This window comes from Bombina bombina, chromosome 2, assembly GCF_027579735.1.
Source record: "Bombina bombina isolate aBomBom1 chromosome 2, aBomBom1.pri, whole genome shotgun sequence".
In the NCBI taxonomy this organism is placed as follows: Eukaryota; Metazoa; Chordata; class Amphibia; order Anura; family Bombinatoridae; genus Bombina; species Bombina bombina.
The window spans coordinates 643,488,280-643,560,368 of record NC_069500.1 but is presented as its reverse complement, the minus strand read 5'-3'; the positions used below and the strand labels follow the sequence as shown (position 1 = coordinate 643,560,368).

The 72,089-nt window shown below is 39.0% G+C and overlaps 1 protein-coding gene across 1 annotated transcript; it reads left to right on the top strand.

Annotated features, from left to right (window-relative positions):
- The first annotated feature begins 33,298 nt into the window (after window positions 1–33,298).
- LOC128647208 (dual specificity tyrosine-phosphorylation-regulated kinase 2-like) lies at window positions 33,299–35,118 on the top strand. Its single transcript, XM_053699990.1, is given in 2 exon segments — window positions 33,299–34,325; window positions 34,328–35,118. Coding segments are annotated over 2 exon segments (1,818 nt in total).
- The last annotated feature ends 36,971 nt before the right edge of the window (window positions 35,119–72,089 follow it).

Genomic DNA, 72,089 nt, shown 5'->3' with positions numbered 1-72,089 from the left:
TTATTACCTCACAAACTCTCGGGCTTTTGGAGGCTCATGCCATGTATCCTGAATGAGGTACTGCCACTCAACTCTATCCCGCAACGAGGACAAGAGCTACTACACATCCTACCTCTCTAAACCTTAATGGCAACACCTCTCTATAGGGGGGAAAATGGAGCTTGGCTGAGCTCAGCTCCCGCTTAGACCTTCAACGAGCAGATTTTCTACATACCCTGAGGTCTGTTTTCAGCTGCCCTAAAAGTGTAAACCTCAGTCAGGACATCTCCCAAGACTTACCTGCAGGCCTGCCTGAAGCATTACCGGAGTCTGACACTGACCGTGGACTGCAGCAGTGGTTGGCGCACGTTAATAACGAGGTAAAGACTAGGGAGCCAGACCGCGCAACACTCTCACCTCAGTATCATGCACCTGCAGGGGGTGGAGAAGGAACAGGCGACATGGCAGCCACAAAACACGCATCACACCCGGTGGAGATATCAGAGAAAAGCCGGTCGACCAGAAATTTCCTACGGCCCAAAATAGTGTCTTCCCAGCTCCTGCCCTGCACATTAGTAGTTGCGACGGGGAGCCCGGATCTACCGACTGCAGGATCATTTGATAAGCGGCTTACTCTCCATTATTCGGGGTTTTGGAGATTCACATGTCTGAGACGCCCTTACAGATGTGTTATCAGAGCTGGGGTTGGCTAGTTGGCAAATGTTCACTCCATGGGACACCACTCTCTAAGTTTTTCAGGACCCATTTTTCATATACTCTCCTAAGAACAGTTTAAATAGGACAATATTACTTATTCTCACAAAGTGATATATGACGTTCACTAGCTAGTTCCACAAGTTGAACACATAAGTTTGTTGATTATTATTAAAGATGTCTGTTTTCAGTTTTTCAGATTTCATATTAAGTTAAGGATTCTGTTATGAAGGGGGAATGTACCTATTACTAGATATACCTAATGCCTAATGTCTGGGATCTCATGTATATACTTTGGCGACTTCTTCCTATCGTGTATTATTTGGAACTGCCTCAGTTCATTAAAAGGAACAGTTGCAAGCTCTATGTTTATACCTACACAATGTAAGGCCTCTATGCTAATTCCCTCGCAACAACATGTAAGCTGCCTATGTAATCTAGCCCTAAATAAGGAGACCTATTTACTATTTTATATATATATATGATTTACTTGGACATGTGCTTATTCTAGTGAATATGACTACATCATTTTATATCTAACTGGCCCTTGCAAGCGTTACAGAGCTATGTCCTTGATAAAGATTGATATCTTAATACTATCTCAATGCTCCCATACAGTTAATCCTTATAGTCCTTCCTGATATTGTGCTGTTTTAATAATAGGCCTCTGGTATGCATCAGATATATGCAGAGGGAATCTCTGCATATGTGACAGGGGATTACTAAGTTATTATATAGTTGGTCTGACTTGTTATACATGGGCATGTCCTATGGCTTTTAATGTTTTTGTAATATGACTTTGTTTTTGTTATTATACAACTTTGGGTCTTTTCAATTGAAATCCTGAAGTAGGACCATTGCAAGTTAAATGTCTTTCCAAGATTGCATATACACTTCTATTAAAGGTAATTAGGTTTGATGGGCCGATTGATATGACTAAAATATCTATATCCAATGCCACTAGTAAGAAACCTCAGTATTTATTTGGCACCGTCTATAGATGAGTTTCCAATCCCTCCACCCATACCAAGGTGAGCTCCTGGTGGGCTATATTCAACCTATATTACATACAGTAATGGTTGCTTAACTATACTTAGTGTTACTGATACTTACTCAACTGTACATATGTTCATGTAATTTTATCATATATGTGGAGACACTAGCATTAATGGTATTGTGACATCCTTGTATGTCATTATCCTTATGTTTATATTTATCACTGGGGATTGCTTCTTAACTAATTCAACGTAGACACCCTTGGGTATAGGGCCCGTACCTAGAGGGTAACATTAACATTGTAAATATCTCATGTTTATGATGTGTCTATGCTATAATATCATATATCTATATACTATTGATATAACTGTTAATTCATAGCTTCTAAATTAGGTTTGGATTGGCTACCGTTATGCAGCTTGCAGTGACTCTTGGACTGTGTTTTCTAGCTTAAGGGGTTCTGATCTAACTTACACATTTCCCTCCCCCCCCTCCCCTTACTTTAAACTAAAGAGATGTCTATCCGATGTTAATTATAGTGCTTTAAGGTGTAAAATCTATCTTGTTTATATATTTACTATAGGGAGGGGGTGACTCTATTTTTCAGCTACCGTTCACTCTTATTGTAAGTGAACAAATTAGCGGTATTTATCTGCAATGGTTAATATATTGCTATAAGTTTTTCTTATATCCCTTTTTTATTTATATAGAATTCAAATACATCTTTATGTCATATTTAATCTACCATACTATAGGTTGTATAAGCTGTTATGGATATTTAAACTGTGAATGTTTTTTTTTTATTTTCTCTTTACTTCTCATGCTGTGTTGTAACATAGGAAACAAAACAAAAAAGAGGTAATGCCAGAATGTGATTACTATATGGTAGGATAGAGGTTAATGGCTTGACAAAACTTCAGAAGTGACATGTACCAATTCTATGTATAATGTTTATTGTATGTGACCCTTGTATATCTGGTATTCCTCAATAAAAAACTTTGATTCTAAAAAAAAAAAAAAAATGCGTTAAAGAATTTAAATTAGCTAAGTCCCCAGGACCAGACGGTTTCACGCATCAATTTTATAACATTTTTGATCCCATAGTAACTCCCATTCTTTGCAGAGCTTTTAATAAAGTAATGCGTAAGGGTCTTTTCCACAAAGAATACCTAGAAGCCACAATTACCACTATCCTAAAACCAGGTAAAGACCCTAGAGACTGTGGCAGCTACCGCCCTATCTCGCTACTTAATCTGGACACTAAATTATACACCAAAATTATTGCTAATTGACTCTCTAAAATAATCTCCACCCTGGTCCACCCAGACCAAGTTGGTTTCATTCCCCTAAGAGAAGGGCCAGATGCCACTAGATATGTACTAGATGTCCTCACTAGGGCTGCTGGGGAGGGAGTGCCCCTGCTTGCCCTGTCGTTGGATGCCAAAAAGGCCTTTGACAGGGTGAGGTGGGAATATCTGTGGGAGACTCTGAGAGCGTTTAAGCTCCCAAATGAATTCATAACTGCCGTACAAGCCTTGTATTCTAATCCATCTGCTAAAATTAAGGGAGTGAGCTACCAGTCTAGTTTTTTTTAAATCTCCAATGGGACTAGGCAGGGTTGCCCCCTTTCACCATTTCTATTCGCACTCTCAATAGAACCTGTGGCACAAGCCATTAGATTAGACCCAGACATTTCAGGTTTCCCTATACAAGAGGCTCAACATAAAATTACACTCTATGGAGATGACATCACCCTCCTTCTAACTTACCCTGCCAGTCATCTTCAAACTACGTAAGCTATTTAATACCATGAGTTACTATAAATTTAATATTTCCAAGACCGAAGCCCTACATATGAACATTCCACCTCCTGAACTGACCCTCTTACAGAAACAATATAAGTTTCAATGGTCCGCACACGCCATCAAATTACTAGGAATACATAGCATGACCACTGCTACTATCATATCCAAAAACTTCTCAGATAGACTACCTGAATGGCAAAAACTTCTAGACTCTTGGGAATACTGAGAGATCTCATGGACGGGAAGGATAGCCGCTATTAAAATGTCCTTTATTCCCAAGATAACTTACCTTTTCCGATCCCTCCCAATTAATGTACCCAGACCCATTCTCAATAAACTACGGAGCCTCATTACCTCCTATGTTTGGAAAGGTAAAAAACCTAGGACCTCCAAACAGACCTTACAGAGAAACACTACTAAAGGTGGATTAATATAATTCTTTACTATCAAGCTGCCCGCTTGACCCATTTGATGAGTTGGAGTCACACAACTAACGTGTCCTCTTAGTGAGAAGTGGAGCAATCCCTTCTCCCACCTGGTCTACAATTACACGACTTACCCTGGATCCCCCCACACTGTAGGAGAGACCTTAAGTTAGAACATCCCATTATTCTTGACACCTTGCAATTTTAGGACCAGATTAGACATCTACCTACTATTGCCCCTCACCACAACAGACAATCGCAGGCTCTCTGTTCTGCCTCCCCGACTCCCACATTTTCGCTTGGCAAAAAATTAACACCACATATATATCGGACCTTTATGATCATAAAAATGCACTGTCACATAATAGAATATGCACAGACCTACAAATACCACACATGCTTAGATTCAAAGCATTTCACCTTTGCTCTATTGTTAGATCATGGGGTTCCCTATGGTTAACATTAGAGATACTACAAGTTGGGAACAGAGATGTCTCAAGCCATTGTAATCAAGGGGACATTATCATACCACTATGATTTGATCCTTGATCCTCATTCCCACCATAAGATCTCACAGCACTTAGCATGGGAGAGAGAATTACATTTTACTGCTGACATCGACTCATGGCATAGAGAGCTCCTATTCACCAAAAAACTCCTGCACTGTGCAATTTTGTGGGAACTCCATTACAAGATTGTAGTGTGTTGGCATTTGGTTCCTGCTGCTCTACACAAAATTTATAACAATCACCCCCTACATACTGGAGATACTGTGGCCAGATGGGCACGCAGAGCCACATATGGTGGTCCTGCCCAAAAATTAAACCTATGTGGACACAACTCTTCAACATTTTTAGTCTACTTCGCATTACTCTGCCATTTAGTCCACAAACATGCCTCCTCCACTTAGATTTTCCAGAAATTACACCAGCACAAAAATTCTTAACTATCTACTTTCTAATGTCCGCTAAACTCAAAATTGCGAAAGCAAAAATACTCCCCTACTACTGCACAAATCATCTCAACAATAACTTATAGTGTATGCAGAAGATGGAATCATACTCTTACTCAGTCCTAGATAAATTGGACTCTTACTTTGAAACATGGCTACCCTGGATAGAAAAAAATTGCCAACTGAGGCATATGGGAAATTCTAGCAATCCCCCTTTCCCCTGATGTATTCCCCTTCTTCCCCCCCCCTTTTTTTCGTTTTAGTTTTCGGCAATCTACGAGAAGAATAGTTCTATAAGGCATAATATTGTAAAATGAGAAATAATTACGTAACTCTGGGCACCTATAGTTAGACATTCCTCAAATAACAACAGCTCCAATCTGGTTGCAATAAACTGTTGATTATGTATGTCCAACGATTACCTGTACTAAAATTCTAGTATGAAGGGGGGGCGGAGCCGACTGCCGAAGGGTATGGATGCACATAACAGGAGCTCCTGGTTTTAATATTGATCTTGGGGACTTTCTGCCTAAATTACTGAAAAACTCAAGAACTATGCTATAGGACCCTATCTAAGGGTATCTACAGCGTTTGATACTCTGGGAGCTCTTTTTAAAAATACTATCAGACTAGCCATTTTCTCTGACCACGAGGCAATAAGACTCTGCACTGAGGAAGCAATCTTTATGGACTGAGCCTTGATATACTTGAGAAATGCCCACTGGAGATACAATGGATGTGGTTCTCAGATGGGAAGAAAATATACATACACTGCTACGCCGCTTTTTTAAAGAACTGGAGAACACAATAGTTCTAACATTCTCAGGTATATGCCAAAGAGGTCCTATCAACGATACCCAGCGTAGTTTGCAGAACTGGAGCATTACACCGGACCTGCCTAACATGGAACAGAGCCCTAATAGTAGGAGGCCACTGCTCTTGGTTGTCACCGGAAGCACAAGAGCTAGAGAACAGACACTATGGCCATCTCGTTATCCCGCAACTCAGACCTCAGCTAATTCAGTGGATGGGGCGGGTCGAACCCTGAGAAGGCGCCCTCAGGGTGAGACCATACTACTACCAGATAATCCAGAGTCCAGGCGGGTAACCGGTGGATCAATAGGGAGAGGCTTAAATGTGTTAGATGCTGCTGTGGTCAGTCCAGAACCTCTTTTGGCTAGAACGACGCAGATTTTTACATTTGTTGCGGTACAGGACTATGTGGTCATACACTCTAAGGTGTCTGTAGATAGTACCATGCGACAGCCATGACTCATGAGGGCCACATTCAAGAGATATTATACTTTATCCCATGCATCAACAGTCATCAGTTGGCATCAGCATGACAGGCTCAGAATCTTGGAACATGAGGTGATTATGTGTCAAAGAGGATTACAGTGGCACAAAGCGGGGATTGGTTGAACCCCCATGATAAGGGGGGAATTGAGTTCCACTGCTTGACAGGCACTCCCCAGTACAATTAGTTACACTGAGACTGACATGTGGATATATAATCCTCTTTTACTTTTTTCTCTTTTTTAAATTGTTGGTCTATCATCTGTCTAAGTTTTGTACAGTAGTAGAACCTACAGCCTAGAGAGCTGGATATGCTATGCTTTAAACATTATTTTCTCACAAACTTATATTCATTTTTATTATAGTTCAAAGGGATATGGGGTAGAAGCTCATATGCTTGCCTTCATTATTAGAGGCCTCTAATGATGTTAGTATATGATTTGTACTCTGCACAATGATCTGATAACTTTATTTAGGAGAGTCCATCTACCTGCTAGCTGTAATGACCCACATAATTGCTAAATAGTTTGAAAGAAAATAATTCCTGCTATGCCAGAGATATAGCACTTGCCTGGCGAAGATGACTCACTTAATATCCGTTTTACAATTTTTTTCTGAAAGTTCTAATCTAAGTGTGCCTACAGTTCTAAATGTTTATTGAATAGTGTATATACTTCTGGAACGCATTGCTACTTTGTCTTCACGTTATGAAATATTTTACCCCAGGTCTCTTGAGGCTTATATGAACCCTGATAGAATTTTTGTATATAGCTATGTTTCCTGTTCTTGAAGCTTCTTTAACAGAATTCATACCTCTGGAACGCATTGTCAGTTTGACCACATGTCTAGTCATAATATCCTTACCATTCTCTGCAATCTTATATGCAGTATGGAGTCATGGTTACAATCCTAAATTATGTTTATTCAAAGCATACCATACTTTAACTGTGCCTATCTTTTTATTAATCTGTAAGTAATTAGGTCCTCTGCGCTACTCTTATTGACATAATATATAAACCATCCAATTTATATTATATAACAAAGGAACATATAAAATCTTCCCAACTGCACAAAAGCTTTGCCTAGATTTGCCAATATATACTTTACTGCCATACTTCCTTACATAAATTTGTTTGAGGCTTTTTGAAGTGAATATTAACTATCCCTGACATGGCTTGTCATACTTGAATATATCATTACCTCATGTTGTCAAAGACATATTTTGATATACCCCATAGCAGATGACAGATTGTATGTCAATTAATTTAGGATAGGATGGTGATATTGGTTTTCACCACTAGAGGGGAGTCAAAGATCAGTAAAAGTCCTATTTATGTAACAGACCTCAATTGGTTAGTCATACATACTTTTGGGTATTGGAACATACACACATATATATATATATATATATATATATATATATATATATATATATATATATATATATATGCGTTGTTTAATAGGGCACATATACCCTACGAGGTGTCTTTTTCTTTTTCTGATCATATGTAACTAAGGGGTGCTATCCAATTTTTTAGTGGATTATAATGATATGTAACTATATTATACAATAGGTTAAGTGGTTAATAAGGGAAAAAATAGATAGGGAAGGTATCTCCCCTCACCCTTTCCCACTCTGCAAGTCAGAGTGGGTCATATCCACTACCCTTTCTCCGTCTCCATCCAGTGGTGACAGCAATCCCTGAGGGGAGATACTACATATGTCTCTTCCCCATGTTGGTTTAGTGGTGATAAAATCTGAGAGGGGTGATATACTTAACTGAGTACCTTTTGTGGTTACAACGTCATGCATAGTTCCTATATTAATTAAGCCTTAAAATTTTATCTTTCGGCTCCGTACCCCCACTCCCTTTTTCCCCTTCACATTAATCCTGTAGAGAAACCCCCTACCCCACTTCTTTACACCTAGGAGCTTACTTCGTAAGCATTGGAAAATAAATCCTGTAGAATTTCACCCTGGTTTTCCATGTATGTCTATACGTCTGATATCCAATGATATTACAATCTCAGGAGGTTTTATTATTTGCATTTGAACTAGCTACTATAAAATTTGTAGTAGCCTAATTGACTACTATATAAACTGAAAATGTGATACAAAGGGAGAATGTCATATGTAACTCTGATTAATATTACCAAGGTCCATCTTAGGCATTCTCCTAATGGATCCTTGTAACATATCTCAGCCTAATGTCACTATCCCTTTAAGAAATCCTTCTCTGACTGCTGCATTTGGGCAGTATTCACATTCAGCTTGCCTGCCTGCCTGATTAATCATTCATGCACCTGATTACCTCAGCCTCTTTTTAAGCCTTCTCAGGTCTAATGTGCCTTGCATTAACATTGAAGTTGTGATCCTGAACAACAGAGGTCTGTGACTGTTTCCTGCATGAACTTAGCAACTATTCCAAGATACAGCATTTTCTATTACCTATGCAAAATATCATCAAACCGCAAGTATCAAAAATATCTCCATTCTGTTTCCTGGACACAGCTACTTAACAATCTCTGAACTTTATTTTAAATCAACTATGCTTTTGCTTACCATCACTCTCTAATTTCAACAGCATCTTACTCAGAACTTTATAACTATTTCTCTGCTACAAGTTGTCATTGCGGAAATATCCTGCTGCTATTCAGAACTCTGCATCTTTATGTTCAGTTAAAAGCTTTCATGTGATTCTTCAATATATGCACAAAACAGTAATTAATGCCTAAGACTTGCAACCTGTTTATCACCTGTGCTGCTCTGCTAATTACTGACATACAGCTCTTTATAATATTATGTACTGTGAACCTGCAACAAACCAAGTTTGCATTTATAAGCTCAAACAATGCCTAAACTTTCAGCTTGTCTAACTACCTGTGCAGCTGTGCTTAACTCTGACATACAGCTTTATATAATATTATGTACTGTGAACCTGCAACAAACCTAGTTTGCATCTAAGTGTCAATCTTTTACCAGTTTACTCTGAAACCTGAACATTCCACATTGCTATATTTTTCTCTCATTGAATCCTGCAGCTACTTCTATTAACTAACTATAAGTCACAGTGAAGTCAGAATATATTGTATACAAATGTTGCACTCTCCATTTATTCTACAATAACTTCTAGCAACTATGAATCACAGAATATCATCTATCCACGTCCAGGATACTCTTCCCCGGGTCAGGGGTCGGTGTCTTCAAATCCCTACCACTGCCCCGAGGGTCTGTGTCCTGAGCGCATGTACACCGGATCATGACAGAATGTTAATGCCTAAAAAAGGGATCCGCAGTGGTAGTGGATGCACCGACCCTCAAAGGAAAATAAAAAATTACAACATAACTCAGACCCAAGCAATCCCTAAAGGAAAAACAGAAGATTTTCAAACTTTAAAAAATTTAAAGACACAGTACTCCCATTCTAGACAATCCTCTACTCATGTTCGTGGTTACCATTTTGCTGAAACTGATCCTGAATCTGACTATGAAAATGAAGAGGATTTAACCATAGCTTCAGCAGAAAAAATTCAGGCTTTCAAAGATTTAAAGAGACAGAACCACTTTTCTAAAATGTCATCTGTTCCTCATGTTCGTGATTACCATTTTGGTGAAACTGATTCTGAATCTGACTATGAAAATGAAGAGAATGTATCCATCGATTCAGCAGAAAAAATTCAGACCTTTAAAGATTTAAAGAGACAGGACTACTGTTCCAGAATACCATCTACTCCTCCTGTTTGTGATTCCTATCCTGATGATACTGATTCTGAGTCTGTATATGTCAACAAGGAGGATGACTTCACAGATCCAGCTGAATTGGCATTAGACTGGTATGAGCACAACTTTAATTAGCCACAAACTCAGACAAGACCTCAACCTATTTGCTATAATGACATCCTTGGTTGTTATATTTACAACATGGATGATACACACAGCTCCCATCATGAAACCTCTCATGGAAATACTGATCTTCCTATTTCGGATATTACCATGGATTCGTTAGATTGGACAGATTCAGAGCTGGAAGAAAGGACATCTGGTTTACAGACTGCTGTTAGGAGTAAAGGTCCTCTCAACTACTATGCTGATTTATCACATCAGAATTATGCATCCAGTGATGAAGAAGATTTCTGTTCTCAACCTTACTACAAGCCACAATGGCAGCAACCTAAGAAGCCTCATACTGGGAAGAAATCTAAGCTCTCTAAGAAAAAGAAGAAGAAGAAGAAAATCCTTCTGCCCACAGAAAATCAGAAGTGCAAAGAGGAAACTCAGCCTGATTCCCCTGTTTTAGATTCTGTTGTACCAGACCCTCTCTTGCCTCCTGACACTGTCAACACCGAGCTGGATGATGTCTATAGTCACTATCAGTCTCTTCTTAAAGCATCTAATGGTATCTCTTCTCTGACTCTACAACAACTACAAAAACTGTTTCCAACTATTGATTTCTTGCATCCCTCTCATGCTGCCTCAATACCTGTAAACCCTGTGCTAGAAGCAAAAGATAATTCTGTTCCAGATATACAACCTTTCAGTTTACCAGAGATAATCCCTGGAGAATTTAGCTCTGATATTCAAACTCAAATAAGCATGCCTGCTGAACTCCAGATAACTTCTCAGTCAGAATCTTGTGTCACAATTCCTCCACATCTACCTGAGTGTGGCATATTTCAGTACACTTCACCTTCTCAAAATTCTTCTGTTATTGCATCTAAGAAATTGTTTCCCTTGGGAGATACTTTGCATCAACCTACATTTTCTACTACATCAGTTTCCTGTACAGGAATTCCTGATACTCAATCCTGCGAGGACAACTTTGAACCAAGTTCGCAAGTGGACATTCTTGAACCTGAAACTTGTACAAAGGTTCTTCAAGAAGATTCCCCTGTGCCCATTTCTGTTCCTGTTTTCCATGATTATACTACTAAACCTGACACCAAGGTGGACTCTCCTGTTTTTGACCCTGGTATGGGTATTCCTTTGTTTAATCCAGAAATGGGTGTAATATTACTTGATCCTGAAGATAGCCATGCCCTCTACTCAGAAGCGAGTATGGTTCTTGGCTCTAAAGTGGGTCTTGTTAATTCTTCGTTTATGAACCCTGAAGAAAGCCTTGCCCTCTGCTCAGAAGAGAGTATGGTTCCTGGCTCTAAAGTGGGTTCTTTTTCTTTCTCTATAGTTGAACCTTGCCCTGGCATGGGCATTCCTTCACCTGATCCTACTGAGGATATTCCTGAACCTTGCCCAGATGTGGGTACTTCTGAACATTGCCCTGGCATGGGCATTCCTTCACCCGATCCTACTGACGATATTCCTGAACCTTGCCCAGATGTGGGTACTCTTGAACATTGCCCTGGCATGGGCATTCCTTCACCTGATCCTACTGAGGATATGACTGAACCTTGCCCAGATGTGGGTATTCCTGAACCTTGCCCTGGTGTGGACATTCATATACCTATTCTTAGTGAGAACACTTTTGATTCTGAATCCAGTAAGGAGACATTTCATTTTGAATTAGAAGATGGCAAGAACTGGACAAATCTTGCACTCTACACTCCTATCTCCTATTTTGAATAAAGCCCTGATATTGCGTTAGAAGTGGCTATAGCTTTTTCTTTTGGAGTATATCTAATCCTCAGCCAAGAGGTTAATTCTGAGGATACTCAAATCTCTGACCCAAAGGTGGTTAATCTGGTTATCAATCCAGAATGCTGCATCTCTATTTCTGAAGCTGAGGAAAGCCTATTCATATCTCTAGGACTGGCTGCCTTTTCATTGGCTATGTATATGGTCATCTATCATGAAGAACATCCACCTGTCTACCCTCAGGATGATTCTGTGGTAGGAAGCTCATTGTATGTTACGTTCATGCATTCTCACGATGACTACAAAAAAGTTGACTTCAAGTTTTGCTCTCATCATTGTCAAAATCTTTTGATACCTGAATTACATGGCCTTTACTTTGTCATTCAACTTTTTCAAGAGATCTCCAACCCTCCTTTCTTGATTTCCGATTGGACTCACTACCTCCATACACCTACTACCGATTCTCCATATCAATTTTGTTCTCTCTCCTTTTGGATTGTATTGGGCGCCCGGAGGTCGCCTTTAAGGAGGGGAATCTGTAACATATCTCAGCCTAATGTCACTATCCCTTTAAGAAATCCTTCTCTGACTGCTGCATTTGGGCAGTATTCACATTCAGCTTGCCTGCCTGCCTGATTAATCATTCATGCACCTGATTACCTCAGCCTCTTTTTAAGCCTTCTCAGGTCTAATGTGCCTTGCATTAACATTGAAGTTGTGATCCTGAACAACAGAGGTCTGTGACTGTTTCCTGCATGAACTTAGCAACTATTCCAAGATACAGCATTTTCTATTACCTATGCAAAATATCATCAAACCGCAAGTATCAAAAATATCTCCATTCTGTTTCCTGGACACAGCTACTTAACAATCTCTGAACTTTATTATAAATCAACTATGCTTTTGCTTACCATCACTCTCTAATTTCAACAGCATCTTACTCAGAACTTTATAACTATTTCTCTGCTACAAGTTGTCATTGCTGAAATATCTTGCTGCTATTCAGAACTCTGCATCTTTATGTTCAGTTAAAAGCTTTCATGTGATTCTTCAATATATGCACAAAACAGTAATTAATGCCTAAGACTTGCAACCTGTTTATCACCTGTGCTGCTCTGCTAATTACTGACATACAGCTCTTTATAATATTATGTACTGTGAACCTGCAACAAACCAAGTTTGCATTTATAAGCTCAAACAATGCCTAAACTTTCAGCTTGTCTAACTACCTGTGCAGCTGTGCTTAACTCTGACATACAGCTTTATATAATATTATGTACTGTGAACCTGCAACAAACCTAGTTTGCATCTAAGTGTCAATATTTTACCAGTTTACTCTGAAACCTGAACATTCCACATTGCTATATTTTTCTCTCATTGAATCCTGCAGCTACTTCTATTAACTAACTATAAGTCACAGTGAAGTCAGAATATATTGTATACAAATGTTGCACTCTCCATTTATTCTACAATAACTTCTAGCAACTATGAATCACAGAATATCATCTATCCACGTCCAGGATACTCTTCCCCGGGTCAGGGGTCGGTGTCTTCAAATCCCTACCACTGCCCCGAGGGTCTGTGTCCTGAGCGCATGTACACCGGATCATGACAATCCTCTATGGAATCTTCTTGATAATGTGATACCATTAGTGTTTGATAAACGACAAGTATCTATGCAAATATTTTTTTCAACGTGATACATTGTATACATCTATATTTGTTTATTTCCTTTTTTTTATTGACCCTTTGTATAAATTTGCCCCCACATTTGCTAACTTATTTGTCTCATGGTAGGAGCTTAATTATGTATACAGCATTCTTAATCTGTGGTTAGAAGACATCTATTTGTTTGTAAGATATATAGATGATCTCTTACTAATTGTAAAAAAAAACTGTGAATGATGCATTATTTGACTCATTCCTTCAGTATCTTAATAATAACTGCATGAATTTAAAATTCACAGGAACATTTAGCCAATATTAGGTAAACTACCTGGATCTTTCTTTACAAATTATTGATAACACCATAGTCTCCCAAGAGTCAATTTATTCGCTCAGAAAGAAATACCAAATCAGAGATTAAGTATGAACAACAATCTATTGAGCTAAAAAATAGACTCATATGTAGGGGTTATGATGCAGCCAAACTAGAAAAATGCCACAATGAAGTCAAATTTCAAACTTTCATCAAAATAATACTAGCACTGCCAGACAAAGAGACAAAGATTTCAAAAACCCAATAGTATTTACTACTGAATATTCTCGTCAATTTCCTGAAATTTTTAAAATTCTAAAAAAAATCTCCATCTTCTTAGAGGTCATGACATCTTAAAACCATACATTGATAAATCTAAATTTGTCCCTAAAAAAATTGAGAACCCTTGCCAAAAACTGTCTCCTAGTATGGTACAGAGGAACAATAACGCTTTAAAGTACACCTGGCTAGCCAAAAAAGGTAACTTTAGACGTGGCAGCAGAAATTGCAACATGTGCACACATGTTTATTTGGGTACCACTTCTAGAAAGTATAACAAATTTTAATGCTAATTACAGTGCCGCCTTTGTTGTCTATCTAATCACTTGCAATTTATGTCAGTGTCAATATATAGGTCAAACTTCTAGACAAATAAGAACTAGATTTGGGGAACATGCTCGTGATGTTAAAAATTATGTTAAAGAATCGGCAGTGGCCAAGTTTATAGCTAGCTAAGTTTATAAGCTGTGTGAACAGCGATACTTTGGTGTAAAGGGAATCTGCTGAAAAGCAGACTGAAGTAAAAAGGTGTGTCATTATGTACTTAATTTGCATATCTTCCCCAGTCCCAGAATCCTTTGCTGCATTGGAAACAATGTAATTCAGAGGTTTTCTATGGGAAAACAAGCCTTCGGGCCTGTCTAGATTTGTTAATGAACTACACAATGAGTTATTTTCTCTATATTTTGTGCGTAGTGGAGGATATTAAACTCACCTTTTATCTCCCCCTAATTTAAAATGTTGTTGTATTCTGCCCGGAATCAACTTCACCCAGCAGTGATTCAAACCTTCTCCCAGCTGATGAGTAGCAACAACTACGAAACAGTCTGGACTGGGATGATTATGAATCAATGCACTAACCCTAGCTAAGTTTATAAGCTGTGTGAACAGCGATATTTTGACGTAAAGGGAATCTACTGAAAAGCAGACTGAAGTAAAAAGGTGTGTCATTATGTACTTAATTTGCATATCTTACCCAGAATCCTTTGCTGCATTGGAAACAATGTAATTCAGAGTTTTTTTTATGGGAAAACAAGCCTTCGGGCCTGTCTAGATTTGTTAATAAACTACACAATGAGTTATTTTCTCTCTCTCTTTCTCTCTTTCTTTCTCTCTTTCTCTCTTTTTCTCTTTTTCTCTCTCTTTTTCTCTCTCTTTTTCTCTCTCTTTTTCTCTCTCTTTTTCTCTCTCTTTTTCTCTCTCTTTTTCTCTCTCTTTTTCTCTCTCTTTTTCTCTCTCTTTTTCTCTCTCTTTTTCTCTCTCTTTTTCTCTCTCTTTTTCTCTCTCTTTTTCTCTCTCTTTTTCTCTCTCTCTCAATATTGTGTATATGTTTTTTTTTTTATGTGTTTTGGATACTCTTGATATAATATAGCTTATGATTTTTTTTCTTCTTTTAGCTAACGTTCAAGTCCAATCATAAATTAAAATTATTTTTTTATTATGTTAAAGGTTCTGCTTGTGTCCTGTATCTGTATTCCCTTTGAGACACATTAAGGTTGTTTTTTATGTGCACTTATTGGTTACTATGTAATTGGTGGGGATATTTATAGGATAAGGATTAGACATAGATATAGAACATGTCTATGAGTAAGCGCCTGTAGGGGGTGCAAAACATATTAGAGGTTACCTGTATGTCTGCCCAGAGAGTCTCCAAAACACGCCTATCAGCACAACAGAGTGCTGCTGTATATTGTGAGTACCCTGTATGCATATTACACTGCACTGTTTATTTGAAAACTTATATGCACATGAAGCGCCCTCTGCTTTGTTCGTCTAGGACAGTGTTTTCCAACCGCGGTCCTCAAGTACCCCCAACAGTCCTGGTGTTCATTATAGCTGAATTAGAGCATAATTGAAACTAGTGTGCACTAGTTATTCAAAAAAGAAGCACACTATATTCTTACATCACTTATAAAATGTATGAAAAAGAAGGAAATGCATGGTTATTTACAACTAAATTATAGGTCTCTGTTGCTCACTGGCTATTACAGATAACTCACAGAAAAAAGTTAGTTTATTCATCTAAGGAACATCTTTTTAAAAAAATAATAATAATAATATTGTAATATATATTGAAACTCCTTTATGATATTTATCTCTTTGAAATATATATATATATATATATATATATATATATACATATATATATATATATATATTGTCATTAGAAAAGTTCTACTATAAAATTATGCATATTAAAATAATAAAACCAGCAGATTAGAAAAGAGAAGCAAAAGATGATTGCTTGGAAAAAATACATAACAAATATGCAAATTCAATTACATATGTAAAGTAAACTTACAGCAGAATTGGTAAGCATACATAGGACCCCATTTAGGACCAGATTATAAGTGGAGCTATATTTGTGCTCCACCTTGTAATACCAGTGCACACAAATGTGCGCTGGTATTTCAAGCTAGGTGCAATGCGAATGTGACCTACCAAGATCCCGTTTCAATAGGCTCCAATGGGAGCCTCATTCTGATGCCGTCTTACACGGCACAGAACCTTAGCACAGCAAAGGGGGTAAGTAGTGCAGTAACGGCAGCAAATTTAAATATATATGTATATGAATATTTATATGGCAGTCTTTTTATATAGACCGTTATATAAGGGCACTTTTCAATACTGCTTTGACACAGCCGACAACTTTAGCCCCCAAAAACTGCTTAGTGTATTTTATTTTTTTAAATGCTACATTTTGTTTAAAAAAATGGGGAGCTAACACAAAATTTAGGGGGCAATTGGGTGACATTTAGAAAATTAACTGGAGCGGTACTTGCTACAGTGAGCTCACGGTAGCAATAACCAGTCACTTGTAATTGCTCACCCACAAACGGGCAAATTTGCCACTTTGCCGTTGTGCGATAAAGTAGCACTCCACTTGTAATTTAGCCCTAGGCTGCAGATTCAGCTTTGGGGCCCTAGTATTTTCAGGCTTGCATGAAGACTGCAGCTTTTTAACCTCTCTGCCACCTCATCGGTAGTAGAGTGAAATCATCCAGTTCTTATTCGATAACGATGATTGTTAAGTGCTACTCTTGCGCTATTGGTTGTGGAAGGGCAGGGGCGCAGCTGCACAAGCAATGCTTGGCACAAAGGACCTGGGACCCCTTGTCCCCCTGGCAATTGATAAATGGCACCGATAGATGCAGAATATAACAGATTATTTATTATTAGTTTACAACATATACTGTATTCTGTAAATCTTTGGACAGTAACACAAGCTAAAATTAAAGTGATGGTAAACCCAAGCATACAGGTGAAACTCAAAAAATTATAATATCGTGCAAAAGTTCATTTATTTGACTAATGCAACTCAAAAGGTGAAACTCATATATGAGATAGACTCATTAAGGCATATTTAAGAAATGTCTGGCGGACCTGATCCGACACTGCGGATCAGGTCCGCAAGACATTGCTGAATGCGGAGAGCAATACGCTCTCCGCATTTAACATTGCATCAGCAGCTCACAAGAGCTGCTGGTGCAATGCCACCCCCTGCAGACTCGCGGCCAATGGGCCGCCAGCAGGGAGCTGTCAATCAACCCAATCGTACTCGATCGGGTTGAATTGTTGCGATTCCTGTCCGCCTGCTCAGAGCAGGTGGACAGGGTTATGGAGCAGCGGTCTTTGTGACCGCTGCTTCATAACTGCTGTTTCTGGCAAGTCTGAAGACTCGGCAGAATCACAGGCCGTCAAGCTCCTTTCGGAGCTTGATAGATAGGCCCCATTACATGCAAAGCAAGATAGTTCAAGCTGTGATTTGTCATAATTGTGATGTCTTGTTATGGCTTACAGCTCATGAAAACCCCAAATCCACAATCTCAGAAAATTAGAATATTACATGGCAATCAATAAAACAAGGATTGTACATAGAACAATATCGGACCTCTGAAAAGTATAAGCATGCATACTGTATGTACTCAGTACTTGGTTTGGGCCCCTTTTGCAGCAATCACTGCCTCAATGCGGCATGGCATGGAAGCTATCAGCCTGTGGCATTGCTGAGGTGTTATGGAAGACCAGGATGCTTCAATAGCGGCCTTCAGCTCTTCTGCATTGTTCGGTCTCATGTCTCTCATCTTTCTCTTGGCAATGCCCCATGGATTCTCTATGGGGTTCAGGTCAGGTGAGTTTGCTGGCCAATCAAGCACAGTAATCCCATGGCCATTGAACCAGGTTTTAGTGCTTTTGGCAGTGTGGGCAGGTGCCAAGTTCTGCTGGAAAATGAAGTCGGCATCCCCATAGAGATTGTCTACAGAAGGAAGCATGAAGTGCTCCAAAATCTCCTGGTAGACGGCTGCGTTGACCCTGGACTTAATGAAGCACAGTGGACCAACACCAGCAGATGACATGGCTCCCCAAATCATCACAGACTGTGGAAACTTCACACTGGACTTCAAGCATCTTGCAGTGTGTGCCTCTCCATTCTTCCTCCATACTCTGGGTCCTTGGTTTCCAAATGAGATGCACAATTTGCTCTCATCAGAAAAGAGGACTTTGGACCACTGAGCAACAGACCAGGTCTGTTTTTCTTTAGCAAAAAGTACAGAGTTTTCAAAGACTTTCCTGCGCTGCCTAGTGTTGACTAGCCTTAACTCCTGAGATATCAACCCCAATTGATATAGCATACGTTTGTACAGAAGAGAGTTAGGAGTTTGGGGCGCAAACAAATGCTGCAACTTTTAAGAATGGTTTGAATGTGTAAAAAATAATAAAACGGTGAATAACTAAAATAGGTTTATCTTTATTGGTACACTAGTTTAAATGTGTGTTCGATCAGTTCATTACAATGGTAGACAAATAGTTAAAAATATAATCCTTTATTTTATAATATAAGTTTCTCTATAAAAAGTTTAACGGAAATCTGTAAAAATTTGTACAAAATCTGTAAAAATCTATTAAAATACATAAAGATACATAAAGATCATAGAGAGGTATAATGAAATTTCATGTGAATGTAAGAAATATCATGTGAATATAAGAAATATATAGGAGGGTTTTTTTATATAAGTATATCCTGTCTAGGTATGTAAGGAGCCTAACTAAGAAAAGTACATATGCGTTGGAAAAATATTTTCCTAAAGATGTGGTCAATATAGATTTGCTAGTTATATGTGCAATACACCTAGTACATAAAAACCTAGTGTAGTGTAGCTAAACGTTCAATTCACAATTGTAACATGTCAGTAGAAATAATTTGTTAATATTTGTTAATATGCACTAATTCTACACCTCGAGATATAAATACATATAGTAGATGTTCAGGGTTAAAAAGATATTGAAAAAATGTGTTGAAAAAATTTTAAAAACGGTCACTGGTAAAAGAAGTCTCTGGAGGTGTGATTACTTAATTCTTATGCAAACTTAATTTTTATGCAGCAGAATACAGTCGGCCGACTGAAAAGGAAAGTTTCTCCAAACTAAAAAACCAATGGTAGTCGTTATTACGATTTAGTGAGTCTATTCATTTGTTACTATTTGTGATCAATAGTCTGATGTACGTTGCCCGGGTTGTTTTGCACGTTGCCAGAGCTCTACGGACTAGGAGCAAACAATAAATAGTAAGGAACGGGAGTTTTACTTACTTAAATGCTCCTAGCCGATTCTGGAGCCTGGATGTAGATATAGATGTTTCTTTGTATATTCTTCCGCTCAGTAGATGTTGCTGAAAGAAGCTTCTTTTGCGATGTCCTCAGATGTTTTGGCTTCGTCTTTGCTCACAGCTTAGGTGCAACGGCACAGGTGTAGCAATATCCAAGTCCTCCGGTCCGCTCACAGATAGCGGCTACTTTGTTGCATAATTGTGAGTGCTTTTTTTGAAATCGCGGTCCTTTTCTTAAGAAAGTTCAAGCAGTTTATAACAGCGATAATGTTGTAGGTATCCTTGGGAACACAATAGATAGTGTTTTTAGTGGCCACTAAAAACACTATCTATTGTGTTCCCAAGGATACTTTGAGCGGTACACCCTCTCCTGTCAAGAGTTTTATGGGTTAACGCCGTAACATAAAACTCTTAACTAAAGTGCTAAAAAGTACACTAACACCCATATACCTATTAACCCCTAAACCGAGCCCCCACATTGCAAACACTTAAATTAAATTTTTAACCCCTAATCTGCCGACCAGACATCCCCGCCACTTCAATAAATATATTAACCCCTAAACCGCCACACTCCCACCTCGCAAACATTAGTTAAATTTTATTAACCCCTAATCTGCCATCCCTAACATCGCCGACACCTACCAACATTTATTAAACCCTAATCTGCCTCACCCAACATCGCCGCAACTATATTAAATATATTAACCCCAAAATCTAAGTGTTCATCCGATCCGGGCAGAATGCGGAGCATCCTCTTCCATCCGACGACTAACACTAAATGACGGTACCTTTAAGTGACGTCATCCAAGATGGTGTCCCTTCAATTATGATTGGCTGATAGAATTCTATCAGCCAATCGGAATTAAGGTAGAAAAAATCCTATTGACTGATGCAATCAGCCAATAGGATTGAAGTTCAATCCTATTGGCTGATCCAATCAGCCAATAGGATTGAGCTCACATTCTATTGGCTGATTGGAACAGCCAATAGAATGCGAGCTCAATCCTATTGGCTGATTGGATCAGCCAATAGGATTTTTTCTACCTTAATGCTGATTGGCTGATAGAATTCTATCAGCCAATCGGAATTGAAGGGACGCCATCTTGGATGACGTCACTTAAAGGTACCGTCATTTAGTGTTAGTCGTCGGATGGAAGAGGATGCTCCGCGTCGGATGGCTTGAAGATGGACCCGCTCCGCTCCGGATGGATAAAGATAGAAGATGCCGCCTGGATGAAGACTTCTTGTCTTTTTTTTTACAGGTAATAGAGCTGATTACTTTGGGGCAATGCCCCACAAAAGGCCCTTTTAAGGGCTATTTATAATTTAGTATAGGGTAGGGATTTTTATTACTTTGGGGGGCTTTTTTATTTTATTAGGGGGATTAGATTAGGTGTAATTAGTTTTAATTTTAATTATTTTCTGTAATTTAGTGTTTATTTTTTTCGTACTTTAGTTTATTTAATTTAATTAATTAATTGTAGTTAGTTTAGGTAATTAATTTAATCATAGTGTAGTGTTAGGTGTAATTGTAACTTAGGTTAGGGTTTATTTTACAGGTAAATTTGTAATTATTTTAACTAGGTAGCTATTAAATAGTTAATAAATATTTAATAACTATTGTACCTAGTTAAAATAAATACAAACTTGCCTGTAAAATAAAAATAAATCCTAAGATGGCTACAATGTAACTATTAATTATATTGTAGTGAGTTTAAGGTTTATTTTATAGGTATTTAGTTTTAAATAGGAATAATTTAGTTAATAACAGTAATTTTATTTAGATGTATTTAAATTATATTTAAGTAAGGGGGGTGTTAGGGTTAGACTTAGATTTAGGGGTTAATAACTTTATTATAGTGGCGGCGAAATTGGGTGCGGCAGATTAGGGGTTAATAACCCAGATAGCAAAGATAACTTGCCACAAACTTGTAGCAAATTTTTTTACTTTAAGTCTGCTTAACTTGCTGCAAGTTTGAACTGGTAAGTGTGTTTACCTGCAGCATAACTGCTGCACAAGTTCTAGTTGACGCCTTTTCGATTTGCAGCAATTTTTCATGGAAAGTCTCTAGCAAGAGGTAATTTGTAATTTTGAGACAAGTCAGCAGCAAGAGCTCTACAAGTCTCCTGCAAATATTTGTTAAGTCACCAGCAAGAGCTCTGCAGGCTTGCATCAATTTCCTGGCAAGTCAACAGCAAGAGCTCTGCAAGTCTCCTGTAAATGGTTGACAAGTCAACAGCAAGAGCTCTGCAAGTCTCCTGCAATTTTCTGACAAGTCAACAGCAAGAGCTCTGCAAGTCATCTTTTAATATGCTGACAAATTGATAGCAAGGGCTCTGAAATTTTGTTGCAAATCTCAGACAACTCAATAGTAAGATAGTAGAAGTCTGTGGCAAATCTCTGACATGTATGTCATAATTAAGTGCAGTGTCTGTCACAAGTGTCTGCCATAAGAGCACAGCAAGTTTACTGTTATATGTGTAGATTATAATTACAAATTAATAATTTGTTAATATTAAAATGTTTTTTTCTTCAAAAGTTAGTTTATTTAAGTTATTTCTTTGTATGAATTTAATTAATTTCAGAGTTGTAGCTATATATTATCTGAGAAAATATACTATGTCAGGTAATATATTACTTTAAGTATTCTAATATTAGTGTTATAACACAAATATCATTATCTCAGTTACAGTAGGACAGGCTTTAAGGCATTCTGCTTATACAGCCATTGTCAGTTCTGCCCATGTTCGATATGTTTAATGCTTGTACCTCTATTTCAGTGGTTTTTGACAGCATTGTGTGTACTGTATATGTATAAGGCCTAGTTTTATTGTGCACATATTATATGAAAATACAAACATCGTATTAGATTTTTATATGCATTTACAAATAAAGAAGTCTATCGCCTAGATTACGAGTTTTGCATTAGAGGTTATGTGGTGCTAACGAGCAGTTTTCCCTCACCGCTCACTTATAGACAGAGCTGGTATTACGAGTTTTTACAAACCCGGCGTTAAAAGACAAGAAGTGAGCGTTCAGCAAAATTTTGCTCATTACCGCACTCCAATACCAGGGCTGCTTACGTTAGCGGTGAGCTGGTGAAACGTGCTCGTGCACGATTTCCCAATAGGAATCAACACCTGCAAAAAAGCAGCGTTTAGCTCCTAGCGCAGCCCCATTGATTCCAATTGGGAAATACATTTTATGTCTACACCTAACACCCTAACATGAACCCCGAGTCTAAACACCCCTAAGCTTACACTTATTAACCCCTAATCTGCCGTCCCCGACATCACCGACACCTATATTATACTTATTAACCCCTAATCTGCCGCCCCCAACGTCACCGCCACTATAAAAAACATATTAACCCTAAACTGCCCCACTCCCGCCTCAAAACATTAGTTAAAAATTATTAACCCCTAATCTGCCGGCCCTAACATCGCCGCCACCTACCTACATTTCTTAACCACTAATCTGCCGCCCCCAACGTCGCCGCCACTATATTAAAGTTATTAACCCTTAAACCTAAGTCTAACACTAAACCTAACACCCCCCTAACTTAAATATAATTTAAATAAATCTAAAGAAAATTACTACAATTAACTAAATAATTCCTATTTAAAACTAAATACTTACCTATAAAATAAACCCTAAGCTAGCTACAATATAACTAATAGTTACATTGTATCTAGCTTAGGGTTTATTTTTATTTTACAGGCAATTTTGCATTTATTTTAACTAGGTACAATAGTTATTAAATAGTTATTAACTATTTAATAACTACCTAGTTAAAATAAAGACAAATTTACCTCTAAAATACAACCTAACACTACCCTACAATTACAATTACACCTAACACTACCCTACAATTAAATTAATTCCCTACATTAACTACAATTAATTACAATTAAATAAAATTATCTAAAGTACAAAAAAACACCACTAAATTATAGAAAATAATAAACAAATTACAAGACTTTTAAACTAATTACACCTAATTTAATCCCCCTAGTAAAATAAAAAAGCACCCCAAAATAAAAAAAGCTCTACCCTACACTAAATTACAAATAGCCCTTAAAAGGGCCTTTTGTGGGGGCATTGCCCCAAAGTAATCAGCTCTTTTACCTGTAAAAAAAATTACAATTCCCCCCCAACATTAAAATCCACCACCCACACAACCAACCCTACTCTAAAACCCACCCAATCCCCCCTTAAAAAGATCACCTTACCGGGAGAAGTCTTCACCCAACAGGGCCGTAGTCCTCAACGAAGCCAGGAGAAGTCTTCATCCAAGCCAGGTGAAGTGGTCCTCTAGACGGGCAGAAGTCTTCATCCAGACGGCATCTTCTATCTTCATACATCCGGCGCGGAGCGTGTCCATCTTGAAGACATCCGACACGGAGCATCCTCTCCTTCCGATGTCTTCTTACTAAATGACAGTTCCTTTAAGTGACGTCATCCAAGAATGGCGTCCATTCAATTCCGATTGGCTGATAGAATTCTATCAGCCAATCGGAATTAAGGTAGAAAAAATCCTATTGGCTGATTGGATCAGCCAATAGGATTGAACTTCAATCCTATTGGCTGATTGCATCAGCCAATAGGATTTTTTCTACCTTAATTCCGATTGGCTGATAGAATTCTATCAGCCAATCAGAATCTAAGGGACGCCATCTTGGATGACATCACTTAAAGTGATATTCATTACGAAGAAGCCGTTGGTTGAAAAGGATGCTCCACGTCGGATGTCTTGAAGATGGACCCGCTCTGCTCCGGAAGGATAAAGATAGAAGATGCCATCTGGATGAAGACTTCTGCCCGTCTGGAGGATAACTTCTGCCCATCTGGAGGACCACTTCTGCTGGCTTCGTTGAGGACATCTTGCCACTTGGATGAAGACTCCTCCCGGTAAGTGAATCTTTGGGGGTTAGTGTTTTTTTAAGGGTGTATTGGGTGGATTTATTTTTTAGATTAGGGACTTTGGGCCACAATAGAACTAAATGCCCTTTTAAGGGCAATGCCCATCAAAATGCCCTTTTCAGGGCAATGGGGAGCTTAAGTTTTTTTAGTTAGTATTTTATTTGGGAGGGGTTGGTTGTGTGGGTGGTGGGTTTTACTGTTGGGGGGGTGTTTGTATTTATTTTTACAGGAAAAAGAGCTGATTTCTTTGTTGCAATGCCCCGCAAAAGGCCCTTTTAAGGGCTATTGGTAGTTTAGCTTAGGCTAGGGTTTTTTTTTAGTTGGGCGGGCTTTTTTTATTTTGATAAGGCTATTAGATTAGGTGTAATTAGTTTAAAGATCTGTAATTTGTTTTTTATTTTCTGTAATTTAGTTGTTTTTTTTGTGATTTAGCTAATTTAATTTAATTTATTTAATTGTTTTTAATTTAGGGAATTTATTTAATTGTAGTGTAGTGTTAGGTGTTAGTGTAACTTAGGTTAGGTTTTATTTTTAGGTACATTTGTATTTATTTTAGCTAGGTAGTTATTAAATAGGTAATAACTATTTAGTAACTATTCTACCTAGCTAAAATAAATACAAACTTGCCTGTAAAATAAAAATAAACCCTAAGCTAGCTACAATCTAACTATTAGTTATATTGTAGCTAGCTTAGAGTTTATTTTATAGGTAAGTATTTAGTTTTAAATAATGTAGTTAATTATAGTAATTTTATATAGATTTATTTAAATTATATTTCAATTAGGGGGTGTTAGGGTTAGGGTTAGACTTAGGTTTAGGGGTTGATAAATTTAATATAGTGGCGGCAATGTTGGGGATGGCAGATTAGGGGTTAATAAATGTAGGTAGGTTGCGGCGACATTGGGGGCGGCAGATTAGGGGTGAATATATATAATGTAGGTGTCGGCGATGTTGGGGGCAGCAGATTAGGGGTTAATAAGTATAATGTAGGTGGCGGCGATGTCCGGAGCGGCAGATTAGGGGTTAATAAGTATACTATAGGAGGCGGCGATGTTAGGGGTGGTAGATTAGGGGTTAATAATATTTAAATAGTGTTTGTGAGGCAGGAGTGCGGCGGTTTAGGGGTTCATATGTTTATTATAGTGGCAGCGATGTCAAGAGCGCAGATTAGGGGTTAATAATTTTATTATACTGTGTTTTATGTATCTCATTGTATCCTTTTGCAAGTGCTGCTGTAACATTGTATCTTATGTGTTTACTTGGTTCCAACTTTCATAATAATGCTCAATATCCTCAAACTCCTTTTTGCTACCTCTTGTCTCTATAACAAACTACCTTACTCAATTACTCCTTCTCCCTCTCCACCTACACTGTTCATTAGCCCATCTCTCTTAAACTCACCTTACTTTTGTACTCATGAACTTTACCTATTCCTAAACACTCTCTCTTCCCCCTGCACTTCAGCCCAAAAACAATCTCACTACTGCAAATCTGCTTCTCATCTCATGTCACTTTCCCTCTTGCTCATACTAGCTGCTGGCGACATCTCCCTAATCCTGGTCCCTCACAACCTCCTAGCCTTTCACATCCCTGTGTGCCTTTCAATAGACTTCATAAACAAAACTATGGTAACCTTAACCACATTCCTCTTACATCTAAAACCACCTCCCCCTTCACTTGTGAACTCTGGAACTCTCGCTCTGTTTGCAACAAGCTCACTTCTATCCATGATCTCTTTATCTCCCACTCTCTTAACCTTCTGACTCTTACAGAAACCTGGCTCTCTGCTTCAGACACAGTATCCACTGCTGCACTGTCACATGGGGGTCACCATTTCAGCCACACTCCTAGGTCTGACAATAGACAAGGAGGTGGTGTTGGTATTTTATTTTCCTCTTGTTGCACCATTCAACAAATACAGCCCTTCTCCTCACTCACATTTTCTTCATTTGAAGCACACATGATTCGGTTATTCTCTCCCCTCTCTATACGTGTTGCAGTCATATACCGCCCCCCTGGCTCCCCAACTCAATTCTTAGATCACTTTGCTGCCTGGCTTCCTTATTTCCTTTCCTCAGACACCCCTGTCCTCATTCTTGGTGACTTTAACATCCCTCTTGACAATCCTATTGCCTCCTCTGCAAAACAACTTCTTCAACTCACTTCCTCTTCCGGCCTGTCACAATGGACTGACTCTCCCACTCACAAAGATGGTCATTCCCTTGACCTGATTTTCACCTATCGATGCACTATCTCAAATTTAACAAACTCTCCTTTTCCTCTCTCTGACCACTATCTCCTAACTTGCAACATCACTTCCCTACCTACAACTCCCCCTCCCTCTACCCCTCACACCAAACTTCACAGAAGCACTAAGTCACTAGATCTGCAACAGCTCGCTAGCTCTCTCAAACCTCCCCTCTCACCCATCACCTCCTTTTCCTGCCCTGACCAATCTATCTGCCACTATAACTCCACCCTTACATCGGTCATTGACAATCTGGCCCCTCCAACCATAGCCCTGAAAACACACTCTCATCCTCAGCCCTGGCATACTCCTCTGACACGGTACCTACGCAGTTGTTCCCGTACTGCTGAGCGACACTGGAGGAAATCTCGGAGTTCAGCTGATTTCCTTCACTACAAGTTCATCCTGAACTCCTACTACTCTGCCCTGAATCTCCATAAACAACAATACTTCTCTAATCTCATCTCTACTCTTTCCTCTAACCCAAAGCATTTGTTCTCCACTCCCAATACTCTTCTCCGCCCACCCCCACCTCCTAATACAACCTCTCTTTCAGCTCAAGATTTTGCCAGCCACTTCAAAAACAAAATTGACCCCATCAGAAGTGAAATCAGCTCTAAACATACTACCAATCTCCCACCCCCTCAAAAGCTCACAATCATCCGAAACCCAAAAATGCAGCTCTTTTACCCCTGTTAACGAGGATGAAGTTTCTGCCCTTATACCGTCCTCCCACCTCACTACCTGTCCCCTCGACCCCATCCCCTCACAGCTACTCCCCTCCCTCTCTTCTACCCTCACCCCCATACTCACACACATTTTCAACCTCTCCCTCAGCACTGGCATATTTTGATCATCTCTAAAACTTGCACTGGTCACACCTATCCTCAAAAAACCTTCCCTCGATCCAACCTCCCCATCCAACTACCACCCTATTTCCCTACTCCCTCTTGCCTCAAAGCTCCTAGAAAAGCTAGTATACGCACATCTATCCCATTTCCTTACACTAAACTCTCTTCTTGACCCACTGCAATCTGGATTTCGTCCCCATCACTCTACAGAGACAGCAATTGTCAAGGTTAACAATGACCTACTTACAGCAAAATCCAAAGGCAACTTCTCTCTGCTTATCCTCCTTGACATGTCTGCAGCCTTTGACACTGTTGACCACCCTCTTCTGCTCCAAACCCTCCAATCCTTCAGCATATGCGACACAGCTCTTTTGTGGTTCTCTTCCTATTTAACTAACCATACATTTAGTGTAGCCTTCTCCAGAGCATCCTCTGCACCGCTACCACTTTCTGTTGGGGTACCTCAAGGCTCTGTCCTCGGTCCCCTTCTCTTTTCAATTTACACGTCATCACTAGGTTCCTTGATAAAGTCCCATGGGTTTCAATATCATTTGTATGCCGATGACACCCAAATCTACCTCTCTGCACCAGACCTACCTCCTTCCTTACTAACCTATGTCACTAACTGTCTTTCTCATATTTCATCTTGGATGTCCTCTCACTACCTTAAGCTAAATCTCTCCAAAATTGAACTCCTTATTTTTCCCCCTTCTCCACCCCCAAAATTTCTATAACTGTTGATAATTCCATCATTACTCCTACCCCACATGCCCGATGTCTTGGGGTCACACTTGACTCAGATCTTTCCTTCACGCCTCACATTCAGTCCTTGGCTAAAGCCTGCCACCTCCACCTTAAAAACATCGCTAAAATTAGACATTTCCTTACACAAGATACAACTAAGATTTTAATCCACTCTCTCATCCTTTCCCGCCTCGAATACTGCAACTCCGTCCTCTCTGGTCTACCTAGCTGCCGCATAGCTCTTTTACAATCCATTATGAATGCCTCTGCCAGGCTCATCTTCCTTACTCGTCGATCTTCATCTGCTGCGCCTCTCTGCCAATACCTTCACTGGCTTCCTCTTGCCTCTAGGATCAAACACAAAATCCTCACTCTGACATCCAAAGCTTTCAACTGCACTGCTCCCCCTACATTTCAGAACTTGTCTCCAGATACTCTCCCTCCTGTCCCCTTCGATCAGCTCAGGATCTCCTCCTCTCCTCCTCTCTTGTTACTTCCTCACATTCTCATCTACAGGACTTCTCCAGACTGGCCCCCATCTTGTGGAACTCCCTGCCTCGCTCCACAAGACTCTCCCCTAGTTTTAACAGCTTCAAGCGCTCCCTAAAAACTCTACCATTCAGGGATGCTTACAACCAACACTAACCTTTCCTAACTCCATTGCTTTCCCCTTGAACCCCTTAGAATGCCTATGAGCCCAGCTGTTTGCAGATCCCCTTCATAAGAGCCGACTACAACAGCAGGGCCCTCTACCCACTTGATCCCTGCAAAAGCTATCCTGTATATTGACTATGTTTACAGCGCTGCGTAATCTGTTGGCACTCTACAAATACCTGATAATAATAATAATAATAATATTATAGTGTTTGCGATGCAGGAGGGCCTCGGTTTAGGGGTTAATAGGTAGTTTATTGGGGCAGCAGATTAGGGGTTAATAAATATAATGTAGACATTGGGGGCGGCAGATTAGGGGTTAATAAATATAATGTAGGTGTCGGTTGTTGGGGGCAGCAGATTAGGGGTTAATAAGTATAATGTAGGTGGCGGCGATGTCCGGAGCGGCAGATTAGGGGTTAATAAGTATACTGTTGGTGGCGGCGATGTTAGGGGCAGCAGATTAGGGGTTAATACTATTTAAATAGTGTTTGCGAGGCAGGAGTGCAGCGATTTAGGGGTTCATATGTTTATTATAGTGGCGGCGATGTCCGGAGCGCAGATTAGGGGTTAATAATTTTATTATAGTGTTTGCGATGCGGGAGTGCCTAGGTTTAGGTGTTAATAGGTAGTTTATGGGTGTTAGTGTACTTTTTAGCACTTTAGTTATAAATTTTATGCTACGGTGCTGTAGTGTAAAACTCTGACTTTGAAATGCGTTAGGGATCTTGGAGGTAGAGGGTGTACCGCTCACTTTTTGGCCTCCCAGAACAGACTCGTAATACCGGCGCTATGGAAGTCCCATAGAAAAAAGGGTTTACAACATTTACGTAAGTCGGTTTGCGGTAAGGCCAAACAAGTGTGCGGTACACCTATACCTGCAAGACTCGTAATAGCAGCGAGCATAAAAAAGCAGCATTAGGACCTGTTAACGCTGCTTTTTTATCTTAACGCACAACTCGTAATCTAGCCGTAAATGAATGACATCAGAAACCTCTTTTTTGGGGCAGACAGAGCATGTGTAAAGTGCTCTCAGACAAGGCATATTTCAAAAAAACACCTGTGACATCATTTTTTTTTTTCATTTTATGTTTTCTTTTATTATTTAAATCTAACCCCCAACCTAACTCCCTCCTGAAAACAAAACTAGTACTAAAGCAGTATTTATTTATTTTTGTTCAAAAACCTGATGGGGTATTGCCCCTTCTGCCCCATGGAGGAGCATCCACTGGAATATCTATTTAGAAATACATAGAACATATTTCCTTAAGTGAAGAACATTGGAATGTGACATTTTTAAAGTTAAATATGAACATTGCATAAATATGTTTTTCATATATTTAGCTACATGACTGCAAATGGCTCCAATGCACTTATATATATATATATATATATATATATATATATATATATATGTATATATATATATATATATATGTATGTATACATATGTATTTATGTGTTTACACATATAAATAAAAATGTACACATATATACAAATATATACATACATTTACATATTTAGACATGTATATGTATGTATCTCTATGTTAAAGCCCTTTGCATGCCTTTTTTCCTGACAGACCTCATATCTTTGAGCCTTATAACTTTTGATAAAACTTTTTTTTAAATAATTTTATTAGATGGTGTTATTATGAGTGTAACTGTACTTTTAAATGTATTTTTTATGTGTTTTGTGCAACTTTTTATGCCAGAGTTACAGTGATTTAAAAAGAGCATGCAATTTTAAACAACTTTCCATTGCACTTCTGTTATCTAATTTGCTTCATTTGCTTGATATCATTTGTTTAAAAGCATATCTAGATATGCTCAGGGGCTGCTGAGGTTGCGCATAGATGCCTCATGTGATTGGCTCACCCATGTGCATTGCTATTTCTTCAACAAAGGGATAGCTAAACAATTAAGCAAATGATCAATTCCCCTTATTAGTTTTGTGGCCCTTCTCTGAATTTTTTCTAAGTTTGCAAGATCTTATTTTTAGATTTTTCCCCAGAACTGCAATCCATACTCAAGATGAGGTCTTACCAGGGATTTATATAGTGACATAATTATGCTTTCCTTCCTTGAATCAATGCCTCTTTTAATACATGCTAATATCTTATTAGCCTTAGAAGCTGCTGCCCTGCATTGAGCGCCCATCTTTAGCTTGTTATCTATTACTGCTCCCAAATCACTTTCCTCCTCTGTTTTGCTAAGTCTAGTTCTATTTAAATAATAGATTGCCTGCTTATTTTTACTTCCAAAATGTAGAACTTTGCATTTTCCAGTATTAAATCTCATTTTCCATTTACCTGCCCATTCTTCTAATTTGTGTAGATCCCCTTTTAAATAAATATAGCAAATGTGACCTAGTCACAAAAGAAGGGGGGGGGCGCTAAATTAGCAAAATACACAAAAATGCAATAAGTACTAAAATATATATAAAAATATGTAAAAATAAATAGTAGGAATTAAGATGGCAATAAGTCCTAGAAAAATGAATGTAAGAAATGTCCTTAAGGTGATATAGGTTTTTGTCCGGTATTGGCTGCCTCCTCCTCACTGGCTGGTCTAAGCGAAACTAAAAGAGATGAAAAACAGAGGGGCGCCTCATGTGTAGCATTGTGAATGAACACACAATCAAAACAGATTTAGCCAAATGGGTACTCACACACTCCAGGAGCACACTTATGTGCTAATAGGGGCCGGCTGCAGATTTATGGGGGTGTGGCAGCTCACCCGTACGATGGCGTTTTCAGTTCTGTAGTGCTGGGAATGTAATAGGAATAAAACACTACATGTGCAGACTGATAAGGGTACAACCAGCAGTATTTGTTCAGTTATGTAGGTGGGTACACTCAGTTATGTAGGTGGGTGAAAACGCCATCGTACGGGTGAGCTGACACACCCCCATAAATCTGCAGCCGGCCCCTACTAGCACATAAGTGTGCTCCTGGTGTGTGTGAGTACCCATTTGGCTGAATCTGTTTTTATTGTGTGTCCATTCACGATACTACACATGAGGCGCCCCTCTGTTTTTCACCCCTTTTAAATCAAGCTCATTCTGCTCTGACCCAATGACCCCAACCGACCACGCCATAACACTAAGTGCAGCTCGCTCCTGCTGTCAGACAGAGCAGGAGCAAGCTGCACTTAGTGTTATGGTGCGGTCGGGCTGTGACTATACAGCTGGCCCGATGCGCTGTGGAATAAAAACAGACCCGCTTAGCAGAGTACAGAGAGCGGGTCTGAAAAACTGGCATATTTTAAAAAAATTAAAAGGGAATATAAGGTTTAATAACGATAGCACTAATATAATGTTATATAATTCTGCACTATGTGCAGAATTATATAACATTATATTTTAGGTTTACTGTCCCTTTAATAAAAAAAATATTAAAAAGAACAGGGTCTAGTACTGATCCCTGGGGGACTCCACTGATTACCTTTGTCCAATCTGATTATGATCCATTTAATTCTACTCACTCTCCCTGTCTTTTCTTCATTTATTTATCCATGAGCTAATATGAATCCACAAGGACAGCACACAAGAGGATAGATGAACACAAGAGTGATATGCAGGGAAATAATGAAATTGTCCTATTTGCACATCACTTTTTAACAGCCAGTTATTTTGTAAGGCAACTGAGATATCAAATAATGAATGCACAGATTGAGATGGGGAATGTGATAGGGAACATGTTCTAAAGTAACCTAAGACTTATTGGATATTTTAACTGGATACTATGAAACCAAAGGTAATGAACATGAAAATGGATTTGTCAATGTTTCAATGATTAAAATATTTTTTCATGGGTATGTCTTGCATTTATATTGACCAGTAGGGGGCTCTAGGTTTGTTTAATTAAATGGGGCAATATATGTGTGGAAGGACTTACATATTGTATACACAGGTGTACATTGCCCTGCTAGAAGAGTTATCACTTATGCTGCAACCCTTTGCCTTTTATGATATCATAACTTTAACATAGCTGCATTGTTGCTGTGGAATGTGTAGACAAAGCTGAATTGGAATCTGATCTACTATGACAATGCAATATAGTTCAGTGTTATGACATCATAATAACAATAGAGTATTAGAAAGCAAACTCAGCCTTTAGGTCTACAAATACTTACTGAGAATTCAATTGTGGTTGTTTTTAAAAAGACTGCGCTCCCTCTATGGGTAATTCATTATTTTTTCTTTTTAATTAATATACCTTCAGTATATTCACTACTTGATTAGTGACTGGAAATGGTTGATAAATGTAATTGTGTTGAGCAACCTGAGTCTGCCACAGCTTCTGTGACTGGAAATACAACCAACAGCTTTGATGAGGATACGGCATGCATACACTTTCCATTCTTCAGCTGCCGCTTCTTGAGAAGATCAAAGCCTTCAACACAAAACAGACCCAATGTTTTTAGGAGACTTTGGAAGAGATTTAGACAGACAGTTTCTTGCATAGGAAACATTGATATTACAAACAGTGTGATTGAAGACACTGTTCAACAGGAACTTGAAAATGGAGCACTAACAAATGGCACAGAAAATGTCAACGATCATAACTATGGCCTTGAGAGTAAACAACACAAAGAAGAGACAACCTGTAATGCAGGTCCCTCAACTTCAAGCTTAGAAAGGCACTCATTAACACCTGGACAAGCAATAGCATGCAACAAGGATATGCTAACCTCTTTTGAACATCTTGAAATTTTTAATTACGCTGAAATCTTTTTTGTGGGTCAAAATGCAGATAAGCAGCAACATAAATTGAATGACCCAGATAACAGAGGTTTTGATGATAAAAGAGGGTTTTACCTGCACATACCTAATAACCATATCGCATACAGATATGAATTTCTAACAGCCATTGGGAGAGGAGGATTTGGTCAAGTTTCCAAGGTCTATGATCATAAGCTACATCAACACGTGGCATTAAAAATGGTTAAGAATAATGAAACAGCTTGTCATCTAGCTGCCCGCGAAATCCAAATTTTGGAAGTCCTCAGGAAACAAGACGAGGATAATAAAATGAATGTGATACATATTCTGGATCACTTTACTTTTCGAAATCATGTCTGCATGACATTTGAGCTATTATACATGAGCCTTCAAGATCAGATGGATAAAACAGAACAAGGTTTCAGCTTACCTTTAGTGTGTGATTTCACTTTCTCCACTTTGAACTGCTTGAATTGTTTGCACAAAAGTAAAATCATGCATTGTGACCTAAAACCAGAAAATATTATATTGAAACAACCTTCCAGAAGTGAAAATAAGGAATTGATTTTGGTTTCAGCCAGTATGATGGTGAGGATGTTGAGCCTTGGATTCAGACACTCTACTACCGAGCACCAGAAGTAATTCTCGGTGCTGATTGTGGAATGCCAATGGATATGTGGAGCCTCGGATGCACTATGGCAGAGTTATTTACTGGTGTGCCACTCTTTTATAGTGAAGATGAGTACGATCAGTTGGCATGTATAATAGAGTTATTGGGGATGCCACCTCAGCGGCTGATGGATTCATCAAAAAGAGTTAACCGTCTTTTCAGTAAGAAAGGTTACCCTAAATATTGTAATATTACATGCTCACAAGACGGCTCTGTAAAACTCAGTGGTAGTTATTCTTTCACAGGCAAATTCAGAGGCCCACCTGGAAGTAGAGAATGGGGAGTTGCACTGAATGGCTGTAATGATCCACTGTTTTTGAAATTTTTGAAAGGATGTTTGGAATGGGACCCTAATTTACGAATGACACCAGAGCAAGCTTTAAGGCATCCTTGGCTTCTAAATCAACTGCCAGGATTTTATGATGTCGTCTCCATTCCAGCTTACATATTTGATGAAGAGGAGCTCAGTGAACCAAGCTGCAAATCATGCTCCTTGCGATCAGTCTTGTTTGATGTTTCAGAAGAGCTCAGTGTAGACAACATCTCTGAGGAATGCTATGTGCCATCTTCTACATCCTGCACAGAGAGCTCTGAAGGGTGCTATATACCATCTTCAGCATCCAACAAGTCTGAGGCAGAGATCACTATGCCAACAAGGTGCAAGTCATGTCCTTTCTGAAGAGCTCAGTGTAGACAACATCTCTGAGGTATGCTATATGCCATCTTCTACATCCTGCACAGAGAGCTCTGAAGGGTGCTATATACCATCTTCTGTGTCTCTCTCTCTCTCTCTCTCTCTCTCTTCCCAGCCTCTTTCTGCCAGCCATCATCTGGTCACAGACCAGTCAGCCTCTCTCTGCCAGCCAAAACCTTGTCACAGACCAGCCAGCCTCTCTCTGTCAGCCAGCACCTAGTCACAGACCAGCCAGCCTCTTTCTGCCAGCCAGCATCTGGTCACAGACCATACAGCCTCTCTCTGCCAGCTATCACCTGGTCACAGACCAGCCAACCCCTCTCTGCCAGCCAGCACTTGGTCACAGACCAGCCAGCCTCTCTCTGCCAGCCAGCACCAGGTCACAGACCAGCCAGCCTCTCTCTGCCAACCAACATCTGGTCACAGTCCAGTCAGCCTCTCTCTGCTAGCCAGCACCTGGTCATAGACCAGCCAGCCTCTTTCTGCCAGCCATCACCTGGTCACAGACCAGACAGCCTCTCTCTGCCAGCGAGCAACTGGTCAAAGACCAGCCAGCCTCTCTCTGCCAGCCAACACCTCATCACAGACCAGCCAGCCTCTCTCTGCCAGTCAGCACCTGTTACAGACAAGCCAGCCTTTCTCTGCCAGCCAGCACCTGGTCACAGACCAGCCAGTCTCTCTCTGCCAGCCAGCACCTGGTCACAGACCAGCCAGCCTCTCTCTGCCAGCCAGCACCTGGTCACAGACCAGCCAACCCCACTCTGCCAGCCAGCACCTGGTCACAGACCAGCCAGCCTCTCTCTGCCAGCCAGCACCTGGTCCCAGACCAGCCAGCCTCTCTCTGCCAGCCAGCACCTGGTCACAGACCATGCAGCCTCTCTCTGTAAGCCAGCACTTGGTCCCAGACCATCAAGCCTCTCTTCTTATTTAAAGCATGTAATAATTAAATAAAAAATGATAAAATCTCAAGGTGTTTACTGTCCCTTTAATAACCCCAGCATTCATACATATTTACACACATCTCACACATTTGATGTAGCTTGCCACTGTCTAATGTTAAAGGGATACTAAACCCAATTTATTTCTTTAATGATTCAAAGAGAGCACGCAATTTTAAGCAGCTTTCTATTTTATTCCTATTATCATTTTTTTTTCTTTATCTTGCTATCTGCTTAAAAAAAGCAGGAATGTAAAGCTTAGGAGCCAGGCCATTTTTGGATTAGAACTTGGGTTATGCTTGCTTATTGGTGGCCAAATGTAGCCACCAATAAGCAAGCGCTATCCAGGGTGCTAAACCTAAAATGCTTAAAAAGCTTTAAAATGCTTAAATAAAGATAGCAAGAGAATGAAGAAAAATTGATAATAGGAGTAAATTAGAAAGTTGCTTAAAATTACATGATCTAGCTGAATCATGAAAGAAAACATTTGGGTTTACTATCCATTTAGACCTAAATTTTTTAGGTGCTTTTAACATTAAATTGAGTGAACAAGCTTCTTTGGACTTTGACAGTGTTATGAATACCATCAGTGAACTGAAACTAAAAATAATCAATTCAATTTCAAAGTTATTAAGTGTTGAAAAAGAGTACCTATTCCAAATCTTTTATCAATGAGAAAACATAAAAAAAATATTATATATAAATTATAAATAAATAAATAAATAAATATATATAAATCGATATTTGAAAAGCAGACAGAGTTTATTTTACAGTAGGTGTTTTATTTTCATTTGGTGAAAAAACAAGAAGAGGTTGCTGAAAAGCAAAGAAAAAAATGAATGCTCAGTAGCACATTGGTTTGTAGTCCTGCTGTAGCCTGGAGGTCAGTGAGTACCTATATCATGTGTATCGTATCATTTCTAATTAGGCAGTCTATGTTGAAAAAATACAAACCCTCAAGCTAAATTTACAAAAAATAAAAAAGTAAAATGACAGAAAAAAAGAAAGAACAAAGCAGTTATTAACTATTTAATAGCTTACCTAGCTAAAATAAAGAGAAATTTACCTGTAAAATAAATCCTAACCTAAGTTACAATTAAACCTAACACTACACTATCATTAAATTAATTAAATAAATTAACTACAAATAACTACAATTAAATACAATTACATAAACTAACTAAAGTACAAAAAAAAAAAGCTAAGTTACAAAAAATAAAAAAAATAAGTTACAAACATTTTAAAAATATTACAACAATTTTAAGCTAATTACACCTAATCTAAGCCCCCTAATAAAATAACAAAGCCCCCCAAAATAAAAAAATGCCCTACCCTATTTAAAAATTAAAAAAGTTCAAAGCTCTTTTACCTTACCAGCCCTTAAAAGGGCCTTTTGTGGGGGCATGCCCCAAAGAATTCAGCTCTTTTGCCTGTAAAAGAAAAATACAACCCGGAACAGCCAATAGAATGCGAGCTCAATCTGATTGGATCAGCCAATCGGATTGAACTTGAATCTGATTGGCTGATTCAATCAGCCAATCAGATTTTTCCTACCTTAATTCCGATTGGCTGATAGAATCCTATAAGCCAATCGGAATTGAAGGGACGCCATCTTGGATGACGTCCCTTAAAGGAGCCTTCATTCGTCGGTAGTCCGTCGGTAAAGAAGGATGTTCCGCGTCGGCGGGATGAAGATTGAAGACCCCGCTTGGAAGATGACATCGCCCGGATAGAAGACTTCTTCAGCGCCTCTTGGAAGATGACATCGCCCGGATGGAAGACTTCTTCAGTGCCAACTGGAGGATCACTTCATCGGATGGAAGATTTCTTCAGCGCCCCTTGGATGATCACTTCTGCCGCTCCGGATCTCCTCTTCAGTTCCATCGCTGCTCGGCTGAGTGAAGACGACTAAAGGTAGGATGATCTTCAGGGGATTAGTGTTAGGTTATTTTAAGCGGGGTTTGGGTTAGATTAGGGGTATGTGGGTGGTGGGTTTTAATGTTGGGGGGGGTTGTATTTTTCTTTTACAGGCAAAAGAGCTGAATTCTTTGGGGCATGCCCCCACAAAAGGCCCTTTTAAGGGCTGGTAAGGTAAAAGAGCTTTGAACTTTTTTAATTTTTAAATAGGGTAGGGCATTTTTTTATTTTGGGGGGCTTTGTTATTTTATTAGGGGGCTTAGATTAGGTGTAATTCGCTTAAAATTGCTGTAATATTTTTAAAATGTTTGTAACTTATTTTTTTTATTTTTTGTAACTTAGCTTTTTTTTTTTGTACTTTAGTTAGTTTATGTAATTGTATTTAACAGTAGTTATTTGTAGTTAATTTATTTAATTCATTTAATGATAGTGTAGTGTTAGGTTTAATTGTAACTTAGGTTAGGATTTATTTTACAGGTAAATTTTCTCTTTATTTTAGCTAGGTAAGCTATTAAATAGTTAAGAACTATTTCATAGCTATTGTACCTAGTTAAAATAAATTGAAAGATGCCTGTAAAATAAAAATAAATCCTAAGATAGCTACAATATAATTATTATTTATATTGTAGCTATATTAGGGTTTATTTTAAAGGTAAGTATTTAGTTTTAAAAAGGATTAATTTAGTTCATAATAGAAATATTATTTAGATTTATTTAATTAATATTTAAGTTAGGGGGGTGTTAGGGTTAGTGTTAGACTTAGGTATAGGGGTTAATAAATTTATTACAGTGGCGGCGATGTAGTGGGGGGCAGGATAGGGGTTAATAAATGTATTATAGGTGGCGACGGTGTAGTGGGGGCAGATTAGGGGTTAATAAATTTAATATACGTTGCGGCAGGGTCCGGGAGCGGCGGTTTAGGGGTTAATATATTTATTATAGTTGCGGCGGGGTCAGGGAGCGGCGGTTTAAGGGTTAACATGTTTATTATAGCTTGCGGTGGGCTCCGGGAGCGGCGGTTTAGGGGGTAATAACTTTATTTAGTTGCGGCGGTGTAGGGGGGGACAGATTAGGGGTGTTTAGACTCGGGGTACATGTTAGGGTGTTAGGTGCAGACATCTCCCATAGGAATCAATGGGATGTCTGGCAGCAGCGAACTTGTACTTTCGCTATGGTCAGACTCCTATTGATTCCTATGGGATCCGCCGCCTCCAGGGTGGCGGTTTGAGAACCAGGTACGCTGGGCCGTAAAAGTGTACCTGCTAGTTTTTTGATAACTAGCAAAAGTAGTCAGATTGCGCCGCACTTGTGTGCGGAACATCTGGAGTGACATAAGAATCGATCTGTGTTGGACTGAGTCCGGCGGATCGAAGCTTACGTCACAAAATTCTACTTTTGTCGGTCTCTAGCCTTTGATAACTAAGGCGAATCAGCCTCGCCACAAATACGCTGCGGAATTCCAGCGTATTTGAGGTTGACGGCTTGATAACTAGGCCCCTTCACGTGGAGCTATAAAGCTCTTATATAAAAAAAAAAAAGTTATGGCCAATCTAAAAAAGCCCTGAAAGATTAATTGTATGCAAATCTTAAACCATGTAAATGCCTATACAGGTCTGGGAACCAAAATCCAGAATTGTTTAGGTATTAGGCATTCTGGATATGGGGAATTTCTGGATTTTGATATTCTGTACAGAATCATTTTAATGTTGGGTACCTGCACAAATGTTTAATGTGTCTTTACAATAGAATAGTAAATAATAAGAATAAAGCATGGGGTACAAATGTAATGAGAAACATGCCTTCAGAGACAGACTGACTAAATATGTTCAATTCCCAATTCCATTCCAATGTTAATAAGAACTAGAGTGAACGAATGTCTGATGATGCTCAATTGGCATTCAGAAAAGTACCTGGTCTCAATTCATTAAAGTTGTTTTTCCCCACACACGAAAAATAAAAACATAATTTATGCTTACCTGATAAATGTTTTTATTTCATGGTGTTGAGAGTCCATGACCATTACTCATGGGATTAATCTTCTCTACCACTAGGAGGATACAAAGATTCCCATAACTCTATAAAAACCCTCCCATCCTACCTAGTAAAAATCGAACACAAATGTTTAATGTAGAAAAATTGATCACCAGACAGGCTCAGAGAATGAAATAAATAGCCAATGCTTGTCAATTCAACAGCAGTTATTAAAAATAGGCATAGACTCTAAAAAAATGCGAGAGTTATGGCCTGTAACATAATTCAATTTAACATTACCTCCAAGATATGTGATGGATTAATAAAGTGGCGTAACGTGACTTGTCGTCAGCGCCCAGGGCAAGGCAAGAAGTGTGCCCCCTAACCCATTAGCACTGACTGAGTCTCTTCCACCAGTACAGTAGGGATTGGCAAATTTGCTTTGAATCTAGGAGCCAGCTCAACAACTTAGGACACAGGTTTTTGTTTTAAAACAAACAAAGCTTAGGACTCAATATGGTTGCAGGCAGTCATTACTTTATTATATACATTAAGTAAGTATATTATAGAACTTAACAATTACATTTTTTGGTTCAATATTTAAACATGGGATTTCATTTTTAAAATACATCTGAGCCAGCATGCTAGAGTGTGAGAGTGATCTATGCTGCTTTAAAGTGAAAGACAGTTATTTTATTTCAAATTCATTTTTATCCTGGGTAAAACATACAAGATGTAGATCATCTACATCTATATGTTTTTAACCAGGTTAAAAATGAATTTGAAATAAAATAACCGGCTTTCACTTATCTACATTTTGTATGTTTTATTTTAACCAGGTTAAAAATGAATTTGAAATAAAATAACCGGCTTTCACTTTAAAGCAGCATAGATCACTCTCACATGGGTCCTTTGGAAGTTGGAACTTGGCTGGCTAGCTCAGAGTGACTCTGGGTCCTTTGGAACTTGGCTGGCTGGCCCGCCAGGGACGTCACCTGGGTAACGGTAGAAGCTAAGCGGCATTTTGCGCGCATTGCTATTTCCAATCCCCATTCCCCAGGGCCCAGGCAAAAACAGCAACAGAGGCTATAATAATTTAATTATAATTCTGGCTGGCAGTGGCACTGGTGGTCTGGTCCTGATACGGACCCGGTGATGAGTTTGGTAATTTGGTTGACACTACTTACCTTATCATTGCGAGCGCAGAGTGCTAGTCAGTCTGACTCCACTCTAGCTCTGCTGCTCTGACCCTCCCTCCTGACATGCGTGCTGGGAGTGGACCATGCTAACTAGTGACGTAAACGCTAGTCTAGCAGCAGGTAACGGTCGGATAGGATTATACTCATAAATTATGATAATTAAATCATTACACAGCACGTCTTGACAGTTCACTTGAGAGACAGAACGGCTGGGTGCAGGCGCCTGTCAGATTTTTTAGCCTCCCTGTAGCGCTGCTGGGAGTGGGACTGTGACTGTCTACTGCCTTGAGATGGTGGGGACTGGGGAGGCTGGGAGCCGACCGTTTTGCGCCCCTCAGAATTATACACCCGGGGCAACCCCCCCTGTGGCCCCCCCACGCTATGCCACTGGATTAATACGAAGAAGAAAAAGGATGCTTAAATCAAATGTTATTAATGTTAAAATCAAATAGTTAAGTTAAAAGATAAATGACTTACTTTTCACTGCAAATTGCAATTGCCACAGCTTGCATAAAATGTGCGTCACCTCTCCAAATCTGTAAATAAGGAAACATGAGAAATTTTGCACCGAATTACACAAGCAAGGGTTACATTATTAACCCTTCAACATCTGCATAGCAGGATATAGTTGCAATAAACTACAATAATAAATCACAGCAAGAACATAAAAATAGTATACCTTACTTTTTAATGACAATTGCAATTGCCACAGCTTGCACAACAGTAAATAAATTGTGCATCGCCTCTCAAAATCTGAAAATAAGGAATGAGAAATTTTGGGTTCAAAAGTAAAAAAAAATGTCAAAAATCAAGTGATAATTAAAGGGAAACTGAACCCATTTTTTTTATTTTGTGATTCAGATAGCGCATAACATTTTAAGCAACTTTCTAATTTACTCCTATTATCAAATTTTCTTCGTTCTCTTGCTATCTTTATTTGAAAAAGAATTCTGGGGTTCAGAACTCTGGACAGCACTTTTATTGGTGGATGAATTTATCCACCAATCAGCAAGAACAACCCAGGTTGTTCACCAAAATTGGGCCGGCATCTAAACTTACATTCTTGCATTTCAAATAAAGATACCGCGAGAACAAAGAAAAATTGATAATAGGAGTACATTAGAAAGTTGCTTAAAATTATATGCTCTATCTGAATCATGAAAGAAAAATTTTGGGTTCAGTGTCACTTTAAATGTTAAAATGTTTGGGGGGGTTTTCATGAAAAAACAAGTTAAGGCAGGAAGTGCATATACACACCCATGGGCATAGGAAGAGAGAAAGTTTATTTTTCAACACATTATTACAATATTTTAAGAAAAAAACAAAAATACATATTAAAATACCCTATTTTAACTGCAAACTCCAAAAATATCATTTGTATGTTCCTTTAATTCATATTCTATGCAATACCCTCTAAAAAATAGATTTTAGACCAGAGATGAATCTGATCTGAGGTCTGAGGTCAGATGTGAGTAAAGGGCTCTGAAATAGCTTACAGGCCCATTTAGATCTGATTAGGGGGTCGATCCGATAAAAATCGTCGCCCGCAAAAGCCGGCGACGCCAAGAATTGCGCGGATTTGGTATCCTATATACGGCGTAAGCTAGAAGTTACGCGCGTAGATTTCTGGCGTCGCCCGTAGTTTTTTGGCCCATAGACTGACATATAAAACACGCGCAATTTGCTATCCTATATACGGCGTAAGGACTTACGCGCGCAGATTTTTCTAAATCTACGCCATTCTCAGCTCGCCACAAATTGAAGGCGCAGGTACCCTTGCACTGACTTAGAAACCAACGTAACTCTCAGAAGGCCTAACAAATGCATGCCTAACAATATACATAGCAGCAGCTTGTTCACAAATAGTTAACCTCTTAAAAGCATTTATTATTCCTGCCCCTGCAAGTGTGTCAAACCAATCACAAACAGCACAACCCCTCACCTGCAACCTTAAAACACCTGCAAATGCACACCCTCATTAGCCACCATGTTTCCCTTGCAGTATATAGCATTTAGAGTGAGACAGCGTCGTGGGGCACAAGGGGTGCTGGAACCCCTACAAGCCCCTGTTTTGGATGGTATCCCTGCTGCTGAGGTCCCTGGTCATGGTGCTGTAGCTGTCCCTGCTCCAGCTGCTGCTGCTGCCCTCCCTGATCCTCCTGCTGTTGTCCCTGTTCCTGGTGCTCCCCATGCTGCTGTTGCTGCAGCTGCCCATAGGCCAGCAGGGCCTATAAGACGAAGGCATCAGCAGAGGGGAAGAGCACCAAGGGTACACAGGGTTAGGGTCACCCTGTTTGGGATGACAGAAGTGGAGGTCAGGGAAAAATATCGCTTGACATCTGCAAGCCTCATTAACCTATATGAGGTGTTGAAGGATGAAATTGACCCTCAAGCGTATAGGAACCGAGCTCTGACTGGTATGCAGAAGCTGTTGTGTGTTGTACACTTCCTGGCAACTGGCTCATACCAGTCAACAGAGGGGCTTGTGTCTGGCCTAGCGCAGTCTACCTTCTCCAGGATTCTAGGGGAGGTTCTGACTGCTCTAGATAACCAGACACAACGATACATTCATTTCCCCCATACCCCCCAGGAATGGAACCGTCTTAAACAAGGCTTCTATCGACTGGGGGGTATTCCTAATGTCATGGGGGCAATTGATTGCACACATGTGCGTATTGTGGCCCCACATGAGGAGACAATCCTCTATATTAACAGGAAAGGGTTTCACTCATTGAATTGCCAGATGGTCTGCGATACCAATCTGAAATTCTTACATGTGTATGCAGGCTTCCCAGGGAGTGCACATGATTCCTACATCCTGCGCCAGACCTCCTTATTCAATATGTTTGAAAATGGAACACTTTCGGGAGGATGGCTGCTTGGTGAGTACCTTCATTCTGTCTGTATATTTCTAATAAAGGGACACTAAACACATATTGTCATCTCATGTGTCAGATAGAGAATACAATGTTAAACAGCATTATAATTCACTTCTCTTATATCATTTTATTCATTCTTTAAATATATATTTTTTTTAAATTTTCTAATTCACATATATGAGCCAATCATATGAGGCTTCTATGTGCAGCCACCAATCAGCAGCTATTGAGCATATCTAATATGCTTGTCATCAAGAGTTATCTATAGAATGGAGAAAATGATCTAATCAAAGTTAATTATCAAGCTGCTAACAATTGCAGGTTCTTATTAAATGGACAGTCTAGTATAAATTGCTCTTCCATTATTCAGATAGGCCTTTGAATTTTAATTAACTATCCTGATTACTTCCATTAATATTTTGATGAAATCTATCTTTTATATGTGATTCATGTTGTGTCCCTTTAAAGCACATGATGTACCTGTAGTAATCCAAACACATATGTTACATGACAGGTGACGCAGGGTACGGCTGCAGACCATGGCTATTAACCCCCTTGGTGCACCCCATTACAGAGCCACAACTCAGGTACCAGGAGGCACACATAAGAACAAGGAATGTCATTGAAAGGAGCTTTGGCCTATTAAAAACCAGGTTCAGGTGTCTGGATGTTACAGGCGGAGCACTACAGTATAACCCCAACAAAGTGTGTTCCATTGTCAATGCTTGCTGTATTCTACACAACATTGCTGTGGACACACGTTTGTTGGGGGACATTGACCCAGAGCAGCAGCAGCAGCTGGTTCCTGTACCTGAGGATGTGGACAGGGGGACACTGAGGGGGAATGAAGTGAGGGATTATGTCATCCGGGAATACTTCACCTGTAAGTTACTTATTCATAATTACAGTAAACCGTAACATTCACATGTATTATGATGTTTGACAGTACCTCACCAACCATTGCATGTGTATATATCATGTCTTGCAGAATGTAAAGGTTTGGATTTCCACTGCATGTAAGTGAAAGTACTACATCCCAACCCCCTTCCCTTAAAGGGACACTATACCCAAACATATTATTTCATGATTAAGGATAGAGAAGATAAATTATAACAAACCTTATAATTGAAATAAATTACCTATTTTCATTATTAATTTAGATATACTTTAATGAAGACATAGAAATGCACACAGTGAAGAAATTGCAGGAGGCATCTATATACAGCTACTAATCATCAGCTACCAAACACATCTTGATATTTTTTTCAGCAAAGAATATCAATAGAATGAAGCTACAGAAATAATAGAATGAAATTATAGTTTAATTTAGAAATTATCTTCACCTTCAAAATCATGAAGTAAAAATATTTGCTTTAATGTCCCTTTAACAACCCTAATTACTGTATATTTATAATTTGTTTAATTCATGTTTAGTTCACTATCATTAAGAATGAGGATAATGGATATTTATACCTTATGTTCACACATTCTTTAAATATATTATTAGTTATATATACCAACGTGTCAATTTATATTGGATGTGAGAAACCTTGATGTACATCTTAGAAGTTAATATTACTATATGTACCGTTGAGACACAACCATGTCATGTTGTTTATTGAGCATGAATATGTCATAAACATTATAATAATACCTTTTTGGTACATTTCAACACAGGTATTATTATATGTTTTAACAATATTACTGTACTAAAACACAACTCACATGGATGTGGATGACAATTAGATAGTAAATAACAGAGGACAAGATTTTCAAAGAAATTGAATAATATTTTTTTTTTTTTAGGCCTCTTAGATGAGGGGCCTGGTGTGGGTCTTCTGCCTCTCCTGGGTTGTGTGGATACACTAGGAGTGCTGGTCACAGAGGAGATACTTGATGCCATGTCCTGCTGTTGGGTGAAATGCTCCACCAAAGCCCCCAACAGTTGATTCTGTTCCCTCCATCTTTGGTCACTTTGGATTTGCATGTCCGATATTACACGTAGCATTTGGTTCTGATTTTGGACCATAGCTGATAGCGATGCTGCCATGTCCCTTTGCAGCTCATTCGACCTCTGTTGTAAACGGTGTTGGGTTCTATGGAACCTGTGTTGTTCCCTCTGCATATTCTGACACGTTTCCGTTAGAGTCTCACAGGTCAAAGTTTGCCTCCTCTGTAGTGAGATATATTCATCACCCATGGCAGAACTCAATTGATCCATGGGCTCTTCATCAGCAGGGACAATAGGCTCTCTTTCAATGACGTGTTCCTCAGCTGGAGGTGCCAGAACAACAACCTCAGCTGGAGGTGCCGGAACATTAACCTCAGCTGGAGGTGCCGGAACATTAACCTCAGCTGGAGGTGCAGCAACAATAACCTCTGTTGGAGGTGCAGCAACAATAACCTCTGTTGGAGGTGCAGCAACAATAACCTCTGTTGGAGGTGCAGCAACAATAACCTCTGTTGGAGGTGCAGCAACAATAACCTCTGTTGGAGGTGCCGGAACATAAACAGCAGCTGGACGTGCAGGAAGAGATATCTCAGCAGGAGGTGCAGCCACAGGGATATGAGCTGGAGGTGCAGGGCGATGGATTACAGTTGGTGGAGCCCTTCCAACTGAAGATGATGGTCCAGATGTCGGGATGGACCGATAGTCCCAATGTACGCTGGTGTGCATCCACTCAGCCTGCTGGTATACTCCTGTGGTGCCCTGATATTCTTGGGGGGGGGGAAATACATCTACCCTTTGGGGCTGGTGGGGCTCCCCCTCCAAGCCATAGGAATATTCCTCCTGCCACGGGTCCTGCCAGGTATCCTCCTCTAATGCAGGTGGCATGATATGTGGATGTTCAATCGACGCAGTCCAAGACATCTCATGCCTGGCATACTCCTGCTGTCGTATCTGTACCGGTGGTTGTGGTGGACATATATTTAGAACCGGTGTTGGGGGATTCATGGGCATAGGCACCCTGGTGACTGGAGGTTCTGTGAAGGAGTCAAATGATGAGAGTGATTAGTACAGTCACATATCTATCCATGTGGGCATACAATTTACATGCTAGGGCCTATCCACATTCTCATGTCAAACTCTATAACATGCTTGTGCACATTGAGATTTGTGATATGAGGGTTTGTAATATGCTAATTATACATGTATGTGTTTCATACAATAGTTCTGTGTACATGTCAGTGATGGAGAAAATGTGTTCTTTAAGTGACACTATGGTTGTGATGACTATGGTGTCCATTTACTGAAAGGTCTACATGTGGCTTGTGGCCTGTGTTACTCTGAGACATGTTAGTATTTCACTATTCTACCTCATATCATGAATTTCAATGTGTTAAGTAGCATTAAATGGACATGCAAAACATATTGATTATTTAATGATTCAGCTAGACAAGCATGGAATTATAAAAATATTGTAATTTACTTCCAGTAGCTAATATGCTTCATTATCTTGATATTCTTAGCTGATATGCATTTATTGATAGGCTCAGAAGCTGCTGATTGGTGGCTGTACATCAATGCCTCGTGTGATTGCCTCACCCATGTGCATTGATATTTAATAAACTAAGATTATCAAAATAATAATTAAATATAGATAATGGAAGTAAATATGGATGTTGTTTAAAACTATATTCTCTATCTGAATAATGAAAAAAGATCTTTGTGTTTCATGTCCCTTTAATGTTAAATATCATTGTATATTTAGTTGTTACTAATCAAAATACCATGATCCTCATTGTGTACATGAATGTGTGACAATATAGGATGTTATAACACAAATACATATTATACTAGTGTGTGGGATGTTACTCACCAGCATGCTGTGCTGATGTTGCAGTCCCTGAGTCACGAGCCCCTGGAAGTCCACGGACTGCTGTGAGGCTCAGGGACCTACGAATGAGCTCCTGCCACTCATTGTATTCTGCCTCATAGTGAGGCCCACCTCCTGTTGCCCTCTGGGATATTGCTTCCTGGCCCATCCTCTCCTTGACCCTCCTCTTGCAATCATTCCATCTCTTCTTAAGCCCGTCAACATTCCTCCTCTGTTGGGACACTCCATTGACGGCCTCCACCACCTTCTGCCAAGCATCCTTACGCCTCCGGGCAACTCCTTTGCCCTTCTCTTGTCCAAAGAGGGCATTATGGTTCTCCAGGACAGCCTGGACGAGAGCGAGGTTTTCGGCAAAACTGAAATTGGGACACCTCATACGCTCCTCGTCCTGGGCTGCCTGGCTCCCTCCCTGGGATGTCCCTGGTGTGGGTTCCTCCCTATCCTCTCCCTCCTCCCCCCTTCTATCCCCATGTGCACCCTCTATCCCTCTTCTCAGTGTGCCTGGCCTTTGGGCAACCCCACTCCCATCCTCCCTTCTGGCTCTCCCTCTCCCCACTCCGCTCACTCCCTGACGGGGACCCTGCTGCTCCTCCTGTACATAATCCTCTCCCTGCGACTCCCCTTCCCTCCTCCCCCCAGCCCTATCTCTCCCTGACATCCTCACACTACACACACTCACACTCACTCCCACTTCAATCACACACAATCACAACCAGACACTCAGCCTTTCAAACTGTAAAAGATAAATAAAGAGTGTTGTGTATTTTGTATATGTGTGTATGCAAAATGTGTGCAATATGAAAAAAAGTGTAAGTAAATGTACTGGCTTAACAATCCAACCAACAATCCGACCTAACTAACTTTTGATGATGCTCCTTTCTCACTACTCTTACCACTAATCTCTCTACTCGCTGTAGTGTGCTGTAGCTCCAAGAACCAACCAAACACACTGAAGAAATGGCGGCTGCGCAGGGGTTTAAGTATGATTTTTGAATCTCGTCATTACGTGGCGCATCTCTTAGAACTGGCGTTATTTTTTACGAGTCGTAGGCTAATTTGCATAAAACTACACTTTATTGAGACTTTACGTGAACAAAAAACAGGCGCAAGTACTTGCGACGACTAAAAGGTGTATTTGCGCACATTTTGGCTGCTCGTCGGTTTTCATGACTTACGCCAGTTTAGCATCTGACGGCGGTGAATATTGGATAGCTCGAGTTGCGAGCTGAAACTGCGGGCGACGCGGGTTACCTCGCTTGCGCCGAAAACTACGACCTATATCGGATCGCGCCCTAGGTTAGGTGGATATGGACATTTTTAAATTAAAAAAAAAAAAAAAAAAAAAAAACAGCAGCAAAAATAAGACTTTTAGGTTATAGGTTTATTTTCCTTTATTTAGTAGATTTTGTTGGTTTAAAATCAAATTTTCTTGCTGCAAGTATTTCAAATATAATTTAGAGACTTTGGGCCAGATTACAAGTGGAGGGATAATTAACACTCAAGCGTTAATTTTGCTAGAAGTATGCTTTTTGCGCTCTTTGGGTTGCATTAACATATTACTAGTTGAAAGTAAACTGTTTAATTTGAGCACTAACCCAACGAGTGCAAAAAGCAGAAATTAAAATATTGCGTGTACGTTCACTTATTCCCCCATAAAAAACAATGGAGAAAAAAAAAGGGAAAAAAAAAACCTAACAACCAACTCTCATGCAAAACGGATAACATATTCTCATGTGTGCTAACCTGACATGAAAATATAAATATTTCACATTCCACTGTTCTTCACGTTACAGAATATGTTCTTTTTATTCATAAATAAATATTTCTACATATAGCTGATTTTTTTGGTACTGTATAATATATATATATATATATACATATACACACACGATTATATATAGGTATATAGGTGTGTATATGTGTGTATACATATGTATTTGTGTTTATATGTGTATATATGTCTGCAAATACATATTTATACATATGTACACATATAACCACTATATATATATATATATATATATATATATATATATATATATATATATATATATATATATATATATATATATATATATATATACAGTTGCAAGAAAAAGTATGTGAACCGTTTGGAATGATATGGATTTCTGCACAAATTGGTCATAAAATGTGATCTGATCATCATCTAAGTCACAACAATAGACAATCACAGTCTGCTTAAACTAATAACAGAGAAAGAATGACATGTTGCCATGTTTTTATTGAACACACCATGTAAACATTCACAGTGCAGGTGGAAAAAGTATGTGAACCCCTAGACTAATGACATCTCCAAGAGCTAATTGGAGTGAGATGTCAGCCAACTGGAGTCCAATCAATGAGATGAAATTGGAGGTGTTGGCTACAGCTGCCCTGCCCTATAAAAAACACACACCAGTTCTGGGTTTGCTTTTCACAAGAAGCATTGCCTGATGTGAATGATGCCTCGCACAAAAGAGCTCTCAGAAGACCTACGATTAAGAATTGTTGATGTTGACTTGCATAAAGCTGGAAAGGGTTATAAAAGTATCTCCAAAAGCCTTGCTGTTCATCAGTCCACGGTAAGACAAATTGTCTATAAATGGAGAAAGTTCAGCACTGCTGCTACTCTCCCTAGAAGTGGCCGTCCTGTAAATATGACTGCAAGAGCAAAGCGCAGACTGCTCAATGAGGTGAAGAAGAATCCTAGAGTGTCAGCTAAAGACTTACAAAAGTCAAGAAGAATCCTAGAGTGTCAGCTAAAGACTTACAAAAGGTTTGGGGCTGCTTTGCTGCGTCAGGGCCTGGACGGATTGCTATCATCGAAGGAAAAATGAATTCCCAAGTTTATCAAGACATTTTGCAGGAGAACTTAAGGCCATCTGTCTACCAGCTGAAGCCCAACAGAAGATGGGTGTTGCAACAGGACAATGACCCAAAGCATAGAAGTAAATCAACAACAGAATGGCTTAAACAGAAGAAAATACGCCTTCTGAAGTGGCCCAGTCAGAGTCCTGACCTCAACCCGATTGAGATGCTGTGGCATGACCTCAAGAAAGCGATTCACACAACACATCCCAAGAATATTGCTGAACTGAAACCATTCTGTAAAGAGGAATGGTCAAGAATTACTCCTGACCATTGTGCACATCTGATCTGCAACTACAGGAAATGTTTGGTTGAAGTTATTGCTGCCAAAGGAGGTTCAACCAGTTATTAAATCCAAGGGTTCACATACTTTTTCCACCTGCACTGTGAATGTTTACATGGTGTGTTCAATAAAAACATGGCAACATTTCATTCTTTGTGTGTTTAAGCAGACTGTGATTGTCTATTGTTGTGACTTAGATGATGATCAGATCACATTTTATGACCAATTTGTGCAGAAATCCATATCATTCCAAAGGGTTCACATACTTTTTCTTGCAACTGTATATATGTATATATATATATATATATATATATATATATATATATATATATATATATATATATATATATATATATATATATATATAGTATATATATACACATACATATACAACTTTAGACATGTATATGTATCTATTTTAATAAAGCCCTTTGAAGCCTTTTTTTCTTTTTGTAAAGACCTCCTGTCTTTAAACCCTTATAACTTTTGTGTGCAATATTTTTTTTTTTTAATTAGATAGTGTTATTATGAGTGTAACTGTACCTTGTAATGTATTTTTCATGTGTGTTTTATGCAACTTTTTAGTTTTGCAAAAGAGTTAACCAGAGTTCTGAAGTCACGGTAATCACTTGCGTAAATTGCGATTGCACTCGATTACTTTCAACTTGTAATACGAGCGGTAAGCCCGATGATAGCGCAAACCCCCGCAATAAACCCTTATCACTTGCGCAAACGTTTGCACTCCACTTGTAATCTGGCACTTTGATTTGTATCACAGTGGAAACTTTTTAAATAGTAAATGAAAACACTTGCAGCAAGAAAATGAGATTACAATCACTCTGTATCCAGCTCTCTGAACAGACACTATTTCAAATGAGGTTTTTTACTGAGTGCTTACAAATGCATCACATGCACTTACAGTAAAATCTCTCATTTAAAACAGCGATGATTTTCTATAAGCATTTTTTTGCTTAGGTCTGTATATTATATAAAAATATGTGTTTGCAAACAGAAATGTAAATATGCAGATTTTACTTTTAGCTGGATTATACCCTTAACATTTAAAGGGACATGAAACCCAATTTTTTTTCTAATTTACTTCAATGATCTATTTTGCTTCGTTCTCTTCATATCCGTTGCTGAAAAGCATATCTAGATAGGCTCAGAAGCTGCTGATTGGTAGCTGCACATAGATGCCTTGTGTGATTGGCTCTCCCATGTGCATTGCTATTTCTTAAACAAAAGATATCTAAAACATGAAGCAAATTAAATAATAGAAGTAAATTGGAATGATGTTTAAAATTGTATTCTCTACTTGAATCATGAAATATTTTTGGGGGTTTAGTGTCCCTTTAAGCTTGGTTAAGCACTTTTGTAGCTATTGTAATGAATAACAATGTAAGAAGACATAACTGAAATATTCACTAGTAGGATTGTATGAGGTTCAGAAATTTCCCAGTAAATCTGAGTTTTACTGCAGCATGAAAATGCACATGGTGAGACTGATGTTTTTTCCCATGTGCTAACAAAGAATTAACATGTCACAAACAGCACTATAACTTGCTTTCTCTTTTACCCTTTCTTCTTTTTTACCTTTTCTATATTGAATCCAATGGCTTATTCTTACCTGATTTCAAATGGCTACAAACTTAAACTCCACATAGAAAGAACAGCACAAAATGTCTGCAATAACAATCACAGAAAGATTTCTCTATGGTGAGCTGTGAGACTGGTAATGACAAGACAGTGCAATAAAATGCCACAGTGCCCTCTGTGGTGGTATGACCACATTGCACACAGTGGGCTAGATTATAAGTGGAGCACTAATTTATCAGACGCCGATAAATAATCAGCCATTACAAGTAGCTGGTGGTAGCAATTAGCGCTTATAACATTAACCAGAGATCAGATTTCTGGTTAATTTTATAAACTTGCCCCAAATACCCCCAAAATACAGTGGTGTGTGTTTTATTAAAAAATAAAAATTTGGACTTCCGGTGGGCGGGCCACAGGGTTAGCAGCAAGCAAGAGGAGCTCTGTGCAAAGTGGTCCTAAAATCTGATCTAAAGTGTCTCCTTATACTGCTTTTTATACTGCTGAAGTGGCGTGATACCTAACTGCTCGGTCTGAAACTGTGACAGAGCCTTGCTAGTACCCTCGACCCGGTGGCAGAGAGTGAGGTGGGAACGACCCTACTGGGGTGAAATTACTATTGGTGCGACACCATCTTGGTCCCACGTGGGCCGCTGCTCCCCTCACTGACACACACCTATAGGGATCTTGAGCTGATCTGACCAAGGTGGGAACCAGCTTATTCCCAAGAGGATCCGTACAACCCCGAGAACCTCACAAGCCACATCATTCTGGGTGCAGACTCCAGAGGACAGACCACGTAGTGACGGACGACTGGCGCGAAAACTGATAACACCATTTTGAGAGCCAGGCCTACCCATATAGCCCCAGGTGGAGGATCTTGATATCGGAGGTGGTAAAGTATATCTTGTATACACCGCCTCAGGGGCTCTCATCCACTTCGCAGCTTTGAGGCGCATAGACATAGCACTAATATTTTCGTGGCTCTGGGGAGTCAAACACGTTAACCCCCCTGTGTACTGTGTACTTTGGGACAAATTACGGGACACACAGAGTATCAGTTATATCTCAGCGGTGAAACGCTGATTCTCTTTATAGCCCAGGAATACCTCACATAGACTGCCCCAAATTGCAGAACATTGCATTGACTTATGCGGGGCTTAAACAGGCTTTAACTGCCCAAAGCACTTTTTATTTCCCTTTGTGCCAATTGCTGGCTCAGAGGACATAATTTAATGCTGTGTTTCCGTGGTTGGGCCCTCTTACCACTCCGGAGTGTGGCGGAGCCCTAGCCGGGGGTTGCAATGTTCATTACAACTGCCTGAGTGCTTCTGTCCCTACAAGTGTCACTCAAGGCAGGGATATTGCAACTTATAGAACTCTGAACGTTCAGGACACTTTGACACCACCTAGCACTTGGCGAGGCACCCACCACAGCCAAGCTGATCTCACTGGCCCTTGCCACAAGGGTGTAGAAATCTGCAATCCCGACAGCCCAGGTCTCTACATAAAGGATCAAAGGGCTTGTGCCCCTGGGAAAAGGGGGTTAGAGGACGCTGTGCTGAAAGACCTACACTGGCTTTTGGGGGAGAGCTACTATGTAAAACCTAAGATATTGGATATATGTTTTTAACCACACTTTTCTCTCTCCAGGACAACCTTGATGATAGTTTTGATAATTGTATTGCAGTGTTGTGTTGGGTTTGTCTGCTTCATGGGACGCTGAGATTCTAAATAGTGTGACATAGCTGAGGGTTAGTTTACTACACAGACGTTTCTTACATACGAGAATAGATCTCTCCCTTTGAGGTGGCTAGTTATCTCCCATTTTATGGGTATATGGAGAAGTACTTAACCAACAGCCCAATGGTGAGTCACAGCAAAACTAATGATCGCAGGAATAAGTCTGGGGTTGAATCTGGCAGTCAGGGTCCTAGTACAGAGATTTGCCCAGAGAGTAACTTGGTTGACACGCACCCTATCATAAAGCAAATAACCATGCTATTTATGCCTAAAATTGATAACTTGCAGAGAGGGGTTGATACGCTCACTGATGATGCCACCCGAGTAGTGGAGGCAGAGAATAGAATCTCTGATTTAGAGGACTCTAATGTATCAAACACTAGTAAAATTGAGAATTTGGAAAGACATGCTATGGCCCTACAGCTAAAAGTAGATGACATAGAAAACAGGTCAAGACGTAATAATGTGCGCCTTCTTGGCCTCCCTGAAACGGTAAAACAAACAGATATCATCCATTTTGTTGAAAACACCCTGCCATCACTATTAAATATCTCTACGTAGGACTTTGTTGGTGGAGTTGAACGGGCACATAGAGTGGGGCCGGAGAGAGCCAGTTCAGATAGCATGTCCCAACCCCACCCGATAATGATTAAATTTCTGCACTTCCAAACTAAAATAGCTGTGTTGAGAGCATATAGAAAATTAGAAAACTTAACATACGAAAATACACGATTGCTCCTTTTTCAGGATTTTTCTGTAGATCTTATGAAACGCCACAGGGAATTCTCACCAATTTGCTCTAAACTTCACAGGGAGGGTAGACAAACCTTTTTGCTGTACCCGGCCAGGCTTAAAATCATAACACCCAGAGGCCCTAAATTCTTTGACACTTCTAAATCAGCCCAAGACTTTCTAGAGGGGAGAGGAGCCCCTCTAAGTAGCCCCCCCCCCCCCAGGAATGACCAAGCGGTGAGGAGGGTTGATAGCTCAAGTTGTGCAGAAGGTTCTGATATATTAGTCAAGATAGACGCCTTGATGGCTGTTGAGATAACGGTATTGGGCTGTGTGACTATACACACGTGTGAAATCCTAGAGGTGAGTTTGAGTTTAATATGTTTAATATGTTTAATATACCCGTTTTCTCTGGCTCTAGCTGGGAGACAGACACAGCATTTACTGACACGTCTTTGCGACAGTCCTGGGGTTGAACCCAATTTCCAAAATGTGGTGGTTATGGGCTGGTTCCAGATTGACCCTGCAAGGCGGCCTCGGTGCTGGTGCAAATATGATCTTGGTTCACATTGCTTTTATTGATCTAATCTTCCCCTGGGGTGTTTACTTGGAAGCCGTATGGTGTACCGTTATATCATATGGTCGATTGTGGGGCTCTATATCACTTCCTACTTAAAGGTACCCCGAGAACTTTATGTTTTGCCACACACCACAACCCTGGGTCACCTGTTGTGACTGCCCGGGTTATTACATAAGGGATACAGTATACAAATTTTCTTCAATTCTACTTATGTTATTGTAAGTTATTATAGCTGTTTAGGTTATTTTAGTTGTATAGATAGGAGTCACAAGATTTATGTATGTATGAATAGATACTCTACAAGCCGCTATGAGACAGCTTATTTAAAGATATTCCGAGTATTGACTGTTCAAAATTGTGTTGAAATGTTGAGATGTTTATTGTGTCTGCTCAGCTGGCTGAACAAAGCATGCTGTCCTAAAATAGCTTTCTTGCTTATCAATACTCACATCTATGTTTATTACCTGCAGATGGAGTGGCGGGCCCAGAGAACTTTCCGATTATTTTTACTTGGGGCAGCGACAGGATACCTATAAATTTAACCCATGTAAGCAGTATCCCCCCCTTTTTTTCTCCTTCTCTTTCTCTCCCCTCACCTTTTGCCTCCCCTCTCCTGCTGTCGATGCGTGTGGCTATTGTTAATTTCTTTTGCCTCTATGGTACATTTTGTCTCCACACATATCTCAGACCTCCCTTCCCGTTACCCCATCCACACACATGCGCAAACACACTTTTGGTTCATGCTAATCCTTGGTTTTTAATCTCTACACCTGGAATGTAGGGGGAATTCATTCCCCTATCAAGAGAAAGACAATCCTCACACAACTGAGGAAGAGGGGAGCTGACATCGCATTTCTCCAGGAGACACACTTGTCTGATCAAGAACACGATACGTTGCTAAGGGATTGGGTGGAAAAGGTTGAATATGCTTCATACACTAAGGCCAGTAGGGCGGTTGGCATACTGTTTGGTAAAAAATTAGAAGCAGAAACTAAAGAGGTGATAAAAGATAAGGAAGGCAGATACATTATAGTTCAAACACAAATAGCCAGAAACTCATATACTTTTTGTAATATTTATTGCCCCAACCAAAAAGATAAAGATTTCTGGGACTCCATAATCACTGTATTGACCCCATTCTTGAATACTTATCTGATAATAGGAGGGGGATTAAATCTGGCCCCTAACCCACATTGTGACAGGCTGCAGCAGGAGAAATCAGGAGAAATCAAACAAACCAGCTCCTAAACCTCTGTACAAATTTGAGCTGGATACGTTTCAAAAATTTGCCTCATCATTGGAAGTGGTAGATAGAACTCAGACGGGAAGGATTATACCTGCGTTTCACGTTCCTCCCCCACTATGTCACAAATTGATTTATTTTTAATATCCAACTCTTTAATACCCCAAGTCATTGACATAAAAATAGGAGAAGTAATTGTCTCTGATCATGCTCCTGTGGCATTATTCATAGATATAGGTGTGCGGGTCGTAATAGGAGAACCTTACATTTTCCGAGATATCTAGGGACATCACAGGAGTTCCATAGCTACCTAGTATAGTGTTGGAATGACTTTTAGACTAATAATGCGCAGCACTTAGTAGAACCTGAGCTATTTTGGAACACAACCAAAGAGGTGCTCACTGGTAATATTATTGCCTTCATGGCTCATAGGAAGAAACAAGTCACAGAAAGGTTACATCAGTTAAGAGATGGCTTGGCGCTCGCTTATCGTGGATATCAGGCAACACCATCTCGACCTTTGCATCAGAACTATACTGCAGCCAAAAAGGAGTATGATGCCATGCTCGCCTACTCTACATAACAAACTCTGATGCGCACCATATGTAAATACTACAGATTTGGTGATAAATCGGGCAAGCTCCTTGCGTCTTTAATTAATATATGCACGGCGACCAAACATATAGCAGCGATAAGGCATGACGGCCGAATAGTCATAGAAGCAAACCATATCGCAGAAGCTTTTGCATCTTATTATGCGAAACTATACTCCAGTGACCCCCCCTCCTCTACACTGGTACAACAAAACTTCTCGGAATCAGTTTTCATCTACCAAAACTCTCCCCAGAACAGATGGAAAAATTAAATGATCCTATCTGCAGAGAAGAGATTGACAAAACAATTATGTCTATCTCTCTGGGAAAGGCAGCGGGAACTGATGGGCTACCCATTGAGTTCTATCGGCTACTCAAACCTCAGTTGACCCCGATCCTTACCAACCTATTTCGAAGTTACTTTCAGGACGGAAAGGTACCGACCCCTATTTTTTTTGCAGCGTTTATTACTCTTATCCCTAAGGCAGGTAGAGATGCCCTTCTCCCTGAATCATACAGGTCGATTTCGATACTGAATTCGGATTACAAGATCCTAATCAAACTTATGGCTGAAAGACTAAAATACATACTGCCACAATTAATCCAGGAAGATCAGACAGGGTTTATGTATGCAAGGTCTGACTCTTCGGCGGTAAATGTACGCAGAGTTCTCCAGATAGTTCAACACTTCTGGAATAGGAAGAGGGACAGGGGACCGGGCGGACCATCAGAGGCCTTTGACCGAGTGGAGTGGGGACACCTTCTTTCCACCATGGTTAACTTCAACTTTTCTGGATCCTTTCTTTCCCTTGTTCAGAATTTATATAGCACCCCTGTAGCAAATATTTGTATTATTTTCACCGGAGATACATTTAGGGAGGGGGATCAGGCAGGGATGCCCTTTATCACCCCTTCTCTTCAACCTGGCCCTGGAGCCACTGGCAATCAAACTTAAACAAATATTCCCGGGTATTGACGTTGCAGGGGTCTCACAACATTTAGCACTTTATGCGGATGACATGCTCTTATTTGTACAAGACCCGCATATACACATAGCCTCCATAGTACAAACACTCCAAGATTTTGGCACCTTTTCAGGTTACAAGGTCAACATGCAAAAGTCTGAAATTCTTTGGCTAGCAAAAAAGACAGCAACCGCTATAAATATCCGTTTACAGTAGCGAAGCAGTCAATCACATATCTTGGTATCCAAATCTCAGCTAACCAAAACAAATTATATGCAAACAACATTACACCGGTGTGCTCCAAGCTTCAGGGCCAGATGAGGAGTTGGAAATCCTTGCCACTCTCACTCGCAGGTAGGGTCAGTCTGCTCAAAATGGTGATATTACCGAGACTACTATACCCCCTCCTCATGCTCCCCCTTTTGCTGACCAAGAATAATATTAAGCAGCTAAATTCAGCAGCACGTTACTTTTTATGGAAAGGGGGTAAGGCACGTATAGCTACCGACAAGTTGAGTATGACCTATCTGAATGGGGGCCTGGCGCTAACCAACTTTAAATTTCATAACTGGACGGCCCTGATACGTCTAGTGATAGATTGCAAGGTTGGCACACACCACTTCTGCCAGCCCGAAATGGAACGGGCGGTGTTGGGCCAACTTTCCCTAGCATACGTGCCACATATGAAAGATTTTAGGAGCATTAAAGCCCTAGGTCTTGACACATTATATAAGGATCCCCTGAAAGCATGGCATTTGGCACACAGGTTTTTGAAAAAGTCCTGCCATGCATCGAGGTATTTACCTCTCGGTAACAACCCAGATTTTCCAGTAGGGCTGGATATGCGCCCTTTTGACATCTGGGAGAAGCAGGGATTTTCCTCAATAAAGCCTTTATTAGATCCGCTCATTAGGTTGGTTAAAACTTTTCCGCCTTGCAAAGAGAATTTGCTCTACCAAATCATCATTTCTATGCCTATTTGCAGGCGCGACATTATATAGGAGCAGTGATCAGAGACAATGATGACTTCTGGGAGGGTTCGCCCTTTCGACTATCACAATCATTATTTGCAATGGGGAGATTTTCTCTAACAGAGATCTACCAGGCTCTGATACAGAGGCGTCTCTAGCTCACACAACCTAACTTACTGATAGGATGGGAGAGAGGGGGGTTAGAAGTACCTTCTTGGGGGGATTTGAAGGATGGTATGGAAAAGACAAGAAGGGCTCAGAGAGTCACAAACACGAATTACGCACAGAGCATACTTAACATCTAGGATATTGGCGAAATGGGATCCTAACTGTGCCAATAAATGCGTTAAAGGTTCTTTTGAATCCCCAGGCTTACTGCACTACATGTGGCTATGCCCTAAGGTCCAACAATTTTGGGGTAAGATCCAATATTGGATTCAGAGGAAGCTGGGTGTCCCCATTACCTTACAACCTGACATGATCCTGTTTTTGAAATGGGACCCACAATTTAAACAATATGACATGGTGCTGAGCCTAGTGGTGCTATTGGCCAGGAAATGTATATTGAAATTCTAGACTAACAGTTTTCCCCCCTTAGTCGCATGCTTTATGAATATGCTGAAGTTGCAGATGTTCACTGAACAGCTTGACGTACGAATGGTTGTACAATCTAGATTAAGTCAGTTCTTGAGGAAATTGCGTAGACCTATACTGACGTTTGAGTTGGAAATACAGAGACAACTCCTGAGATCGTTTAAAGACACAACCATATTCCTAGAAGAATCCCTGAGAGGGGAGTGGTCTCGGGTGTTCTCTGATCAAGAAGCAATTAGCTGATCTTATTGGAGAATGTCTGTGCAAGGATGGAATACATTCGTGCTCTTGAATGTCCTCATGTTACCTATCGTCTTTTTGCCCACTTTTCCCTCACCCCCAATTCACTATCTATATATAACCCCCCCTTTTTTTTTCCTCTGGGCCCCGTCGAGAAGAGGAAAGGAGGTTTCAATCCAAGTTGAATAATGGCTTAGTTTGTTAATAGAGTTCGGTTTAGGGTATTGTGTGGGTTGTTTGTAATATAAATTATGGGGGAGGGGGGAAGAAAGGGAAAAAAGAAAGAGAAAAAGGAAGACACAAGAGAGAAATGGAAAAAAGCAATTTTACCACGTTTAAATTACATATCTGTGTTTACTCAATTAATTGTCAAGTGGATTGCCAAATGTATTAGTTGCAAAGTTATGTAATATGACTCATGCTCGAGTATACCTAATGCCATTGACATTGTATTATATACATGAATGTATGATCCTTTTCTCTTAATATAAAGAATTTAAAAAAAAGAATTGTAGCATTTTTATTTTTTTATAAAATAACTGCAGCAGGCAGTTTTTGGGGGCTAAAGTTGGAATAATTACATAGGGTGCCAACTTCACACAGCTCTGCCGGAGTCAGAAAGAAAAAAAAAGGGGAAAATGATTACCATGCATTAATACACCATTCACACAATGTACAGTATTACATTGTGAGCAAGACATATGAAAGCGTGTACACTATTTAACTATTTTGTGTGCACGCAACAATCAGTAAGGAGTGAGCACTAAATAAGTGTCCCAAACAATGCAGTTACATAGTGCGCACAGATTAGCTATTTGGTGTGCACAATGTAACTGTATAATAAGGATCCCAGTCTCCTCCTCGCTTAGGTGTGGTGTGGCATTGCAAACTCATATCCGCTCAAGGTAAGGCCAGACAGCAGGGGTATCTAGACAAGATGAACATTAATAATTTCCTGACCTGATCATGCACCTTATTATATTTACAACATAGACCCTAGTAACAGTATTTGGAATCGTGAGTGTTTTTATTTGTAATACATTACATGCAAGAGAGTTTTTCGGTGGCAGATGTGGGTATTATGCCTTGCCTTTGTGAAAAAGTAGGAAAAAAGTACACAAAGTGCAGAAGCAGGCAGTAGTTGTGTATGAATATTTAGGCACACAAAACCCCGCCTATTGAAGTCGGAGACGGAGGCTCTCATTATACAGTTACATTGTGCACACATAGTTAATTAGTGCGCACAATGTAACTGCATTGTTTGTCACACTTATTTTGTACGCACACCTTACTTATAGTCCCATGTGCACTAAATAGTTAAATAGTGGACATCCTTTAATATGTCATGATCACGATGTAATAAATCATGAGCACGATGTATTAAAACGTTACATTTTCCATTTTTTTTCTTCTTCCTGACACCAGGGGGCTGTGTTCCTAATATATTTCCATCTTAAGGTTAAGAAAATGCTAAAGTGGGCAGCAGATTTCCAATTGCCTATAGATATACGGTACATTAATACTCAATTTAACACTGGTAATGGGGCCTACATAAATCGGCTTATAAAAGAGGACTGAGAAGTTTAAAGTGATGGTAAACTTCAATGATCTTCTCAATATTATTGGAAAAACAGTTAAAAATCAACTTCACTTTGTCTTGTCTCTTGTGTATATTCAGCTTACCCTCAGCAATTGTGCACTTTTGTTTCATGACGTATCTTTCTTTGTCCAATTGATATTCCGGCCGATATATGCCCAGTTTCGAATTCAATACGCCCCCTTGATGCTATACGCTTGTGCTTCCTTTTGTGCCTGTTCCGTGCACATTCATGGAAAATGCATGCACTGTCAGAGCACAGGAAATCATACATCATACACTTTATAGACTGAAGCTCGTTAAGTCACGGGGGATCATGATCCACTGAGTACTGCAACACAGCTGTCTGCTCCAGCTGTAAATAATGAATCTTGTGATTGTTTACATCTGAGCAAAAAAGTGGAGAATTGCGCATGCGCACCTTTGCTGACCTTGTGAGTGAGTCTGGATGCCTATGTAGATAGTGGGTGGGACCGCTCTCTACGTGACTGAGTTTACAAAAAAGGAAATAGAAGGGGGGGTGGAGGAAGGAGTGGTAAGCAGAAATAAATAAAATAAAAATGTATACATATTTGGGAATAAATAAATATAAAAATAAAATACCAACTTTTATATAAAACCTATATGTATTTGGGATAGCTTTAGCAAACACCTCAACTTTACCATCACTTTAACATAGCAAGTATTACTGATAGCATCTCTTTATACTAATTATATAAAACTGCAATGTTGGTAAAGCAGTTTAATATGTATTCCGTAGGCCTCCACTCATCAACATTTTTAATCTATCTCACATAGCACACAATTCAAAATGTAATAGTAATTTCAAACAATTTATTGTAAATAAAAACCTATTTACATAATAAAAATTAAGTGTAAGTCAATTAGGATTGCATTTTTTTAATACAATAAAATGTTGCATTTGTCTCTTTATTTGAGAGTAAATAAAAAGTAAAAGAGTAATAAAGAGGAAGCTAGAAGATTTTCAGTCGAGTTTTCTATAATGCACATGTAGGGCCTGATAATAAAAACCTCTAAAAAAATTCTAAAAGTCTTGTTAGTATGGCAAGGCATGAGGAAAAAAAATTAGAAACACAAATTTTACTTTGCGAAATCTTTATGTTGCTATGTAGTGTTCATTATATGAAACAGAGACTCCTACATTACAATACAAGGTCTAAAACAAATCCCAAAGAGTTTGTGTGATTTCACTTCACGCCGGCGCGGTTTTGAATATGAGTCACGTAGTAAGAAATCTCTTCATGCTTTTCGTTCTTACAGTTGTAGCTGTCAGGGCAGACAAGTTTTATTGCTTTAAAGCTTGTGTGAGATATGCATAGAGGGAAACAGAATAGATAGGTGTAAGTAAGATGATAAAGGTATATATTGTACACCTGATGGATGGTATGGGTAAGATAGCAAGATTAAAACTTTTTCTGTTAGTATTTAAAGGATGGTTGTTACAGACAATACATCTTATTACCACATATAGTGCCAGATTAGAAGTGGCACGCTATTTTTTTCCTATTGCACACAATCTTTGCTAGAAGTAATCTTTTAACACGGGTGGGTTATTACAAGTTGAAAGTAAAAAAGCTTGTGAGTGATCGAAGACTGATGTGCGCGAGTCAAAAAAAAATATTACAAACATTATGACTTCAATGTAAGTTTAATTAATGAAAAATGTACCTCAGTAATACAGCTAAAAATAATTGATCACTTTTATAATCAGTATCTTGAAATCAATAATCAATCAATCAATAATTATGAAAAATCAAGGAAGTGAATTATTAGGAGCAAAATTTTAATTTAGAGCAGCTATTAACTACTCATGATATATAGATATATACAGTATAGGCCAGTTTACAAGTGCAGCGGTATTTAATGCTCCAGCGAGAGTTAACTCTGCTAGAAGTAAGTTTTTTTGCAAATTGGGTTGCGCTCGTATTACAGGTTGAAAGTAAACTGTTTTCACTTGCGCGCTAACCCGACAATCGTAAAAAGCCAAACTTACAATATCATGATAATCTATTCCCCCATAGAAGTCAATGGAGCAAAAAAAGTGGAAAAAACACACTACTTGAACATAAACACGATCGCATATTCACAAGTGCGCTAACCTGACATGAAAATATAAATATATTTCACATTCCAATGTTCTTCACATAGAAAAATATGTTATATTTATTCATATACATATTTCTATATATATATATATCTGATGGTATTTTGCTATATATATATATATATATATATATATATATATATATATATACACACATGTGATTATTTATATGCATAGATATATGAGTATTGCTTAAATATGTTTCACATGTTTTCATCTACTTAACTGCAAAGGGCTCCAATGTGTATATATATATATATATATATATATATATATATATATATATATATATATGTTCATAAGTGTGTACATATGTATTTATGTGTCTGTGTATATATGTCTGTAAATACACATATACACATATAAATACATATGTATACATATATAAACATACCACATACATATCCATCTTTAGACCTGTATATATCTCTATGTTAAAGCCCTTTGCCTGATTTTTTCTTTTTTTGTAATACCTGAGACCTCGTATCTTTGAGCCCTTATAACTTTTTTATGCAATAATTTATTTTAATAATTATTGTTAGATGGTGTTATTATAGGTATAACTGTAAGATTCTAAAGACTTTCTACGCAGACTGTCGTCAAATGTGCAGCAAACTTTTGAAGCTTGGCAAGTCTAGCAAGAGTTTAGCAATTCATTTGAAATTTGTAAAGAAAAAAATAAACATGCTATAAACACTTGTAGCACACTTGCAGCAAATTTATAAAGCAAGTCTATTCTGGAAGATTTCAATGCAGACTTGCTACAAATGTGCAGCAAACTTTTGAAGCTTGGCAAGTCTAGAAAGAGTTTAACAATTCATTTGAAATAAAATACATGCTATACACACTTGCAGCAAACTTGCAGAACATTTATCAAGCAAGTCTATTCTGGAGACTTTCAATGCAGACTTGCTTCAAATGTGCAGCAAACTTTTGAAGCTTGCCAAGTCTAGCAAGATATTGGCAACTCATTTTCAAACTTGCAGCAAATATACATGCTATCTGGGAAGTGTAGTTAGGTGGCGGCGACATAGGGCGATTAGGGGCTAATAATAAAATGCAGGTGTCGGCGATGTCAGGAGCGGCAGATTAGGGGTTAATAAGTGTAAGATTAGGGGTGTTTAGACTCAGGGTTCATGTTAGGATGTTAGGTGTAGACATAAATGTGTTTCCCCATAGGAATCAATGGGGCTGCGTTAGGAGCTGAACACTGATTTTTTGCAGGTGTTAGTTTTTTTTTTCATCCAGCTCTCCCCCATTGATTCCTATGGGGAAATCGTGCACGAGCACGTTTAGCCAGTTTACCGCTACCTAAGTAGCAGTTGTATTGTGGTAAGAGGTGGAGCTAAATTCTGCTCTACACTCACCTTTTTGCGGCTAACGCCGGGCTTAAAAAAAAAACGTAATACCAGCGTTACTTTAGGTGAGCGGTGAGGGAAAACTGTGCGTTAGTCATGCACACCATTACCGTCAAAAACTCGTAATCTAGCCAAATGTGTTTTAACTGTATTTACTGAAAATATTTCACATTCGAATGTTTGTTACACATGGGAATATGTGCTAAGTATTTTAAATAGATATTCCTATATATAGCTGTATATATATATATATATATATATATATAACTATATAAAAACATATATATATATATATATATGTGTGTGTGTGTGTGTGTTTGTGATTTAGCCCTTTGACAGTATAATGCATCTAAATTGCACATCATACGCATATATACAGTTTACAGTATAATGCATCTAAATTGTATATCCATATTGCTACAGCTCAAAATAAATTAAACAATACATTTCCTCGAAAAAAAAAGTGATTACAAATACTATTAATTTCTCAACTTACATATAACATATATATATATATATATATATATATATATATATAATCCCAAAAAGAAGCAGGCACTCTCCGTTTGAATTTCAAAATAATTTTACTTCGTAAAGTATATATATATATAGTAGCAGGAAATGAGGATGCACTCGCCCGGGTTTTCAATGTTACCCTTTTAATGTAACGTTTCGGAGTGTTACCCCCTTCATCAGACAATACAAAATAACAGACAACACTATTATTTTGTATTGTCTTACGAAGTGGGTAAAAACCCCAAATGTTACATTAAAAGGGTAACATTGAAAATCCTGGCAAGTGCATCCTCATTTCCTGCTACTATCAATACCATGGAAGCACCCTTGGTGGATGAAACTATAACCGTGAGTGCTGGCCTACCTGCTTTTTATATAAGGGGAGACCTTGTTGTGGTCCTGGGCTTGATTCTTTGGCGCCAAATGTAACTGACTTCCCCCAGTTTTGCTTTTAAACATTACTGTGAATCTGCTGGTGAGTGCAAGGTTTTCTGTGTGTTGTGTTGATAATGTTTGTAATGCTTCCCTGTGGACCTGTCACCCAGGCTGCTCTGGGGTTAACTGCCTGGGTTGCTGGGAACTTTGCAGCTCTCTGTCAGTGTTCAGGGCTGTGGAGTTTGCTGTGGCTTAGGATGTGTACCCAGTCCAGTCTGTGAGTGCGGTCCATTACTGTGTTTTGTATTTACATAGGGGAGGTTACAAAAGCCTATGTCACCCTGGGAGTTTCCCAGTTGGTTTATTTGGAAGTATGCATTGTGTGGGTGCTGGTTTAGGGTCCCAGGAAGGGGGAGACCTTGTCGTGGTCCTGGGCTTGATCCTTTGGTGCCAAATCTAACTGACTTCCCCCAGTTTTGCTTTTAAACATTACTGTGAATCTGCTGGTGAGGGCCAGGTTTTCTGTGTGTTGTGTTAATAATGTTTGCAATGGTTCCCTGTGCGCCTGTCACCCAGGTTGCTCTGGGGTTAACTGCCTGGGTTGCTGTGAACTTTGCAGCTTTCTGTCAGTGTTCAGGGCTGTGGAGTTTGCTGTGGCTTAGGATGTGTACCCAGTCCAGTCTGTGAGTGCGGTCCATTCCTGTGTTTGAAATATATATATATATATATATATATATATATATATATATATATATATATACACACATAACATAGGGATTAGAGATATACTGCTGGTTACCTTTAGTCCACAAGGAGAGTGAAGCAGACTAAACACATGGGAATCCACAATGGCAGGTGGATATTCACTTTGTAATGGTCTGTAGAAAGTAAGCTCAAAAAGGACAATCTCCAAATAGGTGGATATGACCGTGAGGGTGAACCTTTATGTACTTAGAAGTAGTAGGCAGACACACTATGCACAAGCCTTATGTAAAAATGTAACAATTTATTCGGTATACATTAAAATGAAGACAAACTCACAGACTCACAAAAGACAAGGAGGGAGATACGTCATCTTAGATTATGGTTAAGGGTCAATTTCCCATAGATTGCAGCTGGATATAACAATTCATTGTAAACATATTTATGCACAAAAGCAATGTATTTTTTAAAAAGGTCTTGAAAAGGTATGAAAATAAAATCTAAGAGGCCCGTTTTGTGGTTTATGGAGTCCTGTATGGTTATTCACCATGACTTTACTAGAGCTTTTCATTATGGTTACATTCTTAAGCATTAATGTGATTATCCTTAGAGGAATAACTACATTGTTGTAATACAAACATGTTTCCACTTTGCACTCAATGAAAATATAGAGAGCATTAGTTATTGTGAGTTTGCAATACTTGTTTTATGCGTTACTTATAACACACGTTCTAGGGATAACGATTGCGCTCAACTTGTAGTCTAGGAATAAATGTAACACTTTTAAAAAGAAACATTCTTGTAAAACTGTAAATTGCACATTTTGTTCTGCTTGTTTTAGAAATAAACATTTCTGCATTTTAAAGTGAAAGTTCTTTAATGTTATAGCATTTGTTTTTTACGACACTCGTTACAGCAGCAGTGCTTATGTTTATAATTAATTTCCCTACCGCCTTTTTATTTTAACCTTTTTTTATAGCTCAAATCATTTTACAGAAACCATACACTTTAATAGAATTCTGCACACACTGGATCACTCTTACTGTGTTTTATTATGATTTTCTTGTTCTGCTTAAAATTCTAGGAATTGGAAGCTTCCTACAAAACAACAGTACATATCATTAGTTCTTTTTACTTTTGTGAGTCATATGTCATTGTTATATTTATATTTTTCAAGCAACAGAATTTAATGGCTTGTATTTATTGTGACATACATTGGTTACATTCTCTTGTAATTTTATAATGAAGGGAAAATGTACCATTCATTAGTAGTTTTTTGTTTCTTGGTAGCTTGTCTGTTTCTCAGAACTCAAAATGGTCTTTTACTAAGTGTGTGTGTGATATATATATATATATATATGTATATATATGTGTGTGTGTGTTACATGTAAAGCCAGAAATACAGTAATCCTAGGATTACCCAGGTAATTTTAGGATTACCCAGTGGCTTTGGGTAAAGCCCAAAATAAGATCATACTTTGGACATTAAACGGGTAATCCTAGGATTACCCAAATGCTTCTGGATAAAGCTAACAAAATCATTAATTGTGCTTTACCTGGGTAATGCTAGGAAAACACATCAACATTAAATTAAACATTTTTAATTTGGATTACACAAACACTTATGTTTTGTACAATGTTTTTGTTATAACAATAGGAAATTAAACATTTTTACTACAACAACATGAAACATTTTTATTCATGAAACATTTTTATTTTTCAAAATTAAACATTTTTTATGTTTCATGTGTTTTCTACCATTTTTTTTACAACACGAAATTAAACATTTTTGTGATGCTGTGTTCTTGGATAGACCTGACTGTCTGTCGCAAATGCATTCTGTTCGAGAAACTTTAAAAGCACATTGTGGGGTGTAGGAACCCATGGTTAGTTTCCCAGGGGTGGTTGCGGCGCCCGAGGCTCTGATTAGAACAGAATTCTCTGCAGCGTATAAGCATGATCTGATTGGTCTGTGTCTCTGTGAGGTCACTGGATGCACAACCAATCAGATAAGATCATGCATTAACAGATGATGGCAGATTCGCTCCAGATAATTCTGTTCTAATCAGAGCCTCAGGCGCTGCAACCACCTTTGGGAACCTAACCATGGGTCCCACTCACCACAACATGCTTTCAAAGGTATTTGGACAGAATGCATGTGTGACAGATTATAATCTGACAGACAAATGTCCATCGGATAAGAGTCTGGTCTGTCCGAGAACCATTAAAAGCATGTTGTGGGGGGTGGGGATCCATGGTTAGGCTCCCAGAGGCGGTTGTGGCACCGAAGGCTTTGATTAGAACAGAACTTTCTGGAGCGTATCTGCCTTGACCATTAATGCATGTTCTTATCTGATTGGTTGTGCATTCAGTGACCTCACAGAGACACAGACCAATCAAATCATACATTAACGACAAAGGGAAGATACGCTCCAGAGGGTTTTGTTTTAATCAGAGCCTCAGATGCCGCCACCATCTCTGGGAACCGAACCATGGGTCCCACCCCCCTCCCCCACAACATGCTTTTAAAGCTTCTCGGACAAAATGCGTGTGCGAAAGACAATCCAGTCTATCCAAGAACACAATAACTAAAAAAGTGTTTATTTCCTATTTTGTTTAAAAACATTGTAGAAGACATATGAAAAATCCACATATGAAAAATAAAAATGTTTAATTTTGAAAAATAAAAATGTTTCAGGAATAAAAATATTTAATTTCCTGTTGTTGTAACAAAACATGATACAAAACATATGAAAAATCAACATATAAAATATAAAAATGTTTATTTTCCTGTTGTAACAAAAACATTGTAAGAAACATATGTGTTTGTGTAATCCAAAATAAAAATGTTTCGATTACTGTTGGTGTGTTTTCCTAGCATTACCCGGGTAAAGCAAAATTAATTATTTTATTAGCTTAATCCAGAAGCATTTGGGTAATCCTAGGATAATGTCCAAAGTTTGATCTTATTTCAGGCTTTACATAGAGTCACTGGGTAATTACCAAATTTCTGACTTTACCCGTAACATACTGTGTGTGTTTATAGATATATAGATATATAGATAGATAGATAGATAGATAGATAGATAGAAAGACAGATATGCATAAATTGTAAGCTTGACAAAGGGGCAGAAGTCCTGAAACGTTGCTCTTTCACTAGAGGGTCTAGTTTGGGTGGACCATTGAGAGTGGCCCTTAAAGGACCAGTAAACACAGATTTGCATAATCAACAAATGCAAGATAACAAGACAATACAATAGCATTTAATCTGAATTTCAAATAAATAGTAGATTATTTTCTAACACATTTCAAAGTTATGTATATTTCCACTCACCCTGTACCATGTGATAGCAATCAGCCAATCACAAATGCATATACGTATAGTCTGTGAGTTCTTGCACATGCTCAGTAGGAGCTGGTAACTCAAAAAGTGTAAATATAAAAGACTGTGCACATTTTTTTTAATGGAAGTAAATTGGAAAGTTGTTTAAAATGGCATGCTGTATCTGAATCATGAAAATTTAATAAAGCCTGAGTGTCCCTTTAAGTTATAGCACCATATACAGACTTTTTGTGCACATGTATGAGGATATTCAGTTGGAGTGTTGATGCTATTGTTTGACTTTATATAGTTTAAGTTCCTCAGGGCTTTCCATTATGATTACATTTTCCAGATGCCCATATTTCTGGAATGAAAAAACTGGCTGAAATTTGGCAATTATATCCAGTTTGGAATCACTACAAAACTTAAAAATTAAAAGTACTTTTTGAAATATTTCAGATAGATTGAAAATAACAGGGATTTTAGTTAAAAAAAATCCATAGACTTAACATTGGAATTGTAGGTGAATATATATAGGCAAAACAGCTGCACAGATTTGTTTTAAACTTGGTATTTTGATATATATTATTGAGAGCTAGCTATCTTACATTGGTCAAAAAAAAAACCCAGTGAAGGTCTATAGCCCATTTGGGACGCATGAGCATATTACAGAGCTGTTTTCTATGTGTCTCGATCATTGGAACATCTTACTGTGCATAGGGGTGTACCAAACATAGAGAAAGTATTGTAAAATAAAGCTTAGATCAAGCAGTAGAGGAGTCAAAGGCAGTTTAATGTTGGTGTTTTCTAGTGCTTAGGACACAAAGAAAATGTGTCTGTTTAATCTGCAGCACTTTTGAGAGGTGAGAAACATAAGTTGTTAAACAAATTAAAACAAAAGTTAAGAAGCAGCAGTCTAAGACCTCTGCTCCTTAACTCATCCACCACCTCCGAGGTTGCGGACAGCAATCATCCCAATCAGATATGATTGACAACCCCTGCTAGGGGCCAATTTGCCCAGAATGTGCAGGGGCGGCATTGCACAAGCATTTCACTAGAAATGCTTGTGCAATGTTAAATTTAATGTCGGCATTTAGCGATGTCGCTACAGCGGATCATGTCTGTTCCACATTTGATAAATCTACCCCATAGATTGAACATTTTCCAGCGCTAGATCTACTATCAACAGGCATATTCTTGAATCCTTGCAAGGGGATTTACTTAAATAATCGTAGGAACCAACTCAAAACAAAGCTATATTAGATGTAATATTTACAAACAGTGATACAGTATCAGGTGGGTCTGTAGGTGAGAACTTAGGATCCAGTGATTATCAATCTGTTTGGTTTCGTATTCATATGCAGGCACTGTCCACCTTGACTAAAACAAAAGTTTTAGAATTTAGGAAGACTGATTTTTTCATACATGGGAGAATACCTTAACAACTATTTAAAAGGGCAGTGAGGATTTTTTGTACTTTTATAGACAAGTATTAGACATATCTGTAAAAGTAAAAGAAAGAGGAAACCAATATGGTATTCTAAAGAAGTAGCATTTGATTGTAAGTAGTGATGTCGCGAACCTAAAATTTTGCGTCCGCGAATGGCGAACGCAAACTTCCACAAAAGTTTGCGAACCTGCGAACTCGGCGAACCGCCATAGACTTCAATAGGCAGGCGAATTTTAAAACCCACAGGGACTCTTTCTGGCCACAAAAGTGATGGAAAAGTTGTTTCAAGGGGACTAACAACTGGACTGTGGCATGCCGGAGGGGGATCCATGGCAAACTCCCATGGAAAATTACATAGTTGAT